Source organism: Aotus nancymaae, unplaced genomic scaffold (assembly GCF_030222135.1).
Source record: "Aotus nancymaae isolate 86718 unplaced genomic scaffold, 86718_ANA_hifiasm-v0.15.2.pri h1tg000010l, whole genome shotgun sequence".
Lineage (NCBI taxonomy): Eukaryota > Metazoa > Chordata > Mammalia > Primates > Aotidae > Aotus > Aotus nancymaae.
Window position 1 is genome coordinate 40,924,146 of NW_026988421.1, and position 72,089 is coordinate 40,996,234.

Sequence of the window (72,089 nt, forward strand, 5' to 3'; positions counted from 1 at the left end):
TTTTTTCCCTCACTTAAAGTGAAATACAAAATGTTTCATCAACAAATTTATCTTAGTGAATATGAAATTTCCAAAGAAGGAGGTAGTTGTGGTTGGGGTGGGATCTAGTGTGTGTGGCTTGATCTCAGGAAATGAGAAAGTTAAAGAAAAGAAACCACATCTCAATGATGCAGGGAACTTTGGCTCAAAAGAGAAGTAGAGAGGAATGGGGAGGCTGGAGCCCTGGGAGAAAAAAGAATGTATAAGCAGAAAGAGAGGGGATATATGAGCAGAAAGCTAAGTGATAAACTTGTTTTAAATTAAGTATACGTTTGCTATGTTGTTCTGAAGGGAGAGAAAGAGGAAGAAAGTCAGTTTTGTGGAAAGGGGCTATTCCAATCTGTGATGGTATGCCTTATTATGTTATTTATTGATCTGTTTAGTATAGATGTCATCTATTGATTTCCTGCTATGTTGTCAGGATTTAATTAATAGAATTTAAAGAATTCTTCCCATCCCAATTCCTTCCATGTTGCAACAGTTACAATTCAATTTTTACTTAATTTGTTTTGTAAGTTATAATAATATATTTAATTCATACTCTATCAAACTTCAACTGTATTTTTTGAGTCTCTATCCTTCTATTATGGTTTGAATGTTTTTGTCTCCTCCAAATTCATGGGTTGGAAGCTTAATCTCCAATGCAACAGTGCTGAGAGGTGGGGCCTAAGGAGAGGTATTTTTGAGGGCTCTGCCCATATGACCGGAATAATGCCCTTATAAAAAAGACTTGCAGGAGTGGGTTCTCGCTCTCTTCTGCTCTTCTGCCATGTGAGGAACAGAGTTCCTCCCTTCTAGTGGATGCAGGATTCAAGGTGACATCTTGGAAGGAGAGACCAGGCCCTCTCCCAACCTACCAGCACGTTGATCTTGAACTTCCAGTCTCCAGAACTGTGAGAAATAAATTTCTGCTTGTTATAAATTACTCAGTCTCAGGCATTCTATTATAGCAGCCCAACAGAAACTAAGACAACTTCCCTTACCTCTCTTACTCCTTCTGTTTTCCAAATCAAATATTATAAAATTGGAAAGATTTATTTATTTATTTATTAGACAGAGTCTCACTTGTTGTCCAGGCTGGAGGAGGGCAATGGTGTGATCTTTGCTCACTGCAATCTCTGCCTCTTGGGCTCAAGTGATTCTTAAGCCTCAGCCTCCCAAGTAGCTGGAATTACAGGTGCATGCCACCATGCCCAGCTAACTTTTGTAATTTTAGTAGAAATGGGGTGTTGCCATGTTGGCCAGACTGGTCCCGAACTCCTAGCCTCAAGTAATTTGTCTGCCTTAGCCTCACAAAGTGCTGGGATTACAGGCATGAGTCAGTCACCACACCCGGCCATGTTTTGTTCTTTAATCATAATTACTGATCCAAAAAGGTGAAGAAAAATAAACGACATATACATTAGGTAAATGTTAGTTATCTACAGCCAATTAGAGTCCTCTAATTACATTTCTTTCACTAGATATGTCAGTTTGATCCAAGATGGGATGTTGAACGTGCAAGAAATATATTCGGGAAAACATCTATGGAAAAAAATGGGAAGAGAGCAGATAGAGGTTGGAAGAACAACTGTGATGCAGGTCTAACACCATAGGTAGGAGAGCTAGATCGAAGAAAAATTGGGTAGAAACATCTTAGATTACAGTATTTTTTTAAGGAACATTTGGCAAGGCTAGTGTGGAGTCCTTGAGTTTAAATTGCTCATCAGAGGAGTACTGCATCTCTCAGGAAAGGGCATGACTTAGTATCCTTGCCACACTGGGAAGCATGGTCTCAGTGTAAATGTAGTGCTAGAATTCAGAGTGTAGAAGATGGGACCTTCAGACAATTACAATCCCTGTAGCTAGAGATCTGAGAGGTGCTTCTTATGGCTACCACATTAGGGTTACAATGTTGTTACACTTGACTACTCAAAGGAGACTGTTCTAATTGTCAAGGCCAAATGGATTCTCATTTCTTATATTTCACCAATTATATAAAAACATGCCACATTAATGTGGTTTATATTTCTGTCATGTTCTTTAATCTCAATAATGAACATATTCCATGAAAGAACTACCTTGGGCCTGCCTGTGTTGTAGTTGATGTCACATAAGCATAGGCACATCATGGCCATATAAACTCTGTCAGTTGAGGTTTAGCCTACAACAAATGATTACTGGTAGAAACTGTAAAATGGGGATGAGTGTTACTGAACCAAGAGCCGAGAGAAATAAATTATGGTCCACAAATTAGTTGTGAAACCTTAAGTCATATCACCAGTCCTGGTCTCAATTTTCATACCAAGGAAGTTGGTTGGAGCAGGCATTTTCTCAGGGTCTTCCTGGTTCGAAAGTTCTGTGTTGTCTACAAGGTTGTTGCTGAACTGAAGTAATCTGCATTGTGGACTCAATCTAGAGAAGAATATATTGCTTTTGAAACTCTGGCTGATAGCATGTGATCAACTGCTAAGACTATTTCTGCACCCAGAAAGGAAAGCAAGTATCTTTAAGAGCTCCATTACGGGGAAGCCAGTTTTTCTGCCAGCTGATTTATCATTTGTTGAAAGGGCTTTTCTCAGCTTTTGTGAATCAGGGAGCATAGCTTTAGTGCTGAATGAAATAGTTTCCAAGAACACCTTAAAGATTTGGAGAGGAGTCACTTCTTTTCTGGAAGGGTCAAATTACCCTGAATAGCAATCACAGCCACTTCTCTGAGCATATTTATGAGTCTGTCTAATAGGTAAGAAAAGAACTTGGGCCTGGCATCATAGGATTATTAGTCTTGACAGGATGAGTTCATCTAACTAGTAGAATTAGGACCCATTTCAGAGGCTTTGAGTCAACTGGTAAGGGCAGCTTTCAGAGGTAGGTGCAGGATACTATACAATTCAACTCAGGCAGCTTTTATTGGAGTATTATATACCAAGTATATGATGAGGAATCCAAATGCAAACTGGATATTCAAGGAACTTAGGATTTCCTGGGTTAAGCCTATTAGCCTAATTAATTTTATTCCATTTACACTTACTTTTCACATTTTAGATCAGTGGCTCTCAAACTTTGCTGCACAAATTTCAACTGGGGAATCTAAAAATCATAATGCCTGGACTGCACCCCATACCAATTAAATCATTCTCTGTGGGACGGGACCCAGACATCCATGTTTTAACTTTTTAGGTGATTCCAATATGCAGCCAAGTTTGAGGAACAATGTTGTAGACCTTACTATTCAAAATGTAATCAGAACAGCAGCAGCATCCTCACCTGGGAGCTTGTTTAAAGTACAGAAATCTCAGGCCCCTTCTGTGTATAAGCACAACTCTTATCCGCTGATTTATAAAAACAAGTTAATTGATGAAGCAAATAATCTTTTCTATGATTCACTGTCGGAGTGACCCCTGAATGGCAGTTTTCTGAACTATGTGGCAAGTGATGGAAGTTGTTTACTTTCAGGTAGGACAAATGGCCTGCTTTGCTAAGTAATATCCTAAAATATTTGAAAGGGACAAATGTGTTTACTGAAAGGTCAGGACTTCAGTGCTGACTTTCTGAAATTCTTAAGTAAAGATCATTCCCTTCCTTGTTCTTCCTTAAGAGATCAAACAAAATTAAAAAAACAGAATTAAGTAAAACAAAATATTTTTAAAAAATTAATATGTGAGCTACACTGCAGTATATATGTATGTCTGACTACGTACAGAAAAAAGATCTGGAAGGATACATATCAAATTGTTATTAGTTTACTTTGAGGATGTGGAACTGTAGTAAGGTGAGGGGACAGCTCTCATTTTTAAATTCACATACTTTTGTAATTTTTTTTGGAATTTACAATGAGAATTCATTATTTTTATAACAATCAAATCATAACAGAAATTTTAAAGATAATAAAAAAATAACAGAAAGTAAAACACACATACATAATAATTTTAAGAGTTACATTGGAGGAATGGAGAATTACATGGTACTTTTTAACTAATATTGTAGTGGTATATAATTGCGTAGTCTATAATCAAAGAAACTACATTAGAGAAGCCACATTAAGTAACGTCCAAATTAAAAAGTTCCCTGGCATAAAAGTCTCAAGCAGTGACTCCTCAAGGTGGATATTAAAACTGAAAGCAGCGCTTAACTCTTCCTAGAGAATCTACGTGAAAAAAACTCTGAAAATTTCACATTAAAAAAAAAAGCTTCATAGAAGTTACTTTAATTTGCTAAAATAGCCAAAGGACAGAAATGAGGTATAAAAACTCTATTCAGAACAGATTCAAAACTAGTACACTGAAATCTTGATAATCTAGGGATGTAGGTTAGGGACATCTCCTTTTTCCATTGGTTTATCATTTCTGCAATTTCCCAATGGCTGCTTTATATCTCAATAATTTTAACCTAAAAGTATTGTAATTTTAGTTGGAAGGAATAAAATTAATTGCATCTAAATTCAGTGCAAATTTTTTTAGTAAAAAAAAAACCAGAACAACTTGAGACTATTTTCCATTATTCATTTTTTTCCACTTAATTATTTCTCGCTACTTAATAAACATTTGGGGATTGAATCTCTGAAGTTACAGATTTAAAATCTGAGAAAATCTTTTTTCTCCTCTTCTAGTTTGTTCTTTTTATTGAAGTCACTAGAGATGACAAACTTTTTTGTTATGAACTTTTTTTCCAACAAAAAAGATATTTTAGGTGACTAATAGATTGATAGTTAAATATCCTTACCAAAGTCAAATCATCTCTAACTAAAACGTGCTGTCTTTTGCAAACTACATAGTTAAGAGCTTAAGTATTAATAAATAATTTTGTACTCCTGAGTGTTTCTGATCTAGGTATCAAAGGTTGATGTAGGATTATAATTATAATTACTACATAATATGAGAAATTTACCAAAACTTAATTTGCAAAGTATTATGAAAAGCACAGATAAAGAGCACAATAATAATGGCCATACCATGTTTAAAAGTTACAACAGCTAGAATATTGCTATTTCTCAATGGATTATAGTATTTTAGTTAAAAAGAAAAAAGAAAACAGCACAAGATTCATCATAATGCATATAAAATTCTTAGCACAATGCATGGTACACAAGAACTGTTCAATAAATATTAACTCTATAATAAACAATGGATTAAAACAATTAAAAAATAGAAGAACCCAAAATGGAGGGAAAGCTTTCCTAGAGTATGTATTTAAATGGAAAGTTGGAGCTCACAGAGAGCAGTAAGGAATTCTGCATTTTCTGGATCTATCTTTTGTGCCTTCTCATAGTACTCAGCAGCTTGCCTCTTTTCTCCTTCGAGCTTATAAACAAACCCTAGGGCACTTAAACTCTGCACGTCTAAAGCATTGTGACAAAGTCTCTTTGTAGCCAATTTCTTCAGCGCACTTGTCAGTTTGGTGCGAAGGGGTGATCTGTCTTTGACCTTTAAGGCTTCTAAATAATGATGGATAGCAGTATTTTCTGATTTACGGTGAAATTCCTGAAAGCGGCCATAGTGGTAGTGGATCTGATGTTTGTGATCATCAGTTATGTTCTCCAGACGAAGGGCTTTCTGGAAAATGTCCTCAGCATTGCTATACTGGCCTCCTTCAGCATACATGTTGGCCAGATCTGTGTAGGCAAATGCAAACATAGAGTCTTGTTCCATGGCTGCTTTGAAATGAAATATAGCAGATGTAATCAGCTCATCAACCTTCAGCTTATCCTTTCCTTTAGGTCTGTTGCGTGTGGACTTCTTGATTTGGATCATTTGTGCTCTGTAGCAAAGTCCCATCTGGTGATGCAGGAAAGAAGAAGTTGGTGTCACCTCCAAGGCCTTTTTTAAAAGTTCGAGAGCTTTGTCCCAGGAATTTTTTCTCCTATAGAATTTGGCTGCATAACGAAGGACATAAGGCTGGGATGATATTTGGTCCAGGATTTCTTCAATATACTTTTCCCCTTCAGCTTCTGCATGTACATCTTGAAGCTTCAGTGCAAGAAAAACCTTAATGTAGCTGTCATCTGGGTTCAGGGTAACAGCCTTTCTCAAAGGCCCCAGAGAAAAGCTCTTTACAGACCCTTCTCTGTCAGAATCATCCAGTCGATACACCGTGATAGCATAGCCGATGTTAAATTCTGGATGGTCAGGTTCTACTTCCAGAGCCTTCTCAAAAGCTGCTTTAGCCTTTTGATAATACTTTCCTCCAAATTTCAAGAGTGCCCACCCTTTCTCACAGTCAATCTCAGGACACTCCAACTTGTAGACAGATGGACTGGACAATTTCTTGCAGACATTCCCTATCTTACCTGTATACTTCTGAGCTTCTTCAAGCTGGTCCATGTGATAATACACCCAGGCATAGTTTCCCCAAGTGACCAAGCTTCGTACTTCTTCTTCGTCTGAGTGTTCTCGCTGGATTATTTCTTCTGCTTGTTCCAAGCACTCCAAGGCATCTTTATTTTGGCCTTTTAGGTGTTTCACATAGGCCAATAGGTTATAAAGAGCAAGTCTAGATTTTGTGGTAAGAAATTCAAGCTGTTGCCCAATTGTATCTTCCACTTCAAACAGATCAATGTCTTCCTTAAGTAAATTCCATGTAAAATGACATTCTAATTCCAACAGAATGGCCTTCAAGGTGTCCTTAGGAATTTCACTGTCAAAGATAAAATACTTTTTAATTTTTGAAGAAATACAAGAAATAATTTTCTAAACTTTAAACATTGATCTTTGCATAACAATTTTATCCCTATTTGATCTTACAGGTAAAGCACTAGGTTCCCATAACTTTATACTAGAGTTTCTTCTATGAACAGTTATGTCCTAGAAATATTTCATTTAAATTCTCACTATTTATTGCAAAAACAGTTCTGGAGAGATGACAGAGCTTTCTATATTACATGTATCTATTTCCTTTTGGCAATCAGTAAACCCTTGAAAATTAGGAATAAATATATACATATTCAGTAGTTAATATGAAAATTCCATTTTTGTATTATGAGTACTGATCCTGACTAGGAAACCTGGTAAAATTGTTCCTTGGTAATTATTCCTTTCTCTAGTGTAACTGTACCAAAAACATGAGCAAGACGTGCCATGTCCTTAAAGCCTGGTCAAATCCACAACAATATGGCCTTACCAGCCCCCTGCCTGTCATAGAGTAAAACAAACATCTGCCTGTTTTGAAGGTCTCTACCAGCCCAGCCCAAAGAGGATGAGGAGGGCTGCTCAGGTATTATCAATGTGGCTGTAAGATCTCAAAGGGACATTCAGTCAGGTACTGAAGTGGTTTGTCCAGGCTCTTTGGAATTTATGCACAACTGGACACTGAGAATTTTTACTGTTTAAACTTTGTCTACTTAATTTTGTAACTTTGTCTCTGGGAAGCTGATAAGAGAGAAGGTATTGTACCAGAAGAGGTAACATTTATCTTTCGTAATTCTGTTCTTTTGCTAGGAAGAAGCATTCTTTCATTGTCCTTGGGGGACAGCCCCCAATGGGGCTAAGCCCTGTTCCTCCCCATCCTGCATATGTAGCGTGCACATCACCCCCTTTATCTGGTAGTTTTTTCCAAGCCCCTTCCTGATATCATTCTCCTTTCTTATAAATGTTAGATGTGTGGCACTTAAACACTTTTTAACTTATAATAATGAGAATAGTCAACATTTATTATGCAAGTATTATGTGCTAAGCAGTCAATTGATAGGATTTATTATTGTCCTTTTCCACAGTCCCAAGAGATGGACGCCATTAATTTTTACAGATAAGGAACAGACTCTAGAGTTTAAGAAACTTTGGGGTCACTCAAGTAGTAGGAGCTTAGTCAGGATTTAGAACCAGGGACTATATGCTTTTAGAGCCCAAGAACTTAACCTCTCATTCCTCAACTCATTAAATGCAGAAGGTTCACTAACCACACGCAGGTCCGGGTGCTAGCCCCTGGGGATACAAAATGATTAAGAAAAGGACACCATCATGCTGAATCAGTAAAGGAGACAGATAAAGAAATCCTCATAAAATAGCGGATTGGTTGGAGGATAACAACCTGTGCGTGGTACAGAGGTAGCTCGGTGTAAGGGAAGAACTCAGACCCAGGAATCAGAAAGGCAAAATGGCAGTGGCTGGCGAATGTGACCCATGGAGGGCTGCGGCGAAACCGCGTGTGCCACACGGAGGGAATGGCAGCTGGAAGGAGAAGCACGCGACAGGGCTAAGGAGACCGGTGCCACGTCCCAGCCGCCCCCGAAACCGCTCTGGGGGGTTCTGCAGACTGACGAGTTTTCCGGAGGCGGCGGCCGCGGGCCCAGCACGGTTACCGTTGCCGCTGCAGAGGACAGCCGTGGCGTAGTGCGGGGTGGAGAGGCCTCCCGGGGGGCGTCGCCCGGCACACGCCCCGACGGTCCCGACAGCAGACGCCAGGGATGCGGTAGGCTCCCGGGGAGCATCGCCTGGTCCTCCTCCCTGATCGGCCTCCTCAGGCGCTCGGGAGGGACGGGACTCCGGGGAAGCATCCGCTCGGCCACCCTCCCCGACAGGCCCGACTTCAGACGCCGCGTGTCAGGTCAGAGCGCCCGGGGGGCGGGGTCCCCAACGCAGATGCCCGGCTGCCGCGCGCTAGGGGCTCGGCCCCTGAAGAGGCCGCAGCACTGCGCTGGGAATGAATGAAAGAAGCCCGGTTTGAAACAAAGGCCGACGCAAGGCTTGGGAGGAGAAGCGGAGGAAAGCCCTTACCTCATGATGGCAGCGCTCCGCAGGCCGTCCGGGCGGCGCAGTCCCTCGCGCTCTCTCTTCAGCACCGGCGACAGCCGCGCGGCTGGCGGGCGGGCGTGTGCGCGTGCGCGCGCCAGCCAGGCCTCGGCAGCACTGGGACTCGGCCGGGCGGCGCGTCTTTGTTAGAGGAGGGACCCCAGCAGGAATAGGTAACTGGAAATCGAATCTGATGCCCGAGCGGTCAGAAACCGAAACTTAAGAAATCGAAACTTAATGGAAGAGCTCAAGAGCTGTGGCCAGACGTTTGCGGAATCCAGGGTCTTTTGGAGGTGAATTTGCAGCGGGGCCGGTGCACTTTTTGGTTTCGGCTCTTACCTGACTCTTTGAGTCCGCTGAGCTCGCGTGCTGCCCTCTTAACTGTTTGTTTTTGAGTCAGGGTCTCACTCTGTCACCTAGTCCTGATCTTAAGCGATCCGCCTCTGCCAACCGAGGTGCTGGGATTACAGACGGAAACTGAAGTCCCTGCTTCCACTCCAGTCTTTTGATTCAATAAGCAACACTGCAATGCTATACATCTGTGCTGTTACTGTTGGGTGTAAACTAGAGAAATTTGGAGCTAAAATCTATATACATTTTAAGTTTGGACGAATATTGCCAAACAGCTTTAAAAATCCACTCCTAGCCACAATTTTAGGAGCGTGCTTCTCTTCCGTACCTTTGCCAAGGGTGCTTTGTATAATAAGGACCCAATAAAAGTGAGAGTGGTATTGGGAATCTAGGCAGAAAATGTCATGCAGCCATACATTAAACATTTTGTTTAATGAATTCATTCGGCAGATTTTGGGGAACAACTGTAAAAGCCAGACTTTGTTCAAAGTACTGTCAATATAACAACAAAGAAAACAGACACGGGCCTTACCCTTATTGAGTTAATGTCTGTTTTCAAAACCTCAATAGCCTGTCCATAATTCATCTTTTGCATTGGTTTTGATTTTGTTGTTGTTGTTTTGAGACAGGGTCTTACTCTTTTATCCAGGTTGGAGTGTAGTGGTGAGATCACAGCTCACTGCAGCCTCAACCTCCAGAGCTCAAGCAGTCCTCCCACCTCAGCTTTCTGAGTGGCTGGGACTGCAGGCGTGCACCACCCACGTCCTGCTAGTTATTTATTTCTTGTAGAGAACGGGGTTTTGCGGTGTTACCCAGGCTGGTCTCCAACACGTAGGCTCAAGAGATCTGCCCGCCTTGGCCTCCCAAAGTGCAGGGATTACAGGCGTGAGCCACCATTCCTGGCCTGATTTTATATTTTTTAAAACATACTGCATTGAAATATTGTCTACCTTGATCACTGAGCTTCTGGTACCCCACCTCCTAAGGCAAGTGCCTCATTTAAGGCAACCACTTTTAACAGTTGTACTGTCTTATACAGAAACTGCTGGTCGTATGTGGCTATTAAGGACCTGAATTTTTAATTTAATATAAATTCAAAAACTGATAAGTTAATAGAAAACTTTAAAGAATATTTGGAAAAAACTTAGGTGCACGAATCTACTTTAAGTTGCAAATTTTATAAAATCTAAATACAGAGCAAGTATTTCCAATGATTATCCTCAGCAAACTAACCCAGGAACAGAAAACCAAACACTGCACGTTCTTGCTTGTAAGTGGGAACTGAATGATAAGAATACATGGACACAGTGGGGAACAACATACACTGGGGCTTGTTGGAGGTGGGGGGTGGGTGGAAGGGAGAGCATCAGGAAGTATAGCTAAGGGATGCTGAGCTTAATACCTAGGTGATGGGATAATCTGTGCAGCAAACCACCATGGCACACGTTTACCCATGTAACAAACCTGAACATCCTGCACATGTACCCCTGAATTTAAAATAAAAGTTGGCCTGGTCGCGGTGGCTCATGCCTGTAATCCCAGCACTTTGGGAGGCTGAGGCAGGTGGATCACAAGGTCAGGAGTTCAAAACCAGCCTGACCAACATGGTGAAACCCCATCTCTACTAAAAATGCAAAAATTAGCTGGGTGTGCTGGCACGCACCTATAGTCCCAGCTACTAGGGAGGCTGAGGCTGGAGAATTGCTTGAACCTGGGAGGTGGAGGTTGCAGTGAGCTAAGATCGCACCACTGCACTCCAGCCTGGGCAACAGAGCGAGACTCCGTCTCAAAAATAAATAAATGAATAAAAATAAAAAAATAATAATAAATAAAGTTGAAGAAAAAAATGAATTTCCAATGAAAATTTAGCATTCAATTTGAGATGTGCCATAATCTCTGTCCTACCTTCTTAAGGACAATGGATGAAATCAGTATCTATTGGAAGGAGTAAAAATATTAAATAATTGAAGCAAAATGTGTTGGGAGCCCCAAATTTGGGGATTTTCTTGGGGTACTCTGTGGTAGTAAGAGTAATGCCCCCTCAATGGTATCCATGCCCAAATCCCCAGAACCTGTGAACATGTTACTTTACATAGCAAAAGAAACTTTGCAGATTTATTAAATCAAGGATTTGGGGATGGGGCGATTATCCTTAATTATCCAGGTGGACCTGGTGGGTCCTTAGAAGAAAGAGGCAAAAGAGTCAGAGGAGGGAAGGAGATGTGAAGAAAGCAGAGAGAGAGATTTGAGGATACTACACTGTTGATTTTGAAGATGGATGAAAGAATTCAGGCAGCCTCTGGAAGCTGGAAAAGGCTATCCACCTAGAGCCTCTGGAGGAGTGCAGCTGCATCAATACCTTGACTTTGGCTCAGTGAAACCCATTTCAGACTTCTGACCTCCAGAACTGTAAGATAATAAATCTGTGAAATTTTAAGTCACCAAGTTTGTGGTAATTTGTTACAGCCACTACAGGAAACCAATATATTCTTCCCTAAAACATGTACAAGAATGAAAGATCAGTAACACTGCTTCTTTTCCTTTCTTATAATATTATTTGTTGTCCATTGCCTTTCAATAAAATGTGATTATTCATAATCAAAGGTAATTGTTACCGACAATCTCTGATTATTTAGCAATGCTTTCATGTAATATTTCTTGATTTAACTAGATTAATATCAGCAAATGACTTAGTAAATAGTGCTTCAAATAAAATGGGATAAAGCAAGATAAACTCTTTGGAACACTTTAACATTGAATTAAACTTAAAACATTGTTGGGGTCCGTGAGATTGGCATGTCTGCCGGGGATCTCTTGACCAGCAAGAGGGTCCTAATACCTGGAAGAGAGAGTGCGCAGAAGAAAAGAGAGATAGAGAAAGAAATGGGTCTGGAGGTCTGATAAGAGCTATGCTCAGATCAGCGATTTATTCTTTGTGCACAGTTGCTTATATACATTTTTTCATACAGTGTCTGACGTAGGTCCTATTACAAAAGTTTTATCAGGAGGGAACAGAAAATTACAAAGTAAGCATGAGAGGGGGTAGCATACAGGTTTGTCTAAAGATCGCTGAACCCAAAACAAACAAAAGATTCTAATCCTATTAAGATTCGTATCCTCTTATCAATGACTACAGTTACAGTAAATAACATCAAGGTGAGCGATAATTTGAGGGGTAGCATTTTTCTAGTAACATGTGAGTGATCACGGGATTTAGTGAATGCAGGTAAACAGAGTCATAAAACCAGCCCAGAATGGGAACTTCAAGAGACAATAGTCTCGTAAATAGTCACGCAGGCCTCACCCAGACATGCCATTAGCTCAGTGGATCAAGAATAGGCTTCTGCAAACTCAGGCCTCTATCACTTCCTTCTTTTTTCCTCAGCTCGACTGCCCTCAGCGTGGGGAGAATATGTCCGGGCTCTAACTCCGTCATGGCGGAGACACGGAGGGGTCTCTACGCTGGTGGAGTGATCCCCATAAAACATCCTCATGAAGAAAGCTAACCTTTATTGACTGTATACGGCTATCTGTGTCTCTCACTAGATTGTAAACTGCATGAGGTTTGGGAAGAATATTTCCCTGTTTATTACAATATTTTTGGTTTCTTGCACTGAAAGCTATTTCTTGATAGTGTTGATATAAAATCATGAGCTGTAGAACTTTTTTTTTTTTGAGGCAGGGTCTCGTTCTATCACCCAGAATGGAGTGCAGTGGCACAATCTTGACTCACTGCAGCCTCGAACTCCCCGGTTCCAGCAATCCTGAGTAGCTGGAACTGGAGCTACAGGCGCATGCCACTACATCCAGCTAAGTTTTTACATTTTTTGTAGAGACGGTTGGTTTTGCGATTGCCCAGACTGCTCTTAAACTCCTGGTTCAGGTGATGTGCCTGCCTCAACCTCCCGAAGTGCTGGGATTACAGGCATGAGCCACCGCAGCCTCTTCTCCCACAACGTGCAGCCTGGGAAGCAGAGCCTCCCACAGCAGCCAAAAGCAGACACTTGGAAAGAGGGAGGGTATTATAGAAGTTTTATGCTTAATGGATTGGCTAAACATACACATTTAACAGGCTGTGGGGGGCTATGAATATTCATGAGGGGCAGTCACACAAAAGTGGTGTGCAAACATGTATGTTACATGCATTCTGTGTTCACTTTGTGGTGGAGACTTAACATTATAATGCAGGAAAATTGGCTTTATATGTCAAAAGGTGAAACAGAGGACATAGAAGCAACCTGTGTGCAGCCTCCATGGACTGGCCAGAACCAGTCTGTGGGAGGTGGTCACTTATTAGGAGGGAAGGCTGGTCAGTTGTCTTGTGGAAACCGCGAGAGGGGAGGGGAGTCTGGCTATGGTGCTAGGTGAAGTCAGCCAAGGAGTAAGTGTTCTGTTCTTTGCTTTCCAGGGGTTTCTGTTTAACTCAGAGAAAAAAGTCCAATGGCAGTTAGCAAGGGAGGGAATATAATGAGGTGTGACTGATCTGTTATCTTGTCATGGTTGGGAAACTTAGTTTTTAAAGTTTCTGGGGTCTCCTTGACCCCAGAAAGAAGAGCGGGTCTGTTCCATTGGTAAAGGAGCTAAGAATTTTATTTCACAATAAAATGAATGAATCCAACATTTAGTTTAATTAAGTCCAGTATTTTATTTCCTACAAAGTTACCTAATATTTTTTCTCTACTAAATAGCACTCATACAAATGGTTTCTCTTTCCTACATGCACACAGACATTCTGTTTCACTAATTGTTGAATGCGACTAATATTTTATCAGATTTGAGTAATTGTTCAAGAATTACATCATTACAGTGAATTATAATGTTTCTGAAAAGAGTAAGCAGAAAAGATGATTAGTACATGTTAGCATAAAAACAAATGAAATGTGAAAGTGGCTGATATTCGGGTGCCTAAGGACCTTGTCCCACAGAGTTCTCAAAGTCAGCAGCCAGTCTCAGGGCCCGCTCATAGTACTCCAGGGCTTCATTCATATTTCCTTTCAATTTGTAGACAAACCCGCGGAGGCTCAAGCTTTCCAAATCGAATGCATTTCTCTGAAGTTTCCTTAAAACCAATTTCTCTAAAGAATAGATACTTTTATCCCTTGCAAATGATGCCTGTTCTATTTTTATAGCTTTTAAATAATGGATAATTGCATTGACCTCAGATTTCTTTTGATATTCCTGAAAGCGACCATAGTGCAAATGTATGTCTTGCATTGTTTCTTCTACCACTGGGTCCGTGTGTAACAGTTTTTGAAAAATTTCTTCAGCTTTCCTGTGATTGCCCGCTTCTATATGCATTCTTGCCAGGTCTAGAAGAGCCACTTCAAATGTGGGCTTTTTTTCCACTGCAGATTCAAAATAAAATATGGCTAATCTTATCATTTTGTCTACCCTTTCTCTGTTCTGCCCTCTAGGCTGCCCTTTTGTAGCTTCCTTGATTTGGAACATTTGTGCCTTGTAGCAAAGCCCCATTTGGTGATGCAGCAAGGCAGAAGTGGGTGTTGCCTGCAAGGCCATTTTTAAGAGCTGAAGAGCTTTATCCACAGAGCCTTTTCTTCGGTAAAATTTGGCTGCATATCGAAAGACATAGGTCTGTGAAGACATACTGGTCAGAGCTTCTTCAACGTACTTTTCTCCTTCAGCTTCCTTTCCTTCATCCTGAAGCTTCAGGGCAAGAAGAACCTTAATATATCCATTGTCTGGATTTAGACTGACAGCCTGCCTTAGGGGAAGCAAAGAAAATGGCTTGTGATCTTTTGTTGCCAATTTAAAGCCATCTAGGCGATAGGCAGAGATCGCGTATCCAGCACTGAATTCAGGGTTTTCGGGGTCCACTTCAAGAGCCTTTTCAAAGCAGGCCTTGGCCCGTTCATAATTCTTTCCTCCACACTTCAGCAAAGCCCATCCTTCCTCACAGTCTATTTCTGGACATTCATTTCTATAGCGGAAGGGACTTGAAAACTTCTTGCAAATGTTTTCCACCTTGTCCAGGTAAGTCTGGGCTTCTGCCAGTTTGCCCATGTGGTAATACACCCAGGCAAAGTTGCCCCAGGTCACCAGACTTCTCACATCTGCTTCGTTGGCATGTTCTTTCTGGATTAAGTCTTCAGCTTCTTTTAAGCTCTCCAGGGCTTCCTCATTCTGGCCTTTCAGGTGTTTCACATAGGCTAGTAGGTTGTGTATTCCCACATTGTATTTGGTGTCTAGGAATTCAATCTGGTCCAAGACTCTGTTTTCTAAATCAGGCATTTCATCATCATTAATTGATAACTCCCATGTAAAGTGACATCTCAACTGCTCCAGACTATCCTTGACCTGATGATCATCAGCATTTGTACTGTGAAAACAAAACAGATTTTCTTTGTTAGGTAAGGAACAGCCAAAAGAAAAAAACCAGATAAAATACCTTGTATTTTAGTGCTTCTCCTTGAAAGGATCACACTTACTTAGATTTCATTAAAGTTCATGTATTTTTAAGTTATTTATGGACTGTTGATGTAGTTTGCTTAGCTTCATATGCTGGCTAGAGCAATTTCCAGCCAAGTAACTATTCTGTACTTAAGAGTCCCATTTGTAAAATGGAGATAATGATAGTATTTATCACACTGGGTTTGGTGAGGATTAATAAACTTATATGTGTAAAGCATTTAGAGCATATTATATGCTATATAAGAGTATAAGAGTTTCTTATTTTAATATTAAGATAATTAGGACAGAGGTCAGTTAGAAATGAAGAGCCTTAGGAAACATTGACTTTAGAACCTTACTCTGCATGTAATGCAACAAATTAAGACCACATGAAAAAGATAATATTTGATCAGGGTTTTTTTTTTAACTTGAAAATAATTATAGATTCACAGAAAGTTGCAAAGGCAGTACAGAGATCCAGTGTATCCTTCACCCAATTTCTGCAATGATTATATGTTACACAACTATAATACAGAAGTTCAAAACTAGAAAATTGATGTTGGTACAACAATGCTTTTGTATAGTGCTATGTCATTTTTTCACGAGTAAACCTATGAGACCACAAATATTGGTGAGGATGTAGAGAAATTGAAACACTTGTGCACTGCTGGTAAGAATGTAAAAAGAGGCAAGTGCTGTGAAAAATGTTATGGTAATTCCTCAGAAAAATTAACCATAGAATTACCATTTGATCCAGCAATTCCACTTTTGGTTTTATACCCAAAAGCAGGAACTCAAGCAGATATTTACATGACCATATTCATAGCACCATTATTCACATAGCAAAAGGTAGGAGCAACGTAAGTGTCCATTAATGGATGAATGGATAAACAAAATGTGGTATATACATACAATGGAATATTCAGCCTTAAAAAAGAAAAGACATTCTGATACATGTTACAACATGGATAAATCTTGAAGATATTATGCCAAGTGAAATAAGCCAGTCACAAAAGGACAATACTGTATGATTCAATTTATTTAAGGCACCTAGAGTAGCCACTTTCATAGAGACAGAAAGCAGAATAGTGATTACCAGGGACTGGGGTGTTGGGTCTGTCCCACAGACCCTGGCTGATGGATGAAATGAGTACTCAGACACAGGTATGCAGTGTAAGAGCAGCTAGGTGACTGCCTGGCTCTAATGGCCAGAGAACAGCCCTGAGAAGCTGGAGCTGCTTGCTTTTGTTCAGTGCAGGCACAATGCCAAAAACCTGGAGCCATCACAACCTGTAGGTGATTAACATTTATTGTTCCACTTTCAGGGAACCGACAGGTTTGCAGATGATCAAAGGTCAGTTCCTGGTGAATATAAGTAGACAAGCCTGTTTAAGATAAATTCCCTTACACTCCATTGAGCCTACTCCTTGCCCTCTGCCTCAGGGTTATAGAACAGATGCCTTCAGCTATTCTCCCCTGGGGCCCTGCAGAACCTTCCAGCCTTTCAGAAGGTTTGCGTACTTTCCCTAAAGTTTTTCCCACCACTCTGACCGATCCCCAACACTGGGAGAGGAGGGAATAGGAAATTATTGTTTAATGAGTACAGAGTTTCAGTTTAGGAAGATGAAAAATTTCTGGAGATGGATGGTGGTCACAGTTGCATAATAAAGTAAATGTATTTAATGTCATAGAACTGTACACTTAAAAATGGTTAAAATGGTGAATTTTATGTTATATATATTTTACCACAATAAAACAATATATGATTTATTTATGGCAAAGATGCTCTAAACAAGGTAAATAGAAAAATAATAAAAATGTGGAAAATGTTTGTAATATGGAGAAGATTCTCATCTATAATATATAAAGTTTTTTGCAAATTGGTATAGTTCAACAGACCAACAGAAATGGATATGAATAGATAATTTGTATAAGAGAAAATATAAATGGCTAATAAACATGAAAAAATATGCTCTGGATGGGCACAGTGGCTCATGCCTATAATCCTAGCACTTTGGGAGGAGAAGGCAGGAGAGTTGCTTGAGGCCAGATGTTTAAGATCAGTCTGGGCAACATAGCAAGACCCTGTCTCTATAATAAGAAAAAAGATGCTCTAAGCCTCTAGCCATTAGAGAAATGCAAATTAAAGAAGCAATAATTTATAACTTTATTCCACTCAGATTGGCAAGAGTTTAAATGGATGAGGATACAATTTCTGAAGCCATGAATTATTATAGCCTTCAAGATCAATCTGATGATAGTCATTAAAATTGAAAAAATATATTTCCTTCAACAAAGTAATTCCACTCCTTGGAATCTATCTCCCAGAAAAAAAAACCACCAGTACATAAGGATGTTCAAGAACATTCATTACCAACACTGTATATATTAGCAACAAACTGGAAATATTAATAGGGAATGGTTAAATAAATTATGGTGTATCTATACCATAGAATATTATGTAGCCAGTAGACTGCATGAATTAGATCAAAACTAGTTGAGTTGGAAGAACTTTCATAATATACAGTTAATCAAGAAAAGTGAATTGTAAAGAAGTGTCTGAAACATGATCCTATTTTTTATTTTCTAAAGAGCCAAATCCTTATATATTTGTTTGTAGTTATTCATGTATGGAGAAATATACATAAGTACACTTATAGCTGATCAACAAAAAGACAAGCAACCCAACTTAAAAATGGGAAAAGGACTTGAGTAGACAATTCTCCAAAGAAGAATCACAAAGCACTAGCAAACACATGAAAAGATGCTCAACGTCATTAGCCACTAGAAAAACGCTAACCAAACCCTATCACTTTTTACCCAGTATGTTGGCTATAATCATAATTTTAAAAAAGGAAAATAAGTGAACAAGTGTTGACAAATGCTCTGGTTTGGATACAGTTCAACTGTCCCCACCAAATCTCCTATTGAAATTTGATCTCTAGTGTCACAATTTTGGGGGTAGGGCCTAGTGTGATGTGTTTGGATCATAGAGGTAGATCTCTCATGAATGACCTGGTGCCATTCTAGTAGTAGTGAGTAAATTCTCATTCTCATGAGACTGGATTTGTTCTTAAGGGAATGGATTAGTCCTTGGAGTATAGGTTGTTATAACGCCAGGATGCCTCCTGGGTTTAGTCCCTCTTTGTATGTGCTGCCCCTCTGACCTTCTCCAGTGTGTTTTGACATAGCACCAAAGCCCTCACCAGAAGCTGAGATGTCACCACCATACTTCTTGTATAGCCTGCAGAACTGTGAGCTAAATAAACCTCTTTTCTTGATAAATTGCCCAGCCTTAGGTATTCTTCTATAGCAACACAAAAAGAACTAAGACAACAAGGATGAAGAGAAATTGAAACCCTCATACATTGCTGGTGGGAATGTAAAATGATGCAGCTGCTGTGAAAAACAATGTAGTGGTCCCTTAATAAGTTAAACATAGTATTATCATATGACACACTCCTGGGTATACATTCTTGGGTATGTTCCACACCTGGATATATATTTGAAATAATTAAAAACAGGTGTTCAAATAAAAACTTGCACACAGATGTTCATAGCAGCACTATTCATAATAGCCAAAAAATGGAAACAACTCAAATGTTCATCAACTGATGGACAGAAAAATGTAATATATGAAGCAGAATATTATGTAGCCATAAAAAGGAACGAAGTACTGATACATGACACAACATGGATAAACTTTGACAACACTACACTAAATGAGAAAAACAGATCCAAAAGGTCACTGTTATAGTTTTTTTTTTCCCTAATTTGGTCTTGAGGTCTTTCTCATGAGAGTGGCTGCAGTCTACAGTCCTGCCTTGAAAGAGCTCCAGGGTATTTGGTCATGGATATTTACAATGTGCCTTTATTGGGATAATTATTTTGATGAACAGCCTAATGCCTGTGTGTGTGATCTATGTCTAGGTGCTCCCTCTTATAGGAAACTTGTTTATACCTGGCAGATGCCCTTGTGGCTCTTGCCTGACCTGTGTTTAGTTTATGTCTACCAAGATAGCCATGCTCTTGGAAAGCCATGATCTGGAAAGAAATTGGGTTTGAGTGTGTTGGTCAGGTGAGATACAAAGGAGGCAACTGAAAAAAAAAAAAAGGCATGTGAAATAACAGAAGCAGCTTATTACTTACAGATCCAGAGAGAATAGGGGCAATATGCCTTGCAGGGCCGATGGGAAAGGGGGAGCCACTGAGGACATGCATGCTCCACCAGCGAGTGGGGAATGTGGGCCCAAGCCTTTACAGGAGGCCAGGGTGTTACCTAGGTGAGTTTCCTGCGGAGAGTTCTAATTGGTGGGTTTAAAGCAAGCAGGTGGAAGTTTTGCCAAGGGGTCATGCTGTGACTGAGACATGGTCACTATAGCACATCTGCCTGGTCCATGTGAGGTCGGGGTGGGGTCAGTGGGGCAAATCAAATAAGTCATACACTGCTATGCTATAGGAAAGTGGTCACCAGAAGGTAGTTATATAAAGCAGATATCTGGATCAGTCACATTGAGGAACTGGAAAAAGGTGGAGAACGCGAAACTGTGTCAAGGGTGACTGAACCCTGCTTCTGGTATGAGAGTTTGACTTAATATTAAAAAATGGATGCTTAGGAAATATAAAATTATAAGAATTCAATATAGCCACATAGTATGTGTTTCCATTTATATGAAATATCCACAATAGGCAATTCATAGAGACAGAAAGCAGATTAACAGTTGCTGGGGCCTGGGGAAAGGGGTGAGTAGAGAGAAACTACTTACCGGGTATGAAGTTTCTCCACATAGTGAGAAAAATATTCTTGAACTAGATAGTGATGATGATTGCATAGTAGTATCGTGAATATTCTAAATACTACTAAATTGTATACTTTAAAGTAATTAAAATGGTAAAATTTATTTTGCATGTATTTTATCATAAAAAAACATTGCTAATGAATAAAATTCTACAAATTATATATACATATATATATACGTATTTTTTTCTGTAGTACATGTTGACATAAACATAAAAGAAGGAAAACATAAACGCAAATTAGTTTGCCATCTGAAATAATCTCATGAGCCCCCATTGGCACCCTTTGGGAAACATTGATTTAAAGGTTTAATGAAATATCATTGAATGTAGAGATCCTGGTCCATATCTCAAAGCTACCACTTATTGTCTGTGTGATCTTAACATTTCTAAATCTAAGATTCCTTACTGCAAAATCAGGATCATACAGCCTGCACTGCATAATTATATTTTCGTCCATGAAGGACCACATATCTGGCGGTGGTCCTATAAGATTTTAATACCATATTTGTACTGTACCATTTCTATGTTTAAATATGTTTAGATAAATAATTGCCATTGTGTTGCAATTGCCTACAGGATTCAGTACAGTAACGTGCTGCTCAGGTTTATAGCCTTGGTATGTAGTAGGCTATACCATCTAGGTTTGATGTTTGCAAAATGATGAAATTGCCTAACAACTAAATTTCTCAGAGAGTATCCCCATTGTTACACGATGCATGACTGTGTAAGTACCAGCCTGATAAGTATCTTTTGAAAATTAAAAGCAATAATTTACATAATACTTTTAGAAGCCAGGCTAGCACTTAATAATAAGCATTCAGGAAGTGATAACTACCATAACATTTATTATTGTTATTATTTAAATTAGCAGTACCAACTCCATCTGTTTACAAAGGAAGGTTGATCATAGGCCTGTAATGTGCATTTTCTAGAATTTTTACTCCTTCAAAATCTTGCCCACTGGAGCACTGAGGGGGAAATTTACAAATTAGTATTAAGTAATTTTTTTTTTTTTCTTTTTGAGATGGAGTCTCACTCTGAGATTGGGATTATTTTTCTCCCTTCCTGCAAAACTTTTCCCATTTCCCTGCCCTTCATTGGGCTATAGCATGAGGTAAGCTTCCTCAAGTTCATGCTAACAAAAATAAAATTCCATTAATTCAATAATGTATGTATGTGTGAATGTGCACACACATGCATGCACACATTCAGTCCATAAGCAGATACTCAAATTGAGAAATTAGAAAACCTGACCTCACTGAGATCAAACCTGTTAAAATTGTATTTAATTTCCATTTTTTCAAAAACTTTAGACATTATGGCAGAGAAGCAAAGAAATCCTTACCTCATGATTGCTGTGAATTAGGCAGCCGTTCTGCAGTGTTTTGATTAGCCAGGTTCCTCTGAGATCCAGCTATTCTGTCTTGTGGATTTTCAGTGAAGTTTAAACCCCAAGACAGGGTTATATAAGGGAGCTAAACAGCAACAAATGGTGTAAGCTGTGGGTGTGTCCTTGCAAACTGGAAACCTTGAAGGAAACCGAAAGTAGAAAGTGAAACTAAAGCTAGTGAATTCCTGCTGGGGGCGTGGAAATGAAATTTGAACAGTGATTTCTTTGTTCTCTTTTGATAAAATAACTGAAAGGAGGCTGGTGCAATCTGTTTTACTGATGTGCTAATTTCTCTCTCCAGATCTTGCAGAAAGCTGGGAGCTAGGAGATGTTAGTGCAGAGTCCACTGAACCTAGAGCCAGGAGACCCATGAAAATTGGCCATATGAACTTTCAAAAGTAACGCCACCCCAGCTGCATTTTGCTCATCTGGCACCAGAGATTTATTTCATGATATGATATTCTATAAGTCTCTGAACAGGAGTCTTAGCCTAAATTTACTGCCATTCTCTTGTAATTGTCTAAGGGATTCTTCCTGCCCATTGCATAAAGAAAAAGTTTAATAGACATGAGGCTGGCCATGCTACATAGGAGAAGGAGTTAGTATTTAAATCATCTCCTCCAAAGCTCGGGGGTTGGGGGTGGGGGTGGGTAGGTTTGCTGTTGATTAGTTAGGGTGGAGATGAAATTATAGAGGGTGGAAGCTGTCCCCCAGCACACTGAATAGCTTCTGGGTGGGGTCACAGCAGTGGGGTTGGTGGGTTTGGGTGAAGCCATGGGTGTCAGACATGCAAAAAAAACCCTAAAAAGATATCTCAAAAGGCCAATCTGCAATAGTGGTGTTATCTTCAGGAATGGTTGGTGATCTATATCTACGCCTTAGCAAAATCAGACTCCTCTCCTCCTTCAGCTAGACAGACTTTCACTAGCTTTTCAAAAGTGGTTGAGTTTTGTTAAGGCCTATTATCATCTAAATTATAGCTTGAATGTCTTTCAAAGTTGACTCAGCCCAAAACCCCAGAAATAATTGGGAAGAAAAGTGAGATTGGGGGTGGGCTAGTTCAGCTTACTTTTATAATTTTTCTCACTGATATAATTTTTGCAAAGGCGTTTTCACTCTGAGCAGTTGTGTCTTACTAACAATGTAGGATATTTTCTTGACTCCTTCACAGGACTTGTGACAGCGGTGCCTTGTTTACTCAGCCCACCCTGCTCAACGCCTTGCAGGAAGGAGCATGTGAGTGAATGACTGCGGGAACTGAAGTTATCAAGTGCAGGAACCTGCCCTTTAGCAAGAATAAGTGCAGGAACCAGCCAATCTGGCAGCAGTGAACTCCCTGTGGCAGTGTCCAGGTGGGGTGCCTGTGACACCAAGGCCCCAGAGGGCATGTTACAATGCTCTCTTCTCTCTGCTGTCCACAGAGAGCAGTGTGTTATCAACTCAGTGCGCCCTCTGCCTTGTTGATTGGTGCAGCTGCCTTCTACTAGCGAGGGCAAAGGGCTTGTAATCCCAGCACGTTGGGAGGCTGAGGCAGGTGGATCACGAGGTCAGGAGACTGAGACCATTCTGGCCAACATGGTGAAACCCTGTCTCTACTAAAATACAAAAAATTAGCCGGGCGTGGTGGTGCATACCTGTAGTCCCAGTTACTCAGGAGGCTGAGGCAGGGGAATTGCTTGAAACCAGGAGGCGGAGGTTGCAGTGGGCGGAGATCACACCACTGCACTCCAGCCTGGCAACAGAGCCATACTCCATCTCCAAAAAAAAAAAAAATTATTGTCCAGGTGCAGTGTCTCATGCCTGTAATCTCAGCATTTTGGAAGACTGAAGTGGGAGAATCACTTGAGCCCAGGAGTTGTAGACCAGCCTGGACAACATAGTGAGACCCCCAACTCTACAAAAAAAACTAACAAAAAAAAGCTGGATTTGGTGGTGTGTGTCTATGGTCCCAGCTACTCAAAAGGCTGAGGTGGGAGGCTCACTTGAGCCCAGGAGATAGAGGATGCAGTGAGCCATGATCACACCACTGCACTCCAGTAAGGGCGACAGAGTGAGACCCTGTCTCAAATAATAATAGCAACAGCCACAGTAATAAAGAAAAACAATACTTCCTTAAAAAAAGAAAGCTACCTACTTTGTCTTTTAAAATAAGAAGCAGAAGTGGAGCAGGTGCAAGAATGTTTTCCTCTAGGAAACACTTAACTGGGCACACTGCCAGACCGAAACAGTTTCTGCTCAACTCCCTGCCAGGCTCATCTCCCATGTCAGCTCTCACCAATTCTGCAAGCTTCCACCGAGAATTCAACAACTAGTTAGAAAGTTCTACACAAATAAGAATTTCTGAATTAATAAGTCAGGTTTTGTCATACACTCAGATACAAGATCAACCATAAGCAAATACTGAAATAGATGAATTAGAAAACATCTCCTTTTAGGGAGCAAGATGTCTTTGGAATTCTTATGGGAAAAAAAATGGGTTTCAATTTGCCAGTGCACCAGATAGCATGCAGAGAAGTGAACAAAATGTTTTATCTTGTCATTGCTGTGAATTTGGCAGCAGTCTTGGTTCTATGGGGCTCTGGCCCAGGCTGATTAGGTATTCAGAATCTTGCTCAGCATCTCTTTGGGATAAACAAACCCATGAGGGACATAGGATAGAACAACATTAAGGAAAGAAAAGGTCAATCCTGTGTGTGTCTTTGTGTGTGAGTGTGTGTGTGTGTTTACAGATAAAAAAGAAAATGGGAACCAGAGAGAATAAAACTTTTAGAAAATGAAGTTTCAGCACTAGGTTGTGAGTTCATTCCCAGGTGTCTAGGCTAAGATGGGCTCTGCAAGGGACTGACCAGTTGTAATAAACTGCTTCACCTCTATGAATCTCAATTTCCACATCTGATAAACAAGTCATTTGGTATAGATTGGCAGATCTCAACCCTCACTGCACATTAGAATCATCCAGGTAAATTTCAAAAATAATGCTAAGCCCCATCTCAGGCCAAATGAACATATCCTTAGGTATAGGCCCCTGGCTCAGTATTAAAAAGAAATCTTCAGGTGATTTTGATGTAGACCTATGCTGGGAACGAGGGCCTAGATTATCCCTCATGCCTGTTGTATGTCTGAAATTCTCTAAGAGATACGGGACTCAGTTGCTGTACCCACTTCCTGTTCTTTGAGGCCCAGATTCAGAATTTTCTTTACTCTGTGCCTTGTTTCCTCACCTACACAATGGGTAATGAACTCCTCAGTCTCCTCTTGATTCATAGAATTATATGGAAAAAAAATGTTATTCTGGGTTTTTTTTTTTTTTTTAGTTATAGTATGGACAGACGCTAAGCCATTTCTGCTGAAGGGTCTCCAATATCCAATCACAACTTATTAAGGAATGGGCTCCATACAAGTTTCCCCTATCTTGTCTAATGTCATCTCTTGTAGTCTAAAATCTCTTATTGGCTTTCTAAAGGCCAGGTAGAATAGGATCTAGTGACCTGGTTACCTAATGAAAAGCTGATTTCTTGTTAGAAACAAATTCAGCCCCTAGGTGGTACTACTTCCTTGGGCTTCTCTGTCTCCTCAGCAGTCCTTTCCATCAGTATGTACTGCAGAAGTTGCTACTGTACTGGATTTTTGGTAATCAGAGTTAAATGAAGGCATTGTAGTGACATGAAAGACATACAAGATGCTTTCATGCTAGGATCATAAAAACCAAAGGCTTAACTGAAGCCATTAACCCGTTTACGCTTTCCTGCACCTTTGATTTTTCTTAGATTTTTCAGTTCATCATAAAAGTTAGGTTTTAGATATTTCTCTTTATAATTTGTAGTTTAACATTTAACAATTGGAATATCTCTGCTAATTACATGTTATATACTCTTTTGAATTTATTCAATCACAAAGATATTTTTAATGATAGTCTATTTTCTGAGGAATGTAATTCTCAGTGTTTTGACCACTGTATGAAAACTATTTTCTTGGCTTCTGAGATTTTTCCTAAACTACTTCCAATCACATCCATGGAGAGAGGACTTGGACTCCAGAATTTTTTTTTGTAAATGGTTCAATGATTCACATATCTTCTAATGATCTTTACATCTCTAATATCTTTAATTACATCTCTAATATCTTCAAGAGACCACTCATCCTGGGATACCACTCAGCCCACCTTGACCCACAATTTGGTTTACTGCAACTTATTCAAGTACTACTAGAACTTTATCAGTTAACTTTTTCTTAATATTTCAGGCATATTTTAAAACAACTATAGACACAAGAAGTTTCAGAAGAGATCTTGTGTACTTTTTGTAAGGCTGGCTGCCGCCCGGGGCGTTTGGACACGCCCCCTCCCCTCGCGGGGAGTTCGGACACACCCCCTCCCCTCGCCGGGAGCTCGGAAACGCCCCCCTCCCCTCGCCGGGAGCTCAGAAACGCCCCCCTCCCTTGCCGGGAGCTCGGACACGCCTCTTCCCCCCCCCCCCACCCGCTGGGAGCCCGGGAAAAAAGCCCCATCAGGACCTACCTGTTACCATTTTGTCCCATCCAGGCTCCACTCCCTGCCTACTATTTTGCCCTATCTGGGCCCCACTCCCTTCCATCCGGGTCCCACTCCCCTCCATTTTGTTTCATTCGGGTCCCACTCCCCTCCATTTTGTCCCACTCAACTTGGGCACAGCCAAACGGACGCCTCCACTCCCTATAAAACCCCGTGCCTGAGAGGAGTCCGCACGACTTCTCCGGCCCCTCCTGTCGGGCTGCAGAACCTCATCCGGGAGCCTGAATAAAAGCCCTTGCGTTGGATTATTTTTGTGTTGGCCTCAGTTTCTTCGTTTCGTCCTCGGTGAGAACAGACCTTACACTTTTCATCCAACTTCCTCAAACAGTGATATCTTATATAACTGTAGTACAATATTAAAACCAGAAAAATGACTTTGATAATGTGTATTTGAAGATGAAATATGTTATGTACAAAGTCAGGTACACAGGATTTTTTTACTTAACATAATCAACATTACATATGCGTATTTTTCCTCCCAAACATTCCTTTTTTAAGTAATACCAACTTAATTATTCATGTGATCTATTACATAATACACTAAAAACCGTCTCTGAAAAACAAAATTAACAAAACACCTCCAGAATGGTGCTGAGCAGCGTTTAAGAAATGTTTTTTTCAGCCAGGCACAGTGGCTCATACCTGGAATCTCAGCACTTTGTGGGGAGGCCAAGGTGGGAGAATCACCTGAGGTCAGGGGTTTGAGAACAGCCTGGCCAACATGGCAAAAAACCATCTCTACTAAAAATACAATAATTAGCTGGGCATGGTGGCCCCCGCCTGTAATCCCAGCAACTCAAGAGGCTGAGGCAGGAGAATCATTTGAACATGGGAGGGGGAGATTGCAGTGAACTAAGATCATGCCACTGCACTCCAGCCTGGGTGACAGAGCAAGATGCTGTCTCAAAAAAAAGAAAAAAAGTATTTTGTTTTGTTCCACATTATTTTTGTCCATAAGCTATATCCTGTTAAAAATATAGAGTCAAATTACAATGCATTTAAAAATTACATGGAATCCTTCCTCCCTATGTGATTTTATCCACCATTCCCTATATATTTTGGATCATTTGTCTCAGTTTGGTGCACTTTTTAGATACTGCAATTTGCCCTTTTTATCCAAACATTTTATTATTGTACTTGGTCAAGCAGAGAGAAAAGTTGAGAGTATTTTACAATGAACACTCATATAACTAGATTCTACAGTTAACATTTTACTGTATTTACTTTATAACGTAGCTATTCATCCACTCATTTCTCTATCTACCCATTCATTTATTTTATATTTTGTTATTGCATAAAGGAGTCTTCAGTACAATTAATTGATACAACATTTAGCATACATAAGTGGATTGCTTTTCTTTTTTTTTTTATTTGAGATGGAGTTTCGCTGTTGTTACCCAGGCTGGAGTGCAATGGCGCGATCTTGGCTCACCGCAACCTCCGCCTCCTGGGTTCAGGCAATTCTCCTGCCTCAGCCTCATGAGTAGCTGGGATTACAGGCACGCGCCACCGTGCCCTGCTAATTTTTTGTATTTTTAGTAGAGACGGGGTTTCACTATGTTGACCGAGATGGTCTCGATCTCTTGACCTCGTGATCCACCCGCCTCAGCCTCCCAAAGTGCTGGGATTACAGGCGTGAGCCACCGTGCCCGGCCTTGGATTACTTTTCTAAATATAAATTTGGTTTCATAATTAGGTAAAATATTGGCATGGTTCTAAAAACAAACACAGAGAAGTCTGGCTTCTATTGCTATTCCTTTCCTTTTTCTTCTTTTTCTTATTGGTAAGCATTACAAAATTTCATTTATCCTTCCACTGTTTTCATTTTAAAATAAGTAGGTAGATATAAGTTTTATATACCCTCCAATTTTTCTCTCTTCTTCCTTGTCCCATATTGCATGTAGAAGCCACTGATAAAAGCACACTTTATATCTTTACGTGATATTCAACCAACCAACCCATAATTGTTTATTGGTCCCTCTTATGTTCCCAGGGTAGTGAATTGATGTTGTTAAAATAGTTTTAGGACTTACCTGGTGCTCATCCAAACACTCTCTTTATCTCTCTCTCTCTCTCTCTCTCTCTCTCACACACACACACACACACACACACACACACAAACACATACTTATACACTCACAGACCCATAAACTCTATTGTAGATTCAGTTGCTAAGGAAAAGGATTTTGGTTCCAGTACCTGGAGTGGTGAGAAGGTTTCAATATTAATTAATGAGTAAATTTGGTTCAATAAAACCTAATTTCCTGACAACTTACTAACCAGCTAATTTAATTTCATTTGTGATGAATTTAGCCAAGAGGACTATAAATCTCTTATTCTCTTTGCCAAGAGTAACCAGTGGCTAAGAAGCAAATAGCTATCAGTTTACTAACAGTTACAGAACTGAGCCAAACCAAAAGCTTAGACTTGTCCAGTTAGAAGAACATTGTCTTTGTGTTTTCTAATTAGTAGAGCTATGTCCTCAGATTTCTCATTTAGATTAATTCCGTAAGTGGAGGCAAATCTCCCCTATAAGAAGCGCTGTGGCAGTCACAGGTAAGGAATTCAGAGGCCAGGTGAGCCTGAGTCACACCTTGTTTACAGGGAAAAGTCACTAGTAGTTTCCTCTGGTTAAATGGAATAAGTATGTTCTTTGTTTAGTATCAACAAAGTTGAAAAGGGTGTTACTCCTGTGCTTTTCAGGTGTCATCTAAATGACTCCACTCCCCTGCCATGCCTCCCCACTCCCCCAAATCTCCATCATTGGTCAATCCCAGCTTTCAAGGATCTGAGTAACTCAAGCTTCCAATTCCATGGCCTGTAGTAGTAAATGCCTCCCCAGTATTTTTAAAAATTCTTGGTAGGAAGTGGCACATGGTGGCATGCACTTACGGTCCTAGCTGCTCAGGTGGCTGAGGAGGGAAGATCTCTTGAGGCCAGAATTTTAAGACTGCAGGGCACTGTGATTGTGCTTGTAAATAGCCACTGCACTCTAGTCTGAGCAATATCACAAGACTCTGCCTCTAATAAATAAATAAAAATTATAAAAATTCTTGATCAGGTTTCCATTTCCATCGCTTCCTCTGCTTCAGGCCTTCTAATGTTGTCGAAGTTGGATCTGCATTTTTCTATTTGAAGCTAAACATAAAATATACATCTGTTTTTGAGTATCACTAATAAAATACACTCAGAGAATTTGTGATCTCAGCAAAGCTCTTAGGTGTGACCTTAGATGTGTGATTTTAGGTGTGATCTCAGGTGTGAATACATGTCCAGCAATGTGTTTGGATCATGTAGATCCTTTGTGATTGCCAAGGGCTGGACACATGTAAATAAAAATTTGAATTTGTTATCAGGTTACAGACTTGGCTCACTGACCACCAGGTCTTGGCTATGTAGGGCCTTGGGAAATAGAACTCCAGCTCGAAAGCTGTAGAACTCCTGAAATTCTCTCCTTTCCAACTCTTGTCTTTGCTCATTTGTTTTGCTCTTAGATTTTGTTGCAGGTCAGTGACCCTGGTGACAAGGGATAGAAACTTTCCCTGTTTATGTCTCCTTTGTTTGGGAGACTGCGGATGAAAACTGCCCATTCCAAAGGCAAAATTTTAAGGAAAATGATTCTTACTGTCTCAGCAGATGTAGGTGCCTAAAACAGCATTAATCAACCTTGATCAATGAATGCAGGGATGTGTTGTGGAAGAATAGATGCTCCTGTTGCAGACACATGTATTGACGGGGAAAGAAGGAGGGGGTGGCCAGGCAGTAGAGTATGTGTTGTATCAAAGTATTTTTGTATTTTATCAGATTATAGATTTTTGAAGGCAGCAATTTGGAGACTGTTGTCTCAATCTGAAATAATGGGATTCAGAAACTATGACTAAGTATAGACTCTGTTTGAGCCCAAAGCTTGTGGGTAACAACTCAGGAAACATAGACACCTAATGATTGAGGTCAGCTTTCAAAGGGGGGAAGTTAAGGTTTCACTTATACAGGCAGTAAACAGGGAGGCAGCATTTTCCATATAAGGTCAGTACAAACATTGTAGCAATTGGATTGGTTACTGTTTGTTACATTCCAGGAAAGATTGCTTTACCATTCCATCAGGAGGGATGATGCTTTCAGGGCATCTTATGTCTGGTGCCACAAGGCCTTTCCTGATCATTTATGGGAAAAAGCAGAAGTTGCAGTTGCATACTACATAACTCAGGCCACACAGCTACATTCCTCTCAAGGCTTGAAATAATGTAAAGTTCCAACGGTTTTAAGTTTCAGTTTGCATTATTTAACTTCATAGTTACTCTATTTAGTTATAAGACCATTAAATGGGTAATGGTGACTTCTAGTCAAAACATAGGGTTCAGGTCAGCAGTCAGCCTCAGAGCCCTGTCATAGCACAGCAAGGCGTCACTTACTTCTCCCTTCAATTTGTGGATGAGCCCAAGGAGACTGAAACTTTCCACAACCCGTACGTTCCGGTGAACATGTCTCTTAGCCAATTTCTCTAAAGCATTGAGAAGTTTTTCCCTGGAATAGGACATTTTTTCTGTTTTCAAACCTTTTATGATTTTTTTTTTTTAATTGCATTTCAGGTTTTGGGGTACATGTGAAAAACATGCAAGGTTGTTGCATAGGTGCATACGTGGCAGTGTGATTTGCTGCCTCCCTCCCCTTCACCTATACTATATCTGGCATTTCTCCCCATGCTATCCCTCCCCAACTCCCCACCCCCCTGCTGTCCCCCCCTCCCCCCAAACAGACCCTCGTGTATAGTGCTCCCCTCCCTGTGTCCATGTGTTCTCCTTGTTCAACACCCACCTATGAGTGAGAACATGTGGTGTTTGATTTTGTGTTCTTGTGTCAGTTTGCTGAGAATGATGTTTTCCAGGTTCATCCATGTCCCTACGAAGGATGTGAACTCCTCGTTTTTAATGGCTGCATAATATTCCATGGTGTATATGTGCCACATTTTTCCTGTCCAGTCTATCATCGATGGGCATTTGGGCTGGTTCCAGGTCTTTGCTATTGTAAACTGTGCTGCAATGAACATTCGTGTGCATGTGTCCTTATAGTAGAACGATTTATAATCCTTTGGATATATGCCCAGTAATGGGATTGCTGGGTCAAATGGAATTTCTATTTCTAGGTCCTTGAGGAATCGCCACACTGTTTTCCACAGTGGTTGAACTAATTTACACTCCCACCAACAGTGCCAACAGTGTAAAAGTGTTCCTATTTCTCCACATCCTCTCCAGCATCTGTTTTCTCCAGATTTTTAAATGATCGCCATTCTAACTGGTGTGAGATGGTATCTCAATGTAGTTTTGATTTGCATTTCTCTAATGATCAGTGATGATGAACATTTTTTCATATGTTTGTTGGCCTCATGTATGTCTTCTTTTGTAAAGTATCTGTTCATATCCTTCGCCCATTTTTGAATGGGCTTGTTTGTTTTTTTCTTGTAAATCCTTTTTAGCTCATTGTAAATTCTGGATATCAGCCCTTTGTCAGACGGGTAGGCTGCAAAAATTTTTTCCCATATTGTTGGTTGCCGATTCACTCTATTGACTGTTTCTTTTGCCGTGCAGAAGCTGTGGAGTTTGATTAGGTCCCATTTGTTTAAATAATGGTTGATTGCTGTATTTTAAGATTTCCCATGATGTTCTTGGAAAGAGCCGTAGCGGTAAGGAATCTCTTGCTTTTTGTGATCGTCAACGATCTTCATGCATAACACTTTCTGAAAAATGTCCTCAGCCTTTCTGTGGTGGCCCATTTCTGCATACATTTCAGCCAGGTCAACATAGGCCATCTCAAATGTGGCCTTTAACATTATAGTCTTTTCAAATTTGCATATAGCCAGTCAAACCAATCTGTCCACATTTTCCCTATCTTGCCCTCTAGGCTGCCTGTTTGTAGCTTCCTTGATTTGGATCATTTGTGCCTTGTAGCAAAGCCCCATTTGGTGATGCAGCAAGGCAGAAGTGGGTGTTGCCTGCAAGGCCATTTTTAAGAGCTGAAGAGCTCTATCCACAGAGCCTTTTCTTCAGTAAAATTTGGCTGCATATCAAAAGACATAGGTCTGTGAAGACATACTGGTCAGAGCTTCTTCAATGTACTTTTCTCCTTCAGCTTCTTGTCCTTTATCTTGAAGCTTCAGGGCAAGGAGAACCTTAATATATACATCATCTGGATTTAGCCTGACAGCGTTTTAGGGCGTGCAGAGAAAATGCCTCATTCCTTTCTGTTGCTGTGTTAAAGCCATCCAGGTGATGGACAGCGATTGCATACCCAGTACAGAATTCAGAGTTTTCAGGGTCCACTTCAAAACCCTTTTTAAAGCAGGCCTTGGCCCGTTCATAATTCTTTCTTCCACACTTCAGCAAGGCCCATCCTTCCTCACAGTCCATCTCTGGACGCTCCATTCTATAGCGGGAAGGGATTTGCAAACTTCTTGCATGTGTTCTCCACCTTGTCCAGGTAAGTCTGGGCTTCTGCCAATCTGCCCATGTGGTAATACACCCAGGCAAAGTTGCCCCAGGTCACCAGACTTCTCACATCTGCTTGGTTGGCATGTTCTTTCTGGATTAAGTCTTTAGCTTCTTTTAAGCTCTCCAGGCCTTCCTCATTCTGGCCTTTCAGGTGTTTCACATAGGCTAGTAGGTTGTGTATTCCCACATTGTATTTGGTGTCCAGGAACTGAATCTCTTCCACGATCTTGTTTTCTAAATTAGGAATTTCAGGGGCTTCAATTAACAACTTCCATGTAAAGTGACATCTCAGCTGAATCAGGCTGTCTTCAATGAGCTTTCCATCAGATTCTTCACTGTAAAAATAGGCAGCAATTAATTATATTTTGGCAAAGTATTCAGTCTACTGAAAATGAAGCCAGCACTTCAAATAGTCAAATATCTTCTGATCCAGTATGCCTGCCTCCTTTATCTGGTGCCTCTCTGGGTTCTATGGTCATGTCATTAGGAAAGAGAACAGGTTGACATAAAAACCCTGGGGACATGCTAATCATAGTGCCAACAGGTAAGTTTCATGAAGTCTGAAAATCAACTCAAAAGAGATCAATTCTGCTAACATAAAAATAATCTCGGCACCACCCTCAACACTGCAAAACCCATCTTGTTTCTGTTTCCTCCTGACTTTGCAGTGCATGACTAATGCTGACAGAAGAAATGTAGAGACAGGGTTCACAGAAAGGTGGGTTCCTTGCTCATCTTTTTCATGTTCTCAACACATAAATACATTTTGGGTTTCTTTCCTTCCATGAAGGGTTCCGAGTAAAATATGAGAGCCAAATATGGTTTCAAATGCTGAGCTTCATGAATGCTTAATCCAGGTTGGAGAATGTGATAGGGTTTCCTGTCTCCTTTGTCTGTGTGAACTTACTCAACCAATCCTAAATAGAGGGATTGAAAAAGGGTGGAATCACCTCACAACGGCAGCCTTACTGCATGGGGACAGAAAGAGAGGGATGAATGAACATTACGTAAGGTAAGATGTGTCTATTTGAAGAAATGTCAAGTTCCACTTTTATAAGTCTGTTCCTGATGTCAGATAACCCTGAAGCCTACTGGAGGACAGGCTATCAAAATCTCAGAGGACAGGCTATCAAAATCTCAGAGGACAGGCTATCAAAATCTCAACAATTGTAGAAATCTCTCAATTACCCATGAGGAAGAGAGAATAATAGGAAGTCAGTGGGACCAGAAGTTTTTTCCCCCAATATTTCACACTCCTCTGAAGTAGAGCTGAAGTCCTAGTCTTCCTATAAGAACATAAAGGAAGAAAAAGAAATTTGTCCTTAGTAGTTGAAAAAGTGGTTCTCACATCGTATTTAAGTATATTTGCCTCTGTGTTCTCAACTAATTACCTTACATTTATACTTGACATGTGTTCTATCCATTAGGCCCAAGGAATGATCCCAGAGAGGACTCAACGAAATTTTCTTTGACTAACGAAATTTACTTTTACTCTGTATGTGGCAATGTATAGCAAAACAATGTTTATATAAATCCTAACTCAATATAACCATAATATTATATAATTGTAATCTAATAGCAAAAAAGAGACTATGAAACATTCTTTGTTGAAAACAAAGGGAAATAAAAAGTTCATGGCCAGGTGCGATGGCTTCACCTGTAATCCTAGCACTTTAGGAGGCCGAGGTAGGCGGATTGCCTGAGCTCAGGAGTTGAGTCTAGCTTGGGCAACAAGGTAAAACCCATCTGTACTAAGAACACAAAAAATTAGCCAGTGTCATGGCACATGCCTGTAGTCTTAGCTACTCTGGAGGCTGAGGCACAAGAATTGCTTGAACCCGGGAGGTGGAAGTTGCAGTGAGCAGAGATCACACCACCACACTCCAGGCTGGGCAACAGAGCCAGACTGTCTCAACAACAGCAACAACAACAACAACAACAACAACAACAAAAAGAAACAAAAGAAAAAGGAAAAGAAAATGTTCACAAGATGATGAATAACACCACAAAGTGGGGCAGAGGATACTGAGGCTTGTGATTGCCTCTTCGAGCACAGCTGGCAGCTCGATACAGCCCTTGCTTTTCCCTCAGAGTCTCCACCTCAAAAACTCCTACTCTTAGACCTTCCTTGACTGTATTCCTACCCACAATCCCAGGCCACCTTCTCCAGCCTTGGGTCTATGGAAGATGATAGTCCTGGCACTGCCTGTTCTTGCTTTGGGGCAGGACTGTGTAGTTGACTGCCGAGGTGAGGAGTTCTAGAAATCTTTCTTTCAGCTGTGGCCCAGGAAGTTTACCCAGTGAAACTTGTGTGTGTGGTGCGGGGTTGGGGAGGGGTGTATGTGGGAGGTATGCTGGGTGAGGTGGGGTCAGGATTAAGCAAAATCAATATTGTGCCTAAGAATGCTCACTGAAAATAGTCACCACTTCTAAAGAAGATGGAATCAGGAAGAGTTTTTGACCCAAATCCTCCACTCGTGCCCACTGTAGCCTGTGGTATGATGAGAACAGACACTACTCAGTGAAAATCATCCACATAAACTTCTGTTACTGAGAGCTGCTGGAATATTTGAAGATTAGCTATTCCAAGCTTTCTAAATATGTACCCAATCTCAGCACCTCAGCTGCTGGCCCAGCCAGCACATCTGTGAGCAGTAGAAAGAGATACATCTTCCTCTGAGTAATCTAATCATGGCCAGGGTGTTATGCATTGATAGGTGCAAAAAAAGAATACTAGATTTTGGCTGTCACTGAGATTTTGGCTCTCATTTGTAGAGTTTTAAGTGCACAACATGCACAACCTTACAAGACTGTCTTGCCAAGTTCCAGAAGAGAATTATTGCTCTTTCTTATAGGTGGTTGTTCATCAACATATATCTTCTAGGCTTGGGCCCTGGGAAGACTACAGAGTATAATATCACCCTAGAGGTGTCCTCACGCTCTAAAATAGAAATGCTGAGAGCCTAAAGTCCTTTTACCTACTGAGCATACAGAAAGTGCTGTTAGTAGTAGTATACATATCATCAAATTAGGCCCCAGCATGGTAGCTGATGCCTGTAATCCCAACACTTTGAGAGTTCACAGTGGGTGAATTGTTTGAGCTCAGGAGTTGAAGACCAGTATGAGTAACATAGCGAAACCCTATCTCTCAAAAAAATACAAAAATTAGCTGGGCCTAGCGATGCATACCTGTAGCCCCAGCTACTTGGGCTGAGGTGGGAGGATCACCTTAGCCTGGGGAGGTGGAGGCTGCAGTAAGCTGTGATCGTGCCACTGCACTCCAGCCTAGACGATGGAGGGAGGCTGTGTCTCAAAACAAAACAAAACAAAACAAAACAAAAGATGAGTTTGCGCATGTGTGTAGTGACCTAATCCCTCTATGCATGTGGCAGACAGGGACTTGTTGCCATAGGTTGTCAGGCATTTCCCTGGATCTTGTCCAATTAAGCTGTCTTCATCAATGAGCATGAATGGAAGGAGGAGCTCGATCTTCTCCTGTGTCCCTGTACCAGTGGGATCAGGAGTATTTTGATGTGGGCATCATTCAGCCTGGGATAGTCCAGAGCCCCTTAGGCCACCTCAGGTCTTCTAGAAACATAGGCACAGGCCGTTGGATAACCTCTCACATGGACTACCTACCAAGGCAGGAGGGAATGAAAGGCTTACTTTCTGTCAACTTCACAGATGCAGACACAACTAACATCTATGACCAGGAGCCCATTACATTAAAAAGAGAGACTTGGGTACTCTTGTGGTGAGTTTTTTGGCAATCCTTCACTTGTAATTTCTTCTCAAGACAGGTCTACATGCTTGCTGGAAAGGGATCTGAGAAGAGGAGCCCCTTTTTATGTAAGTTCTTCCTCTCCCACTGGCTCCAACATCAGATGGGAGAACTCTAGCAGGTCAGAATACTTCTGAGTGAAAACATTTTCTGCGGGTCACCAGTTCTAACTAAACCAGGAAAAAAGAAATATATATATTTTGGAACAAATATATCACAATGCCTACAAAATTTCTTATTTTCTAACATCTAGTATAGTGTTTTTTCAAATTTTATCAGGCAACGTGATCACCTGGAAGACTTGTAACACACAGATTGATGGGCCCCACCCTAGAGTTTTTGAGTCACCAGGTATAGGATAGGGCCTGAGAATTTGCATTTCTAACACCTTCCCGGTGATGCTGATGCTGCTGGTTAGGGGACCACACTTTGAGAATAGTTAATTCAGTGAAAAGCAAATTTCATAGCAATCACAATTTCATAGTTTCACAGTAATCATGAAATTTGACTTGCTATCAAAAACAACAGAAAAATGGCCATCTCTGAAAGTAGCTTTTTCTCCTTCCCACCTGAATTAATCACATTATCAAATAAAAAGAAAAGTAGCTGCTGCTTCTCATCTGGATTCCTAAAAGGATCTCAGTACTCTTGCCCGGACTGGTCCCGATGCCAGTCTCCTCTCTAGGCTCAGGCCTCTGTTCCCTGGTGAACAGTCTTTAAGTGTCACCTGGGTAATTGTCCCTCCATTAGAAAGCGCTACACAAATGACATCTTTGGAAATAAGATTACTTTCTTGTTTATTTCCTTAAGAGCATTGCTGCTCTTGTTAAGCCAGCTGCCCTTACTAAATGAACTCTGTAACAGGACAGTTGGGAAACGTGCCTCTGTTCATATATTCTCATCTTGCCCCTCTGGATCTATTTTCCTACATGCTTCACCATGCTCTGTGCTTGGGAAGCTGACTCTACAGACTTTATTCATTCCAGAATTCTTCTGCTTTTTACTTTCTTCTGGGGTTGGCCCACTGAGGAGCACCAGCCAGATATTAGAGTCCAGGAGGAGGTAAAGGTCGTGGTATTAATTCCTAAGCTCCCACTGTGCTTTGCTTGAGGTTGTCAGTGATTTTTTTTTTTCACTAAAGGCCTCTTGAGAAGCCCCTCCCCTACAGGCATAGCTCAGAGTCTCCTGGGCCTGGTTCTTGCTTCTTGCTCCTATAGGCCTAAGGTTATCATGTTTTCACTGTTGTAAACCAAGACACCTCCTCCCACCACCCTGCAACCAACAGGCACCATCTCCTGTTGATTTCCCTAAACGTTGCCCATATCATCTTAAATAGCCCCCTTAATAGACTCTCCTCAGTTATCACGTTGAGGGTGCCTGTCAGGGTCAGAACCAGCAGTGGGACAGCTCCCTTAGGAGAAGGCCCGCCAAATAACTGGCCCTTAAGGAAAGTTTTAGAATTTCAAAGTGTGCAGAAATAAGTTCAGTGAAGCAGAGAAAGCCTTCACCTCATGGTGCTGTGAAGATAGTAGGTGCTCTGTAGTGCTTTGGTTCAGGAGGCTCCTTCAAGATTTGTCCACAGAGTTCTAGGGCTTCTCAGATAAGCACGGTGCTTATATATGGTAGGTATATCCAGGCAGTTTTTTATACCTTTGACGCCCAATGAATTGGCAGGGAGAAAATGACACTTAGAAAGGGAGGGCTGTCTCTGCTTTGATTACAAATATATGCTGCGTTTGGGCAGCTAAGAGGGTGTGTGTGAGAAACAGTTTTGATATGCAAATTAACTTTCTGGGGTCAGTGTGGTTTAGGTGATAGAGGATAACTGGACTTTATGATGACATTCAGTGTTGTGGAAAAACCAGTGGCAGACAGGAAGGTACATTTTTGTGAATCATGTCAGACTATGTTGTCAAACTTGTCACTATCACATGTTTCCAGCCATGTGGTTCCAGGGACGTCTGCAATGGAAGCTCCTTAGACCAGGGTTGGTGGTTTGTGCCTAAAAGAATACTGTAGAAGGTCATTGTCAATTTGTGGAAGAATGAGGTTGCAGATGGTTAGATCTTCTTCTGTGGGGCTGTGTTAGGCAAAACAACCCTTCTCAATTTTGAGATATTGGTCTGTAAGAAAGGTCCCATGCTGATTACATCTTCCAGCAGCATTTGTATTACTGGCAACCCTGACGATAGTGGAGCCTACTCAAGCGTATTGACTGTTTTGATGATCTTTACTGTTCACCATCAGTGGTTCAAACTTCAGTGTTTGAGCTGATCAGTAGAAAAACATATGCAATGTAGTCAGAGAATGTGATGGGGTCAAGGGGGTTAAAATCTAAATCTAAGTTCACATAGTTCTTCTGAATTTATGTGAAATTTAAGAATTTACACAATAGTAGAATCTTCTGTTTCTACTATTTTTGAGATTATCTGCTACAAAGCAACAACCATGAGAAGGCCAATCAAACACTATTCACATGTTTAATGATAAATTTATATGACACCAAGGCTGGTGTAATTGCCCACATAATTAGCAAGGAAAGAGGAAAATCTGGAAAGCTGCTATTCTGAATCCTCTTGTGAAGTGTTACAACATCATCCTATAAGTTTCTGGATCTTGGTTTTGTAGTGGGTAGTGCACCAAGATAAACAAAAGGGCAAAGACTGGGAGTGATTTCCCTTTGAGTGAGAATTTCAATGTAGGATTATTAACTTCATTACAGTTTTCTCATAATTACCAAATGAAATTGTATCCTGGCTGTGTGTTTCTTCTTTGTCCTGGGCCCATAACTAGACTATATTTCCCAGGCTCCCATGTGATAAGGTATGGTCATGAGCATGGGATTGGAGGCTGTCAGGAAGCAGAAATGATTCTATAATTGGGTATCTTAAATTGTATCTGGAATAAAAGAAGACTAGACCAAGGCTACAGATATAATTTGAAAGGAAGCAGCAGTCACGCATGTTAGCCAGGTTAGGGGGCTGCTTGATTATTTTTGAATCCAGTTGGACAATATTCATATTTTTGTCTGCATTCAGATATGATTACAGAGTGGTCTTGTATTTTGTCTTGACTCATCATGGTCACAGGGTGGCCTTGTTCGATGTTAATGTTTTGTGAAATTGTTTACATGCCACAGAGCACCAGACCAGCTCCCTGATGTCTGGGACAGCCCTTTTCTTTCTTGTCAGGGAAATTCTGACTCATTGCTCCGGCAAACTGAGTTACTGCTCCAGTTACTGCTCCTGACTTTTCTAGAGCCAAAAATTATATTGACAAGAAAAATTACATTGCTCCCAGAAAAGGAGCAGCAGACAAGATTTTATGCATTCACAGTTCAAATGAGAGCAGATCTCTTGGGAAAAGAATATGCTTAAGAAGGAGTATAGTATATAATCTTTCCCTCTACATGAATTAAAAGCCTCTCTCCAGGATGTGGAGAAATAGGAACACTTTTACACTGTTGGTGGGAGTGTAAATTAGTTCAACCATTGTGGAAGACAGTGTGGCGATTCCTCAAGGACCTAGAAATAGAAATTCCATTTGACCCAGCAATCGCACTATTGGGTATATATTCAAAGGATTATAAATCGTTCTACTATAAGGACACATGCACACGAATGTTCATTGCAGCACAGTTTACAATAGCAAAGACCTGGAACCAACCCAAATGCCCATCGATGATAGACTGGACAGGGAAAATGTGGCACATATACACCATGGAATATTATGCAGCCATCAAAAACGATGAGTTTGCGTCCTTTGTAGGGACATGGATGAACCTTGAAACCATCATTCTCAGCAAACTGACACAAGAACACAAAATCAAACACCGCATGTTCTCACTCATAGGCAGGTGTTGAACAATGAGAAGACATGGACACAGGGAGGGGAACATCACACACTGGGGTCTGTCGGGGGGAAATAGGGGAGGGATAGCCGGGGGTGGGGAGTTGGGGAGAGATAGCATGGGGAGAAATGCCAAATATAGGTGAAGGGGAGGAAGGCAGCAAATCACACTGCCACGTGTGTACCTATGCAACAATCTTGCATGTTCTTCACATGTACCCCAAAACCTAAAATGCAATAAAAAAAAAAGCCTCTCTCCATATGTCTATTCAAGGAAGTATTTAGTTAACTTGAGATAGGCTATATTAGCATGAGACAAGTTCCTAGAAGATTTGCCAGTCCTCTTGACTTTTTTTTTTTTTTTTAGATGGAGTCTCACTGTATCACCCAGACTGGAGTACAGTGGAGCAATCTCTGCTCACTGCAACCTCCGCCTCCTGGGTTTAAGCAATTCTTGTGCCTCAGCCTCCAGAGTAGCTGGTGCTACAGGCATACACCACCATGCCCAGCTAGTTTTTTTGTATTTTTAATAGAGACAGGGTTTCACCATGTTGGCCACGCTGGTCTTGAACTCCTGACCTCAAGTGATGCTCCTGCATCAGCCTCCCAAAGTGCTGGGATTACAGGTGTTAGTCACCGCAACTGGCCCCTCTTGACATAAGCACAGGATATCATTTAGATCCATGTGTTCTTCCATAAACCCACCAAATCTCAACATTGCTTAAGTAATGAGAACGCCCATTTTATTCCTTAAGTATACTCTAATAATAAAAGTAGATAGAAAAATTCTCTAAGCATAATGACAGCACGAAAACGGAGGCTAGAACCACCCAGGGAACGAGGGAAAGGAAACCAGGCTCACGTAGCCCTGCTGTGGAAGACTAAATTTGCTGAAAGGGAAGAGTGATTGTTAGTCAAACATTGTTTCATCTGGGGTTGAGCAAACCTGGGCCATTAGAAAAAACCTTCTACACCTGTCGGGTGACAGACTCACCTGATGGAGGGGGTTTACTTGTCTTTGTGCACACAAGATGGTATTGCTCAGTGGTGAAGGCCACCTGGAATCAGACAGCCTGGGGTCATTAATGGACTTTGCTGCTTACTGGATGTGTGATCTTGGGATAGTTGTTTCACATTTTTAAGTCACATTTACTTACCCATAGAATCAGAATAGCAATAGGACTTTTGTCCTGGAGTTATGTTGAGATGAAGTGGGATATTGCATGGAAAGCATGTCTCATTTAACAACGTTCAGTAATTCTGAGTGTTGCTTTCACAGTGTGGGACAAGTCCCTTTGTCTGTGCAGTGTGTGCTGACCACTAGCTGGAACCCTTCCCCCACTACAATTTTCCCCAGCGGGCACTGAGAGAGAGATGTCATAACTGACTGTGCAACTGCTGAGATAGGGGTGCTCTGTTCTGAGCTTCAGGCCAGGGCAATCTAGATATTCCCATCTCAGGCTCAGGTCAGGGAGCCCTGGCCACATCCAAGCATAGAGCCCAGCAGTGCCTCTTGGACAGCAGGCATTCAACCCCTTTCTAGTGAGGATGGACCTGTGTAGGGGAAGAAGAGGTTTTGGAATGGGACTCATTTCCTCTCAGCTGTCTCTCTCCAGTGCTGTATCAGATGGGAGGTTCCTAAGAAGCCAATTGTGTTTTCAGATACAAATATTTTCAGCAAGGCACTAGCCCTGACTCAACTATAAAAGGGATAGAAACATAGGCAAATACTGAAATGAACATTAGGAGAGCTGCTTACACTGAGAGCAGTATGACTTTGGAATTTTCATGCATAAAATTATTGCTTAGTAACAGCGTGTCAGAGAAACAGAGTGACCGTTTGTCATGTGGTCACTGAATCTGGCAGCAGTCCTAGTTCTGTGAGGCTCTGGCTCAGCTGATTAGGTATTCAGTTTCTGGCTCAGTGTGTCCTTGGATAAGATAAACAGAGCCATGAACCCCACAGGACAGAGCAGCAATAAGAAAACAACCAACACAGTGTATGAGAGAGAGAGAGAGAGAGAGAGAGAGAGAAAGAGAGAGACATTGAGAGAGAGAGTGTCTACAAATAGGAAAAAACAATGGAAACTAGAGAGGGAAACTCACTTCTAACAGGCAGGATGCCTACTTGTAGAAAGGAAACTTAAACATTGGAGAAATGAAACTTAACCACTATCCACATTCCAGGACCAGCTCTGTGTTCGACTGACTAGCTGAGTGAACTTGATTTCACTTAAACCCTGAGTTGCCTCAACAGATATAGAAAAAGGTTGGCCTTGAACAGTGCAACAGTGAAGTGAAAGGTTGGCTGCAAATTAGAAAATTCCTTGGAAATCTTTTAAAAACCCAGATGTCTGAGCCAATCTCCAGCTTAATCAATCAGAATCTCTGGAACTGAAGCCCAGGCATGAGTATTATCAGTAAGTTTTCTGAAAAAAGTAATCCCAAAGTGATTTTTTTGTGCATGGTTTAAAACCACTAGACTAGATTTTTGCTACTCAGGATATGGTCTATGGACCAGTGGAGTCATCATCTACTAAAAGCCTAGAAAATGCAGAATGCCAGGTCCCTCCACAGATCTCCTGAATGAGAACTGGCTTTTTAACATGCCCAGATGATTTGTTGGTACATTAAAGTTTGAGAGATACTTTTCCAAATGATCCCTGGAGCCCTTTCAGGTCTAAATGCTTTGAATCAGGGACTCATTCCTAATAAACACCTATTCTTCTATGAGGCTCTGAGTCTAGAACTTCATTCTTCATTGGCCTCTGCACTTTGACCTACCTCCTTTCTGGTATTGAGTGTCTGATGTTTGCTTTTGAGACTGCTCATGTTTGCAGACTTGCACCAATCATGTCCACAGAGAAAATACTCAGCTACTAGGAACTTCTCTGCTCTCAAAGTCCCGGTATTCTTCATACCACCTCAGGGGTCTTAATACCTATCTTTGGGCTACTATGGTTTACTTTTCTAGCTGACTCCCATGTGTTCCAGTTCTAACCGAACTTCTGTGCTTTCATTGTTTTACATGTCAAACATTCATTTGATTCATTCTTGAGAGAGATCCAAGATGGCTGATCACTAGCAGCTCGGGCTCCTAGCTCCCAGTGAAAGCGCAGAGAACGAGAGGACGCCACACTTTCAGATGAATATTTGTTGCTCACGGACCAGGAGATTCCCAGCAGAGAAGCCCCATGTGTCGCCAGGGCGACTCTTGTGGCCGGCGCGGCGGTTTTGCTGGTGCCTTAGCGCGCCAGTTTTTGGTGCAGAGTCCGGATATTCCCGGGCAGAAAAGCACCATCAATCTTAACACCGCGGTTTTGGCTGGCGCAGTGGACTGCTCAGATTTCGGCGCTGGGAATTGACAAGTTGGACGTCTGCTCAGAGACCTAGTTAGAAAGTCAGTAATTACAAAGACAACAGACGGATAAATATATAATGAAGGGAAGAAATCAGCGTAAAAAGGCAGAGAATACTCAAAATCAGAATGCCTCTCCCTCTACAGGGGATCGCAATTCCTCATCAGTAACGGAACAAGGCTTAATAGATTACGAGTGTGTTCCAATAACAGAAGCAGGCTTCAAAACGTGGGTGATAAGAAACTTCTGTGAATTAAAAGAACTTGTTCTAACCCAATGCAAAGAAACTAAGAACCTTGAAAAAAGGTTTGATGAAATGTTAACGAGAATGGACAATTTAGAGAGGAATATAAGTGAATTGATGGAGCTGAAAAACACAACACGAGAACTTCGCGAAGCATGCACAAGTTTAAACAGTCGAATTGATCAAGTAGAAGAAAGGACATCAGAAGTCGAGAACCAGCTCGGTGAAATGAAACGAGAAGACAAGATTGGAGAAAAAAGGATGAAAAGGAACGAGCAAAGTCTCCAGGAAATATGGGACTATGTGAAAAGACCTAATTTATGTTTGATAGATGTACCTGAATGTGATGAAGAGAATGAATCCAAGTTGGAAAATACTCTTCAGGATATCATTCAGGAAAATTTTCCCAACCTGGCAAGGCAGGGTAATATTCAACTCCAGGTAATACAGAGAACACCACAAAGATATTCTTCAAGAAGACCAACCCCAAGGCACATAATTGCCAGATTTATGAGGGTTGAAATGAAGGAGAAAATACTAAGGGCAGCCAGAGAGAAAGGTCAGGTTACCCATAAAGGGAAACCTATCAGACTTACAGCAGATCTCTCAGCAGAAACCCTACAAGCCAGAAAAGAGTGGGGACCAATATTTAACATCCTTAAAGAAAAGAACTTTCAACCCAGAATTTCCTATCCAGCCAAACTAAGCTTTATAATCGAAGGAAAAATTAAATCCTTTGCGAACAAACAAGTACTTAGAGAGTTCACCACCACCAGGCCTGCTTTACAAGAGCTTCTGAAAGAAGCACTATACATATAAAGGAACAACCAATATCAGCCTTTCCAAAAATATATCAAAAAGAAAAGAACATTAACACAACGAAAAATTTACACTAACTAATGGGCAAAACAGCCAGCTAGCATCAAATGCTAGTATTAAAGTTATATATATTCTAATTGGATAAAAAGCCAAAACCCATCTGTATGCTGCATCCAGACCCATCTCACATGCAACGATACACAAAGACTGAAAACAAAGAGAAGGAGGAAGATTTATCAACCAATCAGAGAGTAAAAATAAACAAATAAAAAGCAAGAGATGCAATTCTCGCCTCTGATAAAGTAGACTTTAAAGTAACAAGGAACAAAAGAGGCAAAGAAGGACATTACATAATGACAAAAGGATCAATGTAACAAGAAGAGCTAACGATTTTATAGATCAACGAGACAGAAAATTAACAAGGACATCCAGGACTTGAACTCAGACCTGGAACAAGTAAACTTAATAAACATTTATAGAACTCTCCACTTCAAATACATAAAACATACATTACCACCTCACACCTATTCCATAAGTGACTGCATAATTGGAAGTAAATCACTCCTCAGTAATCGCATAGCATTTCATAGGTTTAAATGAAATATTGGTTGGCTGCTCGTTTGTTATTTTCTTCCCTTATTCCTTCCTGTTTACATCAAGTATAATTATTGGTATAAAAGAGGTTTTCAATACCCATTACTAAACTGCATTCTAGCCTGGGCAAGAAAGCAATACTCCCATTCTCTCTCTCTCTTTCTCTTCCTTTTTCCTCCTGTTCTTTATTCTTTTTCTTTCTTTCTTTCTTTCAAAAAAAAAAAACATTCATTCACCTGGAATTGTCTATATAAATTGTTGGAAACATTTACATCATTGAACTAGGCTCAAGATATTGCATAGATCCTATGCTGTCTATTGGAAAAATCCTCAGGATCCTGGAAAGCAAGTTGTTTTTAGACCAGCTGAAGTACCTTGGGACTTGGAAAGTCCATGTCTATAAAGGAATGAGAAGAGGTGAAGATATTTTCTAGTTGCAATTGAAATTTAGGATTATAAATTGAGCTGGAAAAAAAAAGTTCTAACACTTGTGCCCTCCCCATGGTTCTGGGAAACCCATAGACATTTAAGGAACCTGTGATCCAAACTTATTGTTAGCATGTCCAAGGCAGACTTCATTGCTCTAAGCTCCTTGATCATTTCTATAGTCAGCAAACTATGAATTATCATTAGGTACAGGCCAGGTACTCTGTCGGGACATTGTAGGGCATGTTTCCAATTCTCAAGTGACCTGTCATGTAGCAGGAGACGGACTGGTAAGCACTTAATTTGCTTTTAATAAAAGCAGTACACATTGGTTGCTTTGCAATAACAGAGGATTGAATGTTTATCACTTCCTGAGGTTCATGAAAAAGTTCCTTGGTTAACTTTTAGTTTTTAACCTGAAGTGTTTGGCAAAATCATAGTTCTGTTGGCTCCCCTACTGGGAGAATACTCCCAAGACTGTCTAGTCTGTGAGCAGGCCTGACCCCTAAGGGGTATTCTGATCTGTTTGTGCTAAAGCTATCATAATTTAGGCCTAACACACAAATGTAATGCAGCCAAAGGCTCGTGAGGTGTGGTGCTTATGGATTATACATAGAAGTTGTAGCCAGAGTTTACAATAGGGTTACTGGGAAAGATTTCTGAATAACTCTGTACTAGTGGAATGTGAATTCACAAGTTCACCACACTGTATTTCTTCCCTCCTTTCCTCCGGGTCGTGTGCCCCAAAAAACGCACTAATATGCAACCCAACATTAAGAGAGTCAATCAACGACACTTCAAAATAAACTTTGTTTAATATTTTCTTCCCAGGGCTTTGACAGGCCAAGGCAGGAGGATTGCTTAAGGCGAAGAGTTTGAGATCAGACTGGGCAACATTGTGAGACCTGACTCTACAAAAAACTTAAAAAAAATCAGCCTGGCATGATTTTTGCATGTGTGTGAGTTTATATGTTTGTGTGTAGTTAAAGTGATGCTCTGGGGCATATCTTTCTCTGTCTAATTCTGATTCTTCCACATTTTTTCCTCCATCCTTGTGGTGCACATCTGTAGTATTAACTAACTGGAAGGCTGGGGTGGAAGGATTGCTTGAGTCTGAATTTGAGGCTGCATTGAGCTATGATCATGGCACTGCAGTCCAGCTTGGGTGACAGAGCGAGGTCCTGTCTCTGAAAAAAAAAAAAGTTTCTGTTTCTGGCACAAAGAAAGTTCATGCTGTACTGAAACGCCTCTGTAAGCAGTAATCACCCAAACACTCAAAACCCACATTCACAGTTCTCTCACACATAGTAGGTGCTGGTTACTAGGGAAACCAGCTTTGGTTTTCAGCACCAGGGGTGGCGGGAAGGTTGCTATGTGAGATAATGCAATCTAACTTCCAGTAAATTTTCTATGCAACTTTTAACCAAGAAGGAACAATATGTCCTTTGATTTATATATGCCTAGATGAGCCAATAATGGGAAACAATACCCATGTTGTTTACAAGAATAATAAGTGGTTTAGAAACAATTGCAGGACGGAGCTAGAAGCAAGACGCTTAGAGCTGTCTGATTAGAGAAATGTCTTTACAATCTCTAATCAGCAGAGCTCTCTCTTTGTCTTTAGATTTTATCCTTAACTGTGTTCCAGAAGGAAAGTCAAATCCGCCCCCTGCACAGAGGTCTGCAGTGGTAGCAGGTAAGGAATTCAAAGAGAGGCCAGGAGAGCTCCTAAAAACCCCTTGGTGGTACACATGCACTGGTAATGTTCTTTTGAATTAAACTAATAAATCTCCTCACCAAAACTAGAAAGGAATTCACGCATGTCAGCTACATGAGGGGCTCCATATCCCTTCCCAGCCCTTACATTTCTGTGACATTTGTTGACACTCTCCAATTCTGTGCAATTCATGGAAAGCTAAATGCTTCCCTGGTGTGTCTTCTATTTGTAGGTAGAGGTTATGGAGTGAGATTGGCGTCCTTGGATGAAACAAACACCCAGTCCTCTCCAGGAAGGCCGGCTCCCTCTGCTACCACCTTCTGGATAGCTTTGCCCACCAGCCCAGAGCCCCCTGTCACTAGAATCCACATGGACCCCTGGGGTTCACCCACGTCAACTGCACCTGCATCCTGCCCCACCTCCAGCTTCCTGACATCAGCTTCCAGCCGGGTGTGCTCCGGCTTTTCTCGCATGTACACTGTCACATGTACCACCTCTAGTCTCTATGGTGTTTGTGCAAATTAGAAAAGAGTGCCTTTTTCTGTGAGTATATGTGTCTCTTGCCAGGACATTTATCTTGGAGGGCCAAATGTAGACTGTGTTTCATTCTCCTCCCTTGCCCCTTTGGCTAGTGAATAATCTGAACAATAGTGGTTGGCTGCCTTGGCAACAAGCAGGAGAGATTTTTATTTTGTGTTGATTATGGATGTGTACTCCCTGACATGGGCCATCTTTTTCCCGTCTAGATTGTGAGCCACAGGCATATTCTGGGGTGAAATGTTATTAAACAGTTGTTACTCTCTAAATAGATGCTAAACATTTAAAATCCTCCAGGTTCCCATATCTTTTAAAAACTCAGCAAATAAAGGACAGTAAGATAATTCATTCTTGTATGTTTTATGATTAGGAGGCAGAGAGTCAGGGAACCTGGTTAACAAAGCAATTCTGCCCCCACTTACTACATGTGTGATTTTAAGTAATTAACTTCAATTTCCAAATACTTTATTTGCAAAATGACCCAGTAATAGTTATAATTGTTCCTAGTTATAGAACTATAGTGAGAATGCTGAGGTAATGCAATAAGAGATCAAGGCAGAGTGAGCTAATTACCAAGCAGAACATAGAAATTAGTCATTAGCATTAGGATTGCGATTATCATTTTGTGTGTGTGTGCGTGTGTGTGTGTGTGTGTGTGTGTGTGTGTGTGTGAGAGAGAGAGAGAGAGAGAGAGAGAGAGAGAGAGAGATCCAGGCCCTCAGTGGATGGGGCAGAGGAAGATGCCCATCAACCAGTAGGTGACAGGTGTTTTCCCAGGTGAGCTCCCCTTTTGTATATTTTTGGGATTTCTGGGAGGAGCAACTCACCCTGCCATAGTCTTGAGCCTCTGGGAATAGGGGCAGTTTGATGAGTGAGTCTCTGGGAATGAGAAGCAGTTTCAGTCCAGCATAATCTAGAGGTTCTCCCTGAGGTCCTTCAGGTCAGAGAGTTCTGGACACACCCGAGCATTTTGCTGAAAAGCCTCTTGGGCAGGCTGGCTGCTAAGGCCCTGGGCAGGTCAACCTGGTTTCCTGGTCAGCCCCACTAGGATTAACATGATTTCATGACTAGGAATCCAGTAAATAAAAATAGGAACCTCTTAGTAGTGAAGCTTTCTCACCAATATCCTATTCCTCAAATATTGCCCTATAGGGCATTTATTTTTACTTTTAATTAACTAATTCATGAATTTATTTTATTTTATAGCTTTATATATTTTGGGTACAAAAACGTAAAAAATATGTGCCCCAAAGTATGTCCTCCCTCTCTAAAGGATGCCTCAGATCAACTCTCCAGATTATGGTTGACTAAAGCCCACATCAAGCTTCTTCTGTTCCCAGAGGCCCAAGACCATGGGCAGGTTGGGCTGCTCCTCCCCAGCAGTGCCAAAAATGAACAAAAGGGGGGCTCACCTGGAAAACCCCTGGCACCTGCTGGCTGATGGGCATCCTCCTCTGTCCCATTCACTGAAAGATCTGATATTTTGATTCATGTATGCAGTGTGTAGTGATTAAGTCAGGGTAACTAAGATGCCCATCATCTCACTAATTTATTTTTTCTTTGTGTTGAGAACATTCCAATTCTTCTAGCTATTTTGAAATATACACTAAATGATAGCCACCCTACTGTACTTTTGAACACTAGAAATTATTCCTTCTGTTTAATTGTATTTTTGTGCCCATTAACAAACCCCTCTTTATCTTCCCTTCCCTCTACCCTTTCCAGCCTTTGGTAACCAACATTCTACTCTCTATGTCCGTGAGCTCTACTTTGTTCTTAGCTCCCACATATGATCAAGAATGTTTGTCTTTCTGTCCCTAGCTTATTTCACTTTGCATAATGACCTCCAGTTCTATCCATGTTGGTGCAAATGACAGGATTTCGTTCTTTTTTATAGTTGAATAATATTCCACTGTGTATATATGCCACATTTTCTTTATTCATCCACTGAGGGACACTGAGGTTGTTTCTATACCTTGACAATTGTGAATAGTGCTCCAATGAACATGAGAATACAGATATCTCTTTGAGAACTGGATTTCAGTTTTTAAAAATATATATCCAGCAGTGGGATTGCTGGATTGTATAATAGATCCATTTTCACTTTTGGGGGAAACGTCATACTGTTTTCCATAGTGGCTGTACTAATTTACATTCCCACCAACTGTATATGAGGGTCCCCATTCTCTTGCATCCTCATCGGCATTCGTTATTATTATTATTTTTTGATAATAGTTGATAATAGCCATTCTAACCAGGATGAGATGCTATCTCATTGTGGTTTTGATTCTGCAGGAGATTTAATGGGAACTCCCGGGACTATGGCTTAGGCAGCCAGATTATCTTCTCACCTCATGGAGGAGCTAATAGGAAGTGGTCTCTGTCCTTCTTGCACCTCTTCATACAGGCAGTTACAAGTCTCTAAATGGTGGAAAATGCATCCAACAATAGGATCCTCTTTTTTTTTTTTTTCTCAGTTCTCCTTCTCCTGACATTATATCAGATGGAAAGATTCTAGCAAGCCAGTCAGTATAATGTTGAGAAGAAAATACTTTCTGCAACTTACCAGCACAAAACCAAACAGGAAAGAGAGGAATGTGTACCTTTTGAATAATATATATCTTAATTTTGGTTAGGTTTCATATTTCCTAACATCTATTGAAAAAATAAATCTTATTTTAGTGGTTATTATCACAATAAAACCCCAAGCTTTGATGCTTTCAAATAAAAAGCAAACATAGCTACCTTTAAAATTATTATCTACCTTTGAGTGATCCCTCTTAGCCTGAATAGATTAAAACTCACTCCTCTCGTCATCCTGTCCCACCCAGCTCCTCTCAAACCTCAGGTAAGTTTTGTCTGGTTTGCAATTCTATGAACATCTCTTGTGATATCTTCATTCAGTTAGAATTATGACACAAATACCATGACTTTTACTGTTAAGACAACTTTGTTTTCTATCTGGATCTGTGTCTGTTAAGCTAATAAGAAAGCATAATGGAAAAGTTAGAAAGTTTGCCTTTTTTAGGAGGAGTCTGCAGAGAAATTTGCGCTCAAGAAAAATACAGGAATTAAAAAATATGATAGAAACAAAAGTCCAGGAGCATCAAGAGATTGACTGCATGGTTTCTGTGAGAGAGGCAGTTGCTATGTAGTGCTTGGTTTCAGCTGAGAGGCTCCTCGGGTTTGTCATGTGTCTTTTGGTGCTTCTTAGGCAAGTGAGAGGTTTACATTCAGGGAGGATTGCCTGATGATCTTGTTTCCTATGTAAATATGACTGCTATGGTATAATATGAAATATCTCTTTGCCCTTTGCCTCTGGTTCCTGTTACAGAGCTTCAAAAATCCTTGGAATTTCCAGGAGTGATAGGAAGCATGTTTTCTTATTCCTAATAGGCCCCTTTCAACCATGCCTGAGTATATACTAATGAAGTCATACTTTTGGGGGCCCCTAGATAGTTCATTATGGGGCTGGTTGCCAGAAAGACCAAGGCATGATTAGAGGGTTGGAACTTTCAGCTCCATCCCTCAACCTTTGGGGAGAGAAGAAGGGTCAGAAATTGAATTCAATCACCAGTGGCCAAGGATTCAATCAGTCATCAAATTCTTACCTATATATTGTGAACCTCCATAAAAAACCCCCTCTAGTAGCAATCCCCAACATTTTTGGCACCAGGGACTGGTTTTGTGGAAGTCAATTTTTCCACAGATGGGGGCAGGGATGGTTTCAGGATGATTCAAGTGCATTACATTTATTGTGCACTTTACTTCTATTATTATTATGTTGTAATATATAATGAAATGATTATACAACTCCCTGTAATGTAGAATCAGTGAGAGCCCTGAGCTTGTTTTCCTGCAACTAGACGGTCCCATCTGGGGTTCTTGGGAAACAGTGACAGATCATCAGGCATTAGATTCTCATAAGGAGCGTGCAACCTAGATTCCTCATATGCACAGTTCGCAAGAGGGTTCATGCTCCCATAAGAATCTCATGCTGCTGCGGATCTGACAGGAGGTGGAGCTCAGGCAGTAATGTGAGTGATGGGGAGCAGCTGTTAACACAGATGAAGCTTTGCTTGCTTGCCTGCTGCTCACCTCCTGCTGTGTAGCTCAGTTCCTAACAGGCCTCAGACCGGTAGCAGTCTGTAGCCCAGGGGTTGGGAACACCTGATCTAAAGAATGGGGTTCTGAGAGCTTTTGAGTCTGTGAACACATTGAGATGCTGGAAGTGTAACATCCCAAGATACAGCATGGAAGCTCCACGCCCACCCTTTCTTCCCCTACCCACCCCATACCTTGCCATGCACAACTCTTCCATTTGGTTGTTCCTTAGTTGTGTTATGGGAAAGGGGTCCCAATCCAGACTCTAAGAGAGGGTTCTTGGATCTCATGCAAGAAAGAATTCCGAGCAAGTCCATAGGGTAAAGTAAAAGCAAGTTTATTAAGAAAGTAAAGGAACAAAAGAATGGCTACTCCATAGGCAGAGCAGCATAGACTGTTAGACTTCATATAGTTATTTCTTGATTATATGCTAAACAAGGGATGCATTATTCATGAGTGTTCTGGCTAAGGGGTGGGCAATTCTAAGAACTGAGGGTTCCTCCCCGCTTTAGACCACATAGGGTAACTTCTGAATCTTGCCATGGCATTTATAAACTGCCATGGTGCTGATGGGAGTGTCTTTTGGCATGCTAATGCAGTATAATTAGTGTATAATGAGCAGTGAGGATGACCATAGGTCACTTTCATTGCCATTTTGGTTTTGCTGGTTTAAGCTGGCTTCTTTACTGCATCCCGTTTCATCAGCAGGCCTTTGTGACCTGTATCTTGTGCCAAACTCCTATGTCATCCTGTGATTAAGAATGCCCAAGCTCCTGGGAATGCAGCCCATTAGGTCTCAGCCTTATTTCACCCAGCCCCTATTCAAGATGGAGTTGCTCTGGTTCAAATGTCTCTAATAGTTGTATCCTTTATAATTTCAACTGAAGAATAACAAAGTTCATAAATTTGGAAAGGAGAGCTTTATTTCTTATAAGGGGGTTGCAGCCTTCAGGCTGAAACCATGTTTGCAAAAATTATATCAGTGAGAAAATTATGACAGGGAAACAGATCTAAGCTAACTCACCACCCCCCATCTTGCCTTTCCCATAATTATTTCTGGGCTATTGGGTTGAGCTAACTTTTGAAGACACTTAGGTTATAGTTTAAATGATAATAGGCCATCCCCCAGACTCAACCACTTTTGTGAAGCAATCTTAATTCTTGCCTCCTCAGAAGAAAGAATTTGACTGAGGGGCAAAAGGCAAAGGAGAGATTGGAGAAAGTTTTAGAGCAGGAATGAAAGTTTATTAAAAAGTTTTAGGCCAGGCGCGGTGGCTCATGCCTGTAATCCCAGCACTTTGGGAGGCTGAGATGGGCAGATCACAAGGTCAACAGATCAAGAGCATCCTGGCCAACATGGTAAAACCCCCTCTTTACTGAAAATTCAAAAATTAGCTAGGTGTGGTGGTGCATGCCTGTAGTTCCAGCTATTCAGGAGGCTGAGGCAGGAGAATCACTTGAACCCTGGAGGCAGAGGTTGCAGTGAGCTGAAATCGTGCCACTGCACTCCAGCCTGGTGGAAAAAAAAAAGTTTTAGAGCAGGAACAAGAGGAAGTACTTGAATGTATTTTATATTCTTGACCTTGAAGAATGTTAAGCGGGTAACTGAAGAGATTCAAGTTCATAGTTTAACCTTTGACTTGGGGTTTTGCATGTTGGCATGCTTCTGGGCCTTGCGTTATTTCTCCTCTGATTCTTCCCTTGAGTTGGGCCATCCACATGTGCAGTGGTCTACTAGCACTTGGGAGGGGCTACATGCTCAGTGTGTTTACTGAAATTGTGCGCATGCTCACTTGAGGCATTGTTTTCCTACCTGCAGTCGAGTGTTCCTAGAGGAAGTTCATATACCAGTTAAACTCTGCCATTTTGCCTCTTAGTGCACATGCTTGCAACCACTTGCCCAACTCCTGAGATCTTACTTGGAAGCTGCTGATCACCAATTTCAGGTGTTTCTATTGGGAGACAGCCCTTTCCTGGCACTGGCTGCAACCAATTATCATTTTAGGGAGAGTGTAACAACTGCCTGACCATCACCTGATGGTTGCCTGGTGGGAAAGGGGGCCCTCTCCTGCCCTGCTCTAAAGTTTGACTAAAGTACCCACTCTAAACAATTTATGCCTTAGTCTGTCTCAGTGAATCTGCATTTTTACATGAACAACAGAAGAGAGGAAGCACCAGATATACATTTGTCTCAGGTGAGCAGAGTTATGACTCTCTGTCCTGTACTTGTGATGACAAACTATCAGTTTACATTGCTAGGGTTAAATTCAGTAGAACTGTTTTTTGGCTAAAGATCTTGAAGCCCACAAGAAATTTCCTTGTCGGAAATTGTGAGGGAGGAATGTAGCTTTTTTTTTTTTTTTTTTAAATCTTTGTAGCTGTCTTATTTAGAAATAAAATGGGAGCAGGTTTGCCTGATGCATTTCCCAGCTTGACTTTTCCCTTTGGCTTAGTGATTTGAGGGTCCCAAGATTATTTTCCTTTCATATGTCTATTAAAATTTTCTCTACCACAATGCCATGGTCTTAGTGCAGTGGGCAGGAAAAAAACCCTCCGACAGTTACAAACTTAGCCATTCTGACAGACTGGGAAGCATAGCCTTCAACCAGAAGCCACAGACACTTTGTGGGAGGGAAGACTAAGGGATTTCTGCTGAATGAGGTGTCCAAATATACATATTCAAGAAGCTATAGGAGGAGTCATGAATATTTATGAAAGGGGAAACATACACATGTGCAATTAAGCCTCATGCCTTTTTATGAATCATATGTATTAAAAAATGGTGGTGTTAGCATGATCCATGGGTGGAGTTTTTTGCCTTCTCATGTCAAAAGGTGAAGTAGAGGACATGAAAACCCGCACTGCCCTTCCTCTGAGAGTCTGTGAGTGAGCCAAAACTGGTCTGGAGATAGATGTCAGCTTTTAGAAAGGGGTGCATTGTGAAACTGATGAGTTGTCACACTGAAACTGCAAAGAGGGAGGGGGAGTTGAGCAGTGGTCTCAGATGATTGGCTAAAGGCAATAAAGGAATGTGTCCTCTGTTTCTTGTTTTCCAGAGCTGATTTCTGCTTACTCCTTAGGAAAGAATTCTGGTTAAAGGTTAATAAGGAAGGGGTATGTCTCACTTTTCATCCCATCACGGCTGGACACTTAGTTTTTAAGGTTTCACTGGGGTCCCCTTGACCAAGAGGGGATATGTTCAGTTGATTGTGGGGCTTAGGATTTTATTTTTATTTCTCATAGGTTGTCTCCAGATGGAGATACACTGAGTTGAAAAATCAATTTTTAGTTGCTAGAGAGCCCTTGTGGTGTCAGATGCCTGACCCTTTAAGGCTGATGATTTTCCAGGCTGATGTGTGTATTTTTTGAGTGGGTCAATTAAGACTCTAAGCCTGACAAAATAAAAAGGGCCTGGGAAAGCATTTCTTGTCCCTTGGACTTGGACCATGGCTCTCTGACCCTAAAGTATCTTGGTTTTGTTGCTGCCAGAAGAAAAGAAGCTGGTTTCTTTGAAATCCAGAATTCACATATCCTAATTGCCTGTTCTGACTCTAAGCTGAAATCTGTGGCTGCCTGCGGTTAGGTTGTTTCAGTCTTAGTTTGTGTCATGCTGAACTGAAAGCAGGAATAGGCCTAGTGGACAGAACTCAGATTCTGGGTCCTTTCAAATCACTGCTCTATGGAGCCCTAATTTATAAAATCATCATAGATACTTTCTGAGGTTTTCTGGACTATCTGGATTTTTCTCTGATTAGACAACCTGAAATCCAGTTGCTGATGGGCTCCATATCTGTGATTATAGGAGAGGAAAAAAATATTCTGTACATTAAAGATTTTTATTGAGACAGGGTTTCTGCTCTGTTGCCCAGTCTGGAGTGCAGAGGCACAATCACAGCTGATTGTAGCCTTGACCTCCCAGGCTCAAGCCATCCTCCTACCTCAGCCTCCTGAGTAGCTGTGACTACAGATATGTGCCACCATACCTGGCTAATTTTTGTATTTTTTATAGAGACAGGGTTTTGTCATGTTGCCCAGGCTGGTCTCAAACTCCTGGGCTCAAGTGCCCACCTCAGCCTCCCAAAGTGCTGGAATTACAGGCATAAGCCATTGTGCCCAGCCCAGCAAACATTATTTCCTCTTCCCATCTTAGGTTCATAAGCTGGGGTCTTGCAAATCAGATTGACATAAGACAGATTAACAAGAGAAAAACAGACAGATGTTTATTAGCATGTGCCTAGTGCATACACGCTGGAGAACTCAGTGATGAGCAGCCAAAAGAAGTGGCTAGAACTTGGGGCTTATTGAGCATCTTAACAAAAGAACAATACATTTGTAGAGCAGTGGCCAGACAAAAAAGAAGGAACTTTGAGCTTTGAGGGGTGTCAAAGTGTGCAAAGACAAACATTTGGGGAAACTAATGGTAAATGAGGGCTAGTTAGGTAAGATTTGTTTGTGTAGACTTTCTCCAGTGATAAGATTTTTATCCTCCTTCTTGAATGGAAATGGGGGTGGGGATACCATCGCAAGAGACATTTATGTTCTGCTTTTAGGCAGATAGAGGTAGGGCAGACATCTTACCTGTGTCTGCTTTTTCTCAATTCCCTTTAGCTCAAAATAATTATTGTGTCAAAATGGCATGCTCTGTGGTGGCATAGTCCAAGCCCCTTCATGATGCAGAGGCTAATTGCATTTCTGAATTATAATCCCTGTTGAAAGCTTTAAATTGGAAGAGGACACATCACAGGTACTGTGACCCTTCCACCCACTCCTCACAGATTGGACCCTCCCCATCTTGAGACGATCTCATTGCTGTTGACTTGCTGTTTTCAACTTTCCCAATCAGTTTCAATCTGTGAAAATGGACTGACAGCCTGAATCTACATCCTTCACCTTTGTCCTAACACACACACCCCTTAGTAAGGTAATGTAGGGGAGGACACATTTTCCCTGTAACTTCTGAGGGCTTGATAATTGAGTCTATGAAATAAACTGAAAACTGGCAGATTAACAGGACAAAAGGTATACAGATTTATTATGTGCATGGGGCATTATAGGAAAGCAAAGTTAACACCCCAAACCCAGTGAGATCTAGAAGCTTATATACCCTCTTCATAGAGGAGAGGGGTGGGGAGATGTAGGCAACTTATGGGGGAGTAAATTGTTTTGGTGAAAAATGAATGGGCTCTCAGAAGAATAGGTGACAGCCTGTGACAAAATCTGTCTGGAGATGGGGGTCAACCTCCAGCATCCTCTCCAGTGATCTGAGTTTAATCTTCACTAGTTGATAAGATTTCCTGGGAGGGGATTTGTGACATCTGAGATCCTTTAGGAGGTCTATCTTAATGCAGATAAAGGGAGCTCAGAAAAAGTCTTGTCTTACATTTGCTGTTTCGCAAGTGCCTTCAGTTTGAAGTCTAAAGCAGTATATTTTGGGGTGGCATTTCCTGACCTTCAGAAGTTTGATTATTCAATGCAATTGATCCCATGAAAGGATTACTCATTTCTAGGCTTACTGTATATTTGGATAAAAGAGATGAGAGGTTATGTTAACCAATTTTGAAAGTTTTTGAAAATTCAGGATTTCATTCTGGACATGAGATGGAGCAGGGACTCCTTCTTAGTGGCCTGCCAGGACCTCCACCAAAGCATGGAAATAAAGGACAATCTCAAGTTCTTTCAAGGGAAATTCCAAGCACTAGCTGGCACTGAGAAGTAAGTTAGCAAGCTGATAAGCAAGAAGGTAATAACAGCTTAGAACAATAGCCAAGGAAGTTAGAGCCAGGAGATGTTTGGTTCTCTATAGAAACTAAAAATAGGGTCTTAAGCGTGAGCTGTGTGACTCTCCTTGAGTGGCAACCTGTAAATAAATGCCCTCCTTTCTCTTGCTGCAAAACCCCAGTGTGGGTGTTTGGCTTTACTGGGCTGGGCAAGTGGACTCCAGTCTGGTTCAGTAACAGACAATATGAACATGATATCTCTTTATGCTTAAATTGTATGAAAATGTTTTTCAGTGAAAGCCCGTTTGTCCTTTTTGTATACACTTTTTCCAGTTGAAAGATCTGTGTGAGTAGGGTATAACTGAAAAAAAAAATATGATTGCTGAATAGGACACTCTGACTTTGTAGCAATGAAGAAAAAAAGAAACTCAGCCCTCAGGGAGGCATAAAGGAGAGGAAGTCATTACCAATCTTTCTGTTTTTCAGAACTGTTCCTGGAAGCTTTCCCTTCTGTCCGAAGGAAATCTTCCCACAATGTCCTTCCAAGCTTTTGCTTAATGCTTTGAATTCAGACTGCTGAGCCTCTGAGCACACCACACAGCAGTGGGGGTGGGGGTGGGGATCCACTGTGGAACTTTCCATCCAGAAAACCTCAGATGTCATCCTCATTCCTGAGGCAAAAGTGTTTGGAACTGATAGTCTGAAGGCAGTTCCTCTGAAATCAAGGACTCCAGTGAATGTTTTGGACTGGGATGGAAACCTTACAGTGGTAGGCCCCACAGTGAAGGGCTGCATGGTGGGAGCTGTTGACCTGTACTGCCTAAGGCATGTCTGCCTGGGCTGCGTGTCCTCTGGGATTGTGCTTTGGGTGTATGTGCCTGAACATCATGACACTCTCAGCTCAGGAAAGTGTTCAGATCTGCTTTACCTTACTGGCCTGAGTTGTGCTGTGCCACCAGGTAAAAAGTTTAATACAGACATGTAAGGAGAAAGCCGCCTGAACTTCTAAGATAGACCTTTATAATTAGTCAGATTTGTTTAAGCTGGCTAAATTCAGCATCCTTAAAAGAGGATAAATATTGAATGTATTGAAAAAACTGAGATCAATACTGACAGAGATCCTATGAATAATACTTTTACTATAAAGTTGCCTTGCTAAAGGTCTGAGGGGTTGGACTGTGCAGAAAAGAGTAAACATGGCAAGTCTGAGACTGTTATCTTCAGAAAGCCTTGCTTTCCAAGTTGGCCCTTGGCTAACATCAGGGAACTTACATTTTTGGAGTTTTCTAGCTATTCTATAACTGATATGGGTGACTTAATATGCTAAGACTGTTTATGCAAATGATGGAGCTTATGCAAATGATGGAACTTGCTTCCTCCTGGAAGTCTGGAATTTTGGTACATGCTAGGCAGAGGGTGCCTATGTGATCAGCCGCCAGTAAAACCCTTGGGAACAGAGTCTAAGTAGCTTCACATGTGTTGTCACAATTTGATGCTGGAGGAATTAAGCACAACCTGATGACTCTACTGGCACTCTTGGAAACCTATACCTGATTTTCTCTGGACTTGTCCCCGTACACTTTTTCTCTGTGCTAATTTTGCTCTGTATACTTTTGTTATAATGAGTCTTAGCTGTGAGTATGACCACATGTTGAATCCTGCTCATCTTTCCAGTGAAGCATCAAATGTAGGGGTGTATTGGAGACCCTGATGTCAACTTTCTAGAATTCTCATTAGAAAAAAACAATGCAGCTATTAGAAGATGGTAACAGCTCCCTCTGGTAGACCAAAAGAGAGAAAAGATAGGCTAAGACTGACTGAGTGTGGCTCTTTCTCCAACTTACACAATTTCCTATGAGGATTTTTCATGAGAATTTCCCTTTGTAAGACTTTCCTTCCACACACTAGCTGTCCCCAGATCTCCAGTCATTGTGCACATGGCCAGGGATGCTGCATCATTTTTGGGCATACCTAGGACAACTGTCTATACCCTGGTGAATACTGTTTCAGGATTTTGTTGCTGGTATGTTTCCACATAAATCAGAAGAAAAGAAGGTGCAGGGTCATAAAAAACTCTTCTGTTTAATTACATCAGATTGGAGTCAGTGACTTTCCCTTTACAATCATGAGGGAGCTCAGGAGGGTTGTGAAATGATATTTGGCAGGGAATCAAGGGAAGTGAATACTCTAACAGGAACCACCCTGACCTTTATGCTTTATGAGATATTCATATAAGGGGACAATGGCAAAGAGAAAATAATTTTATTCATCAAACCCTGGTTGAGTAGAAATTGTGTTGCAGGGTGAATTATGACGTTGTGAACAAAGATCATTTTGGGGAAGATCCCAGGCTGGATGTTGAACTAGAAAAAGAATATTAGTGGGACAATTGGTAACATTTGAACAAGACTTGTAGGTTAGTTGATGATATATTGTCAATGTTGGTTTCCTGTCTTAAGGATTATTCTATGGTTATGTAAGGTGTTAACATGATGAGAAACTGCATAAAGGGTATATGGGAACTCTGTACCATTTTTACAGCTTTAAGTCTAAAATCATTTCAAATAAAAAGGGATAAAAAGTTAAATCTAGGCTGACAATTATTTTCCTCTTGGCATTTTGAAAATATTTTCCCACTAGGTTTTGTTTGCTATTGAGACGTTGAAGCTTAGCCTAATACCAATTCCTTCACACATATTTCTGTTTTGTCATTTTAAAAATCTTTTTGCCTCAAAGGCACTTAAAAGATACTACCACGTTTTTAGATGACATCTTCTTAGGCATCTACTTGGGTGATCTTTTGGGAAATGTCTGTATTTAAAGATTAGCATTTTTCATTAATTCTGAACATTTCAATCATTGTCTCTTCAACTATTGCCTTTCCTCCATTTTCTTTTGTCCTTCTGCAACTCTGATCACATGCATTTTAACTTCCTCACTTTGTTCTCCATGTCTCTGAATATCTCTGTTGATTTTCCATCTTACTGTCTTTCTGTGCTGCATTCTGAGTAGTTTTTTCAAATCTGCCTTCTAAATCAATAAATGCCTTTTCAGGTGTGTATAAACTACTTTTCCACAAATCCTTTGAGTTTCTAATTTCTATTATTTGAGTTTTTATATTTCTTTTATTATTATTATTATTATTATTATTTTGAGATGGAGTCTCTCTCTGGTACCCAGGCTGGAGTGCAGTGGTGCAATCCCGGCTCACTGCAACCTCTGCCTCCTGGCTTCAAGTGATTCTCCTGCCTCAGCCTCCCGAGTAGCTGGGACTACAAGCGCGTGCCACCACACCTGGCTAATTTTTGTATTTTTTTGGTAGAGATAGGGTTTTGCCATGTTGGCCAGGCTGGTCTCGAACTCCTGACCTTAGGTGATCCACCCTCCCTGGCCTCCCAAAGTGCTAGAATTGCAGGCATGAGCCACTTTGTCCAGACTGTTCCTTTGATAACATTAATTTTTTCTTTCTTTATCTTGAAATTTACTAAATACATTAATACATTTTTTTTTTTTTTTGAGACAGAGTCTCACTCTGTTGCTCAGGCTGGAGTGCAGTGGCATGATCTCGGCTCACCACAACCTCCAACTCTCAGGTTTAAGTCAGTCTCCTGCCTCAGTCTCCCAAGTGGCTGGGATTATAGGTGTGTACCACCATGCCTGGTTAATTTTTGTGTTTTTAGCGGTGACCGGGTTTTACTTTGTTAGCCAGGCTGGTCTCTAACTCCTGACCTCAGTGATCCACCTGCCTGGGCCTCCCAAGGTGTACTGAATACATTATTCTCTATTCAATTACAATATCTACACCTTTGTTGCTCAGGCTTATAGTTTATTACCTGGCAACTTTTGCACATTGTGGCTTATTTGTGTGTATTCATTGATTTTGCGTTATGACCTAATATTCCTTGGAGCTTTATCAAACTTGGAAATTCTTTGGGAATTATGTAAAAAGTATAAGTATTTCCTTTTGAGGGGTGTTTTTATTTGCTTTTCTTAGATGCATGGGAACATTACCAAGCCAGAATTGCTTAAAATGAAATTTTCTGCCTAAGTTTTTTTTTTTTTTGCCATGTAGATAATGAGAATGTCAGCCCAAAAGAATAATGCTTCTCGGCTTAAGATTAGAAATTACCAACAGACTTTTTTTTCTCTCTGCTTTACTTAGGGTCAAAGCCAAAAACAGGCATGTGTATCCCCATCATTTAGGTCTGCAAGGTGTTTGTTCTCCAGTTTAACCTCTGAATGGGTCCTGGCTTTATGTGGGTTCTATTATATAATGTATCATGTGCAGGCCCCGGGCTGTCTTCCGTCTCCTTCAAAATGTAATGTAGGCCACCAGCAAGTGATGTAGATCACCAGGGCAAATGAGCACTTGCTTATTCTGGTGGATTTTCACTTTCCTGTCATTTCTGCAATCCATGGAATTCCTTACTGTCTTTTAAATGCAGCTATATATTTAAAAAATGTTTTGCAGATTATACAGCGTTTTTTATTGTGTTACATGGGCTTTTTGTTCTGCGTATATATGGTCTACCATAATGCTTGTTAGGAAACACATTTAATCTTCTGTGAGGTATAATTTATTATTCCCAGGTTTTATATAGAAATATCTTAGGAAAACAGAGGTTAAGCGATTTTTTCCAACATTGTAGAGATATTAAGTGGTAGAGGTGAGGTTTAAATAAGTCTAGACCCAAAAGCCAAGGCACTTTCAAAAGATTAATAAAATTTGTTGAATGATACTTGGACTAACTCCTGCCTGAATTAAGCTAGAAATTGATAAAAGTTATTTAATTAAGTGAGGAAGATCCCAAATCAGAAACCAATCATAATAAAAATTGAGATCAAAAAGCTTCCTGAGTGTAGCTCCTCATATTACTGTCCTACACATAAGTACTGCCCCATAGGGCAATTGGGAGGCCCCAGGAACACTGGCTAGGGTCAGGTCCTGTTCTCCATTCTGACTCCTGTGTTATTTGAAAGCTCCCTCCCTACTCAGTGACTGCTCTCATACTTCTTCATTGTAGCTGTTGGCTCTCAGAACATGATACCCCAAAGTATAGCGCCTTGGTGTGCTGAGTACTTTGAACTGAAAGATGCTGGAAAGGCCTCCAAAGAAAGATCTCTTTGACCTTCTCCTGCCCTTCTATCTTTCATGCTTCTTTCTCCCCTGGAGTGAACGTAGAAACTAGAATTCCTCTTCTGCAAGGCGGATAATAGAAACTAGCAGCCCTCTCCTGAAAGCAAGCCATAAAACTTAGGAAGGTCACTCTCTCCCTTCTTATTTGAAGACCCTTATTCTAGAGGAATCCTGCCCCATACGTGCAAAGAAGAGATGCTACACAGACAGTCCAAGAAGAATTTGAACACATCCCCTTCCTCACCCCCAGTCTATTACCACTAGATCATACTCTTATCCAAACACATGTCTACACAGCTGCTCATTCTTCATGGAGCCCAAGCACAAAAACAGTTTTCCCTGGATCTTTGGGTCTTCATTTCTGAAGGCTCTCATATCAATCACATAAAACCTTGATTAAATAAATTTGTTATGCTTTTCTCTTGTTAACTTGTGTTTTGTTATAGGAGTGTCAGCCATGACTCTTACAATGAGTGAGGAAAGGTATTACAGTTTTTTTTTTTAACCCCTATACACTCTTGGAGCTGATCATCACAGTTTGTAATTTTTCCACTTTCCATTCCTGCTCCTGTGTATTTTGATAAATTTTTACAGATCAGTAGACTTCCCATGGCAGAGTATTTACTGCTTCTCAACAGCCCTTAAACCAATCCAAGGAAAACGAAAGAACATTATAGTGCTTTGTCATATGACAAGATTACAAAAGCAGTATCCAGTGGCAGAATGCCCGACTGCTCCTGGACACAGCCAACAGCTGACTTCAGTGCTCCCCGTCCCTGCTTGTCAGTGATTAGTCTAAATTGTTATTACAAGCCCAGTCTGACCAATGAGTGTGAACGAGGGGCCATTTTGATTGTCGGCCCCTGATTCTGCAGAAAACACAAAATTGAACTGGACAAAGATGCTGATGAGGGGCTGCAGCATGCAAGTCACTTCACCAGCAGTCACTAAGGTCTGATCTCTTTTCTAACCACACCTGGAAGGTGGGATGCTGGACACAGGATATGCATAGAAAACGGGAGTCATTAGAAAAGCAGCTTTGCTTACCCAGGAATTGTATTTCTGGTATGCTGTTTCCTATTAGACAATTGCCCTAAATCTTCTCTTGTTTCAGGAGCAGGAAAATGGTGAGGTTATTTCTGCTGTCAGCAAAAGTCTTAGAAAGAACCAGTATCTCCTAGTTTGTCAAGTAGGTCCCTGGACTTGGGCTGGGCAGGAGTTAAGAGTGGAAGTCTGTGCTCTCTGCCCATCTTATGATATCTTAAGGGTGATCATCTCTTGTATTCTTGAGTGACATGTCTCATTTCATATAGCATTTCATTAGAATTATTGTATAAATGATGACAGGCAGAGGATACTTGGCATGGGAGTGCTGGACCTATTGGATATTTATTCATTAACTGTAGTCACCCCGCATTAGCCTTTTTAATAAAAAATAAAATTTAGTTGACAAGTAAAAATTGTATATGTTTATGGTATACAGCATGTTTTAATATATGTATACATTCTGAAATGGGTAAAACAAATTATTTAACATATGCATTACCTCAGCTACTTACCTTTTTTTTTGGTGGTGAGAACACAAAATCTACTCGCAGCAATTTTCAAGTATGCAACATATCATTATGAACTATAGTCACCATAATATACTATATTAGTCTCTTAATATGGTATAATGCCTTGGCAAAACTCAAAATCCCTAGCAGGTTTAGATTTTTGAGTTTGGAAATGGTCCAAGGTGCATATACTATGTCTGTGAATACCAGAGAGCAACTGTTTGTGGGTTCCTGGTATAGGGTCTAAATTCTAAATTCAGGGAGATGAGCTCCTTTAGGGTCACAGTCTTTCTGCCACTTATCAACCTAAAAGCAAGTTTCCAGATGTTAAATCAGCTAGGAAATCATTTCAGAATTTATTTCAAATATTACCTTAATTCCTAGAGGATAAGGAATTTAAAAAGAAAGTGTTCAAATGATCATCCTATACATTTATATATTTTTACTTTTCTGTTTACACCCTTGTGACTAGATATTACATTCATGAATGAATTAAAAATGAGCTGCAGGTGAAAATCTTAAAGTCCAAGGAGACTATTCCCCATGTGTTTAAGAGACCTTTACCATCCAGGTCTGACTTTTACCTGAACAAATGGAGCTCACTATGTCAGACACTGGCAGTTTGAAAGGGACTGCTGTAGACCTGGATGGAACTCTCCCCTTTTGGCCAGCCTCACACTAGTGTCCCTCACACTCTGTCAGGGAAGCATTCGTCCAGGTATTCCTGGGCTTACAGCAACCCTGTCAACTGGGCACTAACCTGGGCTCACAGCAACCCTGTCAACTGAGCTGCTAACTGGGCACGGGGCTTAGCTAGGACTCCTGAGCTGGAAAGACAGTCATAGTTCCTATAATGTAAGGATAGGCTGGCTACAGTGGGAGGGTGTTCATTCTGAGGAAGGACCTCAAATGGACATGCCGAGAATAGCATGGTACGGCTTGGCAATTACCCACTGTCCCTAGTAGGAGAAACTTTGGGAATTAATATTACTGTCATAGTCCCATACACAAATCACACAATTACCTCTATTCTGATAGAGTTGAAATGTTTAGATTTATTGTAGCATTACTATCAATACATATTGATTACAGTATTGCTATCAAGAATACATATAAATACATTGCTGAAGCCATAAGTGAGGCAAGGGATGTTTCAGGGTTAGTCAAAAGTTAATCTTCAAGGTCCGGAAGGCTGGATGAAAATGAGATGAGACTGCGAATTTTGTTGCTAGGTGGTCACCACTTATGACCCTTGGCAGGAAGGGCAGGAATGAGGGTTATATGGTGAACTGAATGAGAACTGAGAACTAATCAGCATCACATAGGCCTGAAGCATTTATTGCTACTAGTGACCAGCTGCAAGCCCTTCTGACTATGTAACTCTAATCAACTATAACGAACACGAGAAAACAACTCTTTAAAAATGTACCTTCAAGCAATGTGCATAACTTCCCTGCTCAGCAACCTCAAGTTGGGGCCCCCCGTCTTCCTATCCTCTTACCCCTCACAACCACCATTGCAGGCTTCTGAAGCTCTGTTTTTCTCCTCTCTCTTTTCTCTTCTGTTCAGGAACTCTGAGTTAGAGACGAGCTCTCTGGGATTGGAGCTGACTGCACCCTGGCCCATTTCCTCACTGCCATCTTCAAGCTCAGATGCTGACAGGAACAAACTGCCTATGCCTGAAGGGGCATTCCTTAGCAGGCAGCCCAGTTCCTTCTCATAACATTTGGCTGCTTGCAGCAGATCTCCATTCTGCTTATGAATTAATCCTTGAAGATACCAATAATTGGGTGCATTTTGTGGAAGCAGATTTTCAGATACATTCTGTGGTTGGTCTTTGATCTCTTCCTTCTCAGTTGATTTTTTGCTTATGGACAAACTCTCTAAACCATGTTGGACAGCAGTGTCTTCAGACTTCCTGTTATATTTCTGAAGTTTGCAATAGCGCTGATGGGTTTGCTGCTTCTCAGCATCAGGAACTTCCTTATTGAATGGTGTCTGATAACATTCTGCTTCCAGGAACTCAGCGAGATCGGAGTATGCATTCAGAGGATTCAGTCCCTTCTCAAAAGCTTTATTCGAATAGTCCATAGCATATTGCTTTAGTGCTTCAATCTTCTCTTTATTTCCACTAGCTTCAGATTCTCCTGTGTTCTGCATTTGTCTCACTTTAGCCTTGTAGCAGCACCCAATCTGGTGATAGAGGTAGCCATTGTTTGGTGTGGATTCCAGTGCCTGTTGAAACAGTTCAATAGCTTTGTCCAGGTCACCTTTTTTTCTGTAAAATTTGGCTGCACTGCGGAGGATATCTGTTTGGCCAGGAGCCTTCTCTAGGGCTTCTTCAACCAACCGCTCTCCTTCACCTTCTTTATTCATCTTCTGCAGTTTCAGGGCCAAGAGAACTTTGATATATTGGTTATCAGGACTCAGCTCTATGGCCTCCTTCAAAACGTTGTCACAGACCTGTTTCTCTGGGTTATTATCCAGATGGTACATCGCAATTGCCAGTCCAGAGGAGAATTCTGGGTTGTTGGGTTTTTCTTCCAGAGCCTTCTCAAAACACACCTTCGCCCTTTCATTTCTCCCACACTTCAGCTGTGTCCACCCTTCCTCACAGTCAAGCTCAGGATACTCAATGCTGTATGGATTTGAAAATTTCTTGCAGGTTTGTTTCACCTTGTCAACATAAATCTGAGCGTCTGAGAGTCGGCCCATGTGATAGTAGACCCAGGCATAGTTTCCCCAGGTGACTAGACTTCTGATTTCTGCTTGGTCAGCATGCTCTTGCTGGATTAACTCTTCAGCTTGCTGTAAGCATTCCAGGGCTGCCTCATTTTGACCATCTAGGTGTTTTATGTAGGCCAACAAGTTGTACATTGTGGCTTTGAACTCGGTGTTTAAAAATTCAATCTGGTTACACACTCTATCTTCTAGATCCCTTGTGGCACTTTCTTCCTTGAATAAGTTCCAGGTGAAATGGCATTTCAGCTGTGGAAGGATTTTCTCCAGGGAATTCTTGGTGACCTCACTGTGGAGAAAATAAACATGGTCACTGCAATGTACACTGCCAAGCATTGCACCCTGTGATCATTAATTGTATGTCAATTGAACAGGGCCACAGGATGCCCAGATATCTGATCCAACATTATTTCTAGGTGTGTATGTGAGGCTGTTTCTGGAAGACATGAACATGTGAATTGGTAGACTGAGTACAGCAGATTGCTCTCCTCAATATGGGTGGGCGTTCATCCATTCTGTTGAGGGCCTTAATAGAACAAAAAGGCAGAGGATGGGAGACTTCTCCCTCTGCCTGACTGCTTAAGCTAGGACATTGGTCTTTTTCTGCCCTTGGACTAGACTTGGACTAGAACTTTCTCCATTGGCTTGCCTGGTTCTCAGGCTTTTAGACTTGGACTAGGACTACACCATCAACTTTCTACTTTCCTTGGTCTCCAGCTTGCAGACAACAGATTATGGGACTTATCAGTCTCCATAATCACACGAGCCAATTCCACATAATAAATCTCTTTATGTACAGATGTTCCTTGACTTATGGATGGGGTTACATCCTGATAAACCCATCATAAATTGAAAATATTGCAAATCAAAAAATGCATTTAATACATCTAACCTACCAAACACCATAGCTTATGCACTCAGAACCCTTATATTAGCCTATAGTTGGGCAAAGTAACCTAACACAAAGTTGATTTTATACTAAAGTGTTGAGTGTCTCATGTAAGTTATTGAATACTGTATTGTAAGGGAAAAACAAGAATGAATGTATCACTTTTGTATCATCGCCAGGTTGAAAAAATTGTTAGTTGCTTCCTACATTCACTTTTCTATAGTTATGCTCTGTGCAGACACCCACAAAACCCATCTCTTATATTGTATAAGCAGATATAGGTGAGGTAAGATGGATAAGAAGACAGCTTCAGTGACAGGAACTGAGATCTCTGAGAACTCTGCTCAATTGCCAAGTCAGGCCAGGAGTGGTGACTCTCACCCCCGTAATCCTAGCACTTTGGGAGGCCAAGGTGGGCAGATCACTTGAGCCCAGGAATTCGAGACCAGCCTGGACAACACGGTGAAGGTCTGTCTCTACTAAAAATACAAATATTAGTCAGGCATGGTAGAGTACATGCCTGTAGTGCCAGCTATTCGGAAGGCTGAGGCAGGAGGGTCACTTGAGCCCAGCAGGTGGAAGTTGCAATGAGCTGAGATCACAACATTGTACTCCAGTCAGGGTAATAGAGTAGGACCCTGTCTCAATAAATAAATAAATACATAAATACATACATACATACAAACCAAGCCAGTTCTCAGTCCTTGTACATTTTGGGTAAGGTTTGTTTAGCTATCCAATTGGGCTACCTCTTTTTATCACTTTATTAGATGTTATGAATACTAAGAAAAATGGGAGATTATCCCAACCTTCTCTGCCCCCCAGGTGCTTGCAGTTTTGTTAGGAGACATGTAAAGAAATAAAAGCCCAGGTATGTCTGCCAACATGTTATGTGATTTAGGTATTTTTCCCTTCATCTTTTCCACCACTTGCAAACAGACCCCCTGGGGCTCAGCTTGAGTGTGATTGAAGTAGTCTCCCTACCACACAAGCCAGATTCCCAGAGAGAATAAATTTGTTTCAGCAAACAAAATGGACACATTTTTGTTTTGTAGTTGGAAGATATAAAGGAGATCACTTGCCTTATTTAGCTGGATACATTGTAAGAGTTCTCAAAGTGTGTTCCCATATCTACATTTGCCTGGGGCTTGGGCTGTATGTTCCAGACTCTGAGTCTGTGCTTCTTCCTTCTTACCAGTAGACTCATGGCACCATAAGATTGGTAAGAACCTCCAGAAATCATTAAATCAAGTGTTGTACTCATTTTTGGATTTCACAGACAAGTACAATTTCAGAGAAAAGTTATGAACCAAATAGGGCTGCTAATGTATCCAAAAAGACATCAACCATCTACTTTGACCAATGTTTTATTTTAAAAGATATAAAAGAAAGAAAGAATTTTCATTGTCTCTGAAAAAGTAATCTCAGAATAAACAAAGTTCTCTAAATTGAGTGCATTTGATTCTGTAAGGAGCCACTGATTTTATTTGCGATTTACCATGGACCGGCACTGGCCCCCACACTGCTACTGCAAGTGCACTGATCTATTATACTACATGACTCTCCCTCTAGTAACACTGATCTAAACCATTTCTGACCCAATATGATTGCACATGAAATGCTTTATAGTGAGAGATGCAGAATCAACTCAAGGCAGTGAGAGTGAGGAGGGAAGTTGCCATCTATATCCAGATAGCCTCTTTATGTGGATGCCTCCAATTGGGGGCAGTTCCTTTCCTTTTCTTGGTCCCTGTCTAGGGTTCCAGTGTCAGTATCTTCCCTGTCGATTCTACCATTCTAGGGTCCTTCCTTCCTTCCTTCCCTCCTTCCTTCCTTCCTTCCTCCCTTCCTTTTTCTTCCTCCCTCCCTCCCTCCCTTCCCTCTCTCCCTCCCTCTCTCCCTCTCTCCCTATTTTCCTTCTTTCCTCCCTTCCTTCCCTTTTTTCTGTAGAGACAGGGTCTCACTATATTTCCCAGAGTGGCCTCAAACTCCTGGTTTCAAGCAATCCTTCTTCCTCGACATCCCAAATTGTTGGGATTACAGGTGTGACCCACCACACCTGGCCCTAGGGGTTTTCAATTTGGCTTCACCTGAGGGCTCTAACTACCCTGTATGAAGGACTATAAGTTGAAAGTCAAGTTAGCAATTATTAAAAAACGAATACTAAGAGTAAGTTATGACAATGATAATTGAACAACTCTGCTTATATCTGTTATGCCACTAAGTCATAATAAAGTCATGAAAACATGAGTTCATTTTGCTAATGGGTGAATTAGGAAGACTAGAAGGAGAAAGGAGAGAAATGGTGAGTTTCGGATGACTATAATGTTTCTGCAGATTTGTAGCTACATATAGGTGCTTGAAAATAATAGCTGAGCACTCTAGTAATTAATAGAGAGTATCCAGTGAACCTGCAGAATGATAGATGACGTTGGATGTGTTTGCCTCAGCAAAACCAGAAACCACCTTGTATACAAGTCTGATGACATTATCTTTCTCTTTCTTTCTTTCTTTTTTTTTTTTTTGGAGGCAAGAGGGCTTTGACATATCAGTGTACCACCGATCTTACCAAACTAAATTTTAAGCACTTATAGCTCAAGATTCTCCCTCTAATATGAAACATATTTCTACCCTGTCATGTATCAGCTTCAGAAGATATCAATTGCTCAAGAAAGTGTTGGACAAGCAGAAAAGCACACTGAACATTTCTGGACTTGTGGAAGATCTCTGAATATGGGTTTCTCAGGGATATTTCATCCCCACCAACACTGTACCATGCCAGAGCTGGCCATCTCAGGGATATTCCATCCCTACCAACACTGTACCATGCCAGAGCTGGCCAGGTTGAGACATTTAATGATAACATGGAGCAATTTATTGAAGATAGCCAACTATTCATGTGGCTTTATGATTATGAAAGCCATTGAAAATTGGAATTCAGATCCCTTGATTCCCTTGATTTTTCTTAAGCCGAACTCCCTAAAGTCTTCAATTTGATGAAGTATTTGATACCCGATCTCTCCTTGAAGTAAAATTTGGAGCCAAATACACTGGACTGGGAAGCCTAAGATTTAGATAAGAAGAAACAAGAACCCCAGAGCCAGAGTTCAGGAGGTTTGCGTTATAATACTATTATCTTCTTAAAACAAATACTCGAATTGCCAAGGCTTCCTCAGTAATTTACCTCAGATGCGTTGTTGAAAGTTACTCTAAATATTCCTTATATGTATAAATAAGTTAGTTAACAGTAATCAACTCAGATATTTAAAGGAAATACAGGCAGGCAGGTGTAATGATGACTACAGTCATTTATAAAGAATAGCTAGGTTCAGGTGAAACATGAGGAGTAGAATGCCAGTCCTACCTGGATGGTCTGCACCTAGTAGAATACCTTAGGGAGACAGGATTCCTTTGGGTCCAGAAAGAGATTTCCCATGGCCTCAGATTGCAGACATGAGATTTTGCTTACTAAAGCAGTGAAAGTTAGCACTGCTAGTCCTTATGAAATTCCCAGAATCAACCTAGGTACAGTCTGTCACCTAACCCAGATCATGAACGCCTGTCTTGCCCACAGACTCCAGGGTAGATGCCACATCTCCTTCCCAGTCAAAGCCATTAGCGTAGAATCTTGAAATTTTCAGAAAGTGGCCTTCTTAAAGTGGTAGCAGAGGGCATTTCCAGGGAGACCTCTGAGGCAGCTTGTCCTGCACATATGCTGGTTATGCTCCAACTGACTACATCTTGGGGCTCTCTCAATATGCCCGGTCCCTTCCCAGCTCCCAGCTCCCATTTCCCTGTGTCCTTTGGCTGCCTGACTCTATACATCACGAAAAGCCACACAGAAATAAAAATGCACAAATTGGTAAGATAGGCTTATGCTTGAATTAGATAAATGCA

The 72,089-nt window shown here is 41.0% G+C and overlaps 4 protein-coding genes across 6 annotated transcripts in view; all 4 read right to left on the reverse strand.

Annotated features, from left to right (window-relative positions):
- Positions 1-1,376: 1,376 nt before the first annotated feature.
- Positions 1,377-8,774, reverse strand: IFIT5 (interferon induced protein with tetratricopeptide repeats 5). The gene is made up of 2 exons (XM_012454745.3): positions 8,727-8,774; positions 1,377-6,651 (listed from the first exon to the last, which is right to left on the reverse strand). The coding sequence occupies exons 1-2, from the start codon at positions 8,729-8,731 to the stop codon at positions 5,208-5,210; spliced, it is 1,449 nt and encodes a 482-aa protein (XP_012310168.1). The 5' UTR covers positions 8,732-8,774; the 3' UTR covers positions 1,377-5,207.
- A 3,202-nt stretch (positions 8,775-11,976) lies between these two features.
- Positions 11,977-21,803, reverse strand: LOC105718914 (interferon-induced protein with tetratricopeptide repeats 1). Its single transcript, XM_012454744.3, has 2 exons — positions 21,646-21,803; positions 11,977-15,429 (listed from the first exon to the last, which is right to left on the reverse strand). Exons 1-2 carry the CDS (start codon positions 21,648-21,650, stop codon positions 13,998-14,000), a joined length of 1,437 nt encoding a protein of 478 aa, XP_012310167.1. The 5' UTR covers positions 21,651-21,803; the 3' UTR covers positions 11,977-13,997.
- A 10,319-nt stretch (positions 21,804-32,122) lies between these two features.
- LOC105718887 (interferon-induced protein with tetratricopeptide repeats 1B) lies at positions 32,123-38,151 on the reverse strand. The gene is given in 5 exon segments (XM_012454702.3): positions 32,123-32,290; positions 32,292-32,442; positions 32,444-32,667; positions 32,669-33,059; positions 38,014-38,151. Coding segments are annotated over 5 exon segments (819 nt in total). The 5' UTR covers positions 38,019-38,151; the 3' UTR covers positions 32,123-32,242.
- Positions 38,152-65,599: 27,448 nt separating this feature from the next.
- Positions 65,600-72,089, reverse strand: part of IFIT3 (interferon induced protein with tetratricopeptide repeats 3) — a 10,821-nt gene continuing 4,331 nt past the window's right edge. For all 3 annotated transcript variants that reach the window (XM_012454741.3, XM_012454743.3, XM_012454742.3), the window contains one exon: positions 65,600-67,592. In XM_012454741.3, coding sequence (XP_012310164.2) covers positions 66,062-67,592 — 1,531 coding nt within the window. In that variant the 3' untranslated portion in view covers positions 65,600-66,061. The remainder of the gene's footprint in view (positions 67,593-72,089) is intronic.